Source organism: Onychostoma macrolepis, chromosome 15 (assembly GCF_012432095.1).
Source record: "Onychostoma macrolepis isolate SWU-2019 chromosome 15, ASM1243209v1, whole genome shotgun sequence".
NCBI lineage: Eukaryota > Metazoa > Chordata > Actinopteri > Cypriniformes > Cyprinidae > Onychostoma > Onychostoma macrolepis.
The window spans coordinates 27,110,899-27,182,987 of NC_081169.1; the positions used below are offsets into that span (position 1 = coordinate 27,110,899).

The 72,089-nt window shown below is 35.9% G+C and overlaps 4 protein-coding genes across 7 annotated transcripts in view; 1 reads left to right on the top strand and 3 right to left on the bottom strand.

The window, feature by feature from the left end:
* The window catches only part of LOC131520378 (uncharacterized), a 4,934-nt gene extending 3,865 nt beyond the window's left edge, over positions 1-1,069 (bottom strand). The window contains exon 1 of the mRNA XM_058744570.1: positions 898-1,069. Within this exon, the coding sequence (XP_058600553.1) occupies positions 898-923 (26 nt within the window). The 5' untranslated portion in view covers positions 924-1,069. The remainder of the gene's footprint in view (positions 1-897) is intronic.
* Positions 1,070-3,004: 1,935 nt separating this feature from the next.
* Positions 3,005-16,767, top strand: LOC131554235 (NACHT, LRR and PYD domains-containing protein 3-like). Its single transcript, XM_058799433.1, has 8 exons — positions 3,005-3,045; positions 3,192-3,305; positions 12,529-14,289; positions 14,546-14,725; positions 14,815-14,913; positions 14,992-15,165; positions 16,306-16,479; positions 16,596-16,767. Exons 1-8 carry the CDS (start codon positions 3,005-3,007, stop codon positions 16,765-16,767), a joined length of 2,715 nt encoding a protein of 904 aa, XP_058655416.1.
* LOC131520363 (uncharacterized) lies at positions 6,156-12,223 on the bottom strand. 4 transcript variants are annotated; one of them, XR_009266044.1, is made up of 3 exons: positions 12,012-12,223; positions 6,672-11,890; positions 6,156-6,547 (listed from the first exon to the last, which is right to left on the bottom strand). XR_009266044.1 is itself a non-coding variant. In XM_058744549.1 (2 exons), exon 2 carries the CDS (start codon positions 10,618-10,620, stop codon positions 9,355-9,357), a length of 1,266 nt encoding a protein of 421 aa, XP_058600532.1. In that variant the 5' UTR covers positions 10,621-11,887; positions 12,012-12,223; the 3' UTR covers positions 6,156-9,354. The 4 variants fall into 4 exon arrangements, 2 of the variants coding, with proteins under 2 accessions (XP_058600532.1, XP_058600531.1); XR_009266043.1 differs by having other exon boundaries at positions 6,156-6,550; XM_058744549.1 differs by having other exon boundaries at positions 6,156-11,887.
* A 187-nt stretch (positions 16,768-16,954) lies between the features above and the next one.
* On the bottom strand, positions 16,955-55,105 carry epha4l (eph receptor A4, like). Its single transcript, XM_058744523.1, has 17 exons — positions 54,933-55,105; positions 53,997-54,064; positions 49,200-49,863; positions 34,546-34,701; positions 33,127-33,462; positions 28,541-28,665; positions 28,134-28,293; positions 27,597-27,711; positions 26,824-26,876; positions 26,625-26,738; positions 26,357-26,542; positions 21,743-21,804; positions 20,758-20,967; positions 19,990-20,139; positions 19,585-19,778; positions 18,643-18,804; positions 16,955-18,553 (listed from the first exon to the last, which is right to left on the bottom strand). Exons 1-17 carry the CDS (start codon positions 55,027-55,029, stop codon positions 18,439-18,441), a joined length of 2,967 nt encoding a protein of 988 aa, XP_058600506.1. The 5' UTR covers positions 55,030-55,105; the 3' UTR covers positions 16,955-18,438.
* Between the last annotated feature and the right edge of the window lie 16,984 nt (positions 55,106-72,089).

The window sequence follows — 72,089 nt, forward strand, 5'->3', positions numbered from 1 at the left end:
GGCAGAGCGATATTGATTTAATTACACGCGGACTGTGATAAAGGTGTATTGACCACAAATTATAATCACTGTTATTTCTTTGCTTCAACGTAAAGTTGCACTATGTAACTGCTGGTGCTCTAGTAGGGTTGTCAACTTCAGAAAAGAAAAACACGGTACAATCGCGTGTATGTATGCCTAATGTTATGTTAATTAAACTACACACACACACACACACACACACAACAGGTAGCTAACCAAAGACTATAGAAACTTGTAGCTAACATACTGTTGTCACTCACACACGACATATACATTATCAGTCACCGTGACGTCAAAACAGACCGGCTCGGCATCGGCAGACTGACCGCCGGTGTTGTGCCGAATTCTGACCCCCGCCAGATTATTACCCCCCTAGTATTGGTAGGTTTAGGGTTAGGTGTGGGGGAAGGTTTAGGGATAGGTGTGGGGGAGGGGTTAGGATTAGGCAATCAGGTAGCGATTTCAATGAGGGGGGTAATAATTTGGCAGGGAGTCGAAAATGGGCACGTCACCGTTCCGGGTCGGTCATGCGGAAAATCGGCTAATTTCGACTGGTCGATCGGTGCATCTCTAGTTTAAACATTTTTCATAATCTATCTGTAAATGTTTGTATCCCCCAGGATACATCGCCCCTTTAATGGTATATACGTTAACTAAAAAAAGAATGCTTGTTTGGCAATGCATATTACAACATTTAAACCTAATTTATTTCTATTGGGGGCTCTGGAAGCTAGCATACTGTTGGCTAATCAAATCAGCGGTATCACCAACTACAGACGGGCTTAGCTAATGTTATGTATTTAGGTGGGATAGCATGAGAAAGAATAATTAAGTTCACTTGTCACTGAGTTTAAGATGTTAAATTAGTTAACTTACCCAGTAAACGAGCGGTTGCTGGCCATTGCTGCTAGAAGCTCGCTCTTCTGTCAGACTGGCGGCAGTGGCGGGAAAGCGTAGTGGGCGTGGTCAACCTGTCACTTCAATCGAGAATGGCCAATAGAAATAGGCCTTTCATCCTGGTGCGTAGAGACCGCCCACTGAGACACAGCTTCACTCACAAACAAAAGTTTTAGACCCGCAAAAAAACACGGCAGAAAAGAGCAATATTTGTGGTTTCGTGATGAAAAGTTTTTGAAGTGCACAAAGAAAAATTTTTTTTTTTAAAGATTTGCACGCACTGCAAAGAATTTTATCAATTTCAGAGTTTTTTTGCAATCCTTTTTTTTAAATTACAAAATAATTACTTTTGCTCTCAAACACAGAATTTTTGTTTGCATAATAAAGACACAAAAATAATTCCATAGGCAATCTGATGATATTGTGATCAGCGCCAGCGCTTGGAGTACATCTGTACGTCAGAAATATACCGGGGCATCACTTTACTGTCCGCATTCACTGTACATAGTATATAATATTACTATATAATGGGTTCTATATTGTTTTTTATTGAGTCGCGCCGCGCCACTCCCGTCCGAGGAAGACACGGATCCAGCGGGGCAGCGCCACGGGTTTTTCCCGGGGATGAACCCGCGAGAGTGGGAGAGCTCCAGAGAACATCTGCGCTGTGTGTCGATGCACCTTACGAGAGAATAAGACCAGCAGGCAAGGTAAAAATATATGTACATTTGTCTGTGTGTTTGTGTCAGATTTTTGCACATCAGTTTACCTAACGTTAGTAACATTTACCCGTCAACATGGCGGTAACAAACTTACTATGGTAAACTGCGGGCTGTTGTTTCAAACGACTTTTGTAATTAAAATTATTTTTAACGAGCAACGCTTATCTTATATTAACATTAGGTTAAGGAATGTGAAATTTTGTTCAGTGTTAGTTGTTAATGTTGGCCAATTATGGTTTTGAAAGGTTTGTGTATTCTATATGGAGTTTGCCTTTTAAAAGTGTGCCATTTCTACTTCTTGTTTTTCAGAGAAGACATTTCTGTCACTAACAAAGTGGACGGTGAGCAAAGATGGTGGCCACGTTTTGGAGCAGCACCTGGGTTTTGCAGATGTTTGACTTTTTTCCCCATTATGTTTCTGTTGCCTAAAGATTCTTTGTGAGGATGAATCCAGAGGACACAACATAATGCACTGCAAAACGTCCTAAGACAGGAGAAATGGTGAAGATGCACTGTTCCAGCATTGGAAGTCTGTATTTTTAAGTGTTATACATGCAATGTTTTAAATAAAGAATTTGATATTTTGTAATTATTGTGTCTGTTTTAACTGAATGCCAGTAGTACCCATGTAGGAGTAATAATAAAATGAATTCTATATAAAAATAATAAAATTAATGAAATCTATATTAAAATGAATAAATTACAGTAGTATACTGATTAATTGGATTTCTTTACAGTAATTTACTGTAAAACAGTACAGTTTGCTACTTTAAATCAAATGCAGTTTGCTACTGTAAATCTTAATTACAGTAACTTACTGGCAACTTACTGTAAAAACCCTTTGAAATGTCTAACAGTGCAGTTCAACGGATTTTGTGTGAACTGGCGAAATTTCAGAAGACACATGGTAAGTGCGCTGCAAAGACATGAAACCGTGATATATCAATATATTTATAGATCGCAGGCACGATGAATCCCTGAGTTTGAGCTAAAGTACACTTGATTTAGAGAAATAAAGAAAGTGTTCAATCATATTATTTGCACAATCTTTATATAATGTTGAATAAACTAATAAACATAGTAATCTTAATGATTTCTGAGGAGTGATATGCATAATATTGAATGATTACAAAATATATCTGTATACTGGATTAGTCAAACAAAGTTCACTTTGATTCCACTTAGACCCACAGACGAGGAAAAACTTGTAAAACCAGTACGATGATCTATTTCTCTTTCACATTTCCAGCACTCCATGTACCAAAAATACTCAACAATAAAAGGATTATTTGAATGAAAAAAAACAAAAACATCTTTGTGACAAAATACTGTGCCAACAGAGCCCAGTGTGTCCATAAAGAGTGATGGATCAGTTAAAAGACAAAGTTTCTTCATTGTATCAAGGGTAAATTGTACCGCTGTCATGTACAGTATACATGTGCACTAGCATAGCCGTGATTACATTGTAACAATTACACAATTTCCAATTCCACTGACTTTTAATCTCATATAGAGTATTATAAATAATTTTGAAAATGTTGCATCTGACAGTTTGGATCAGGAGGGATCAGATTCACCTGCGCCCAGTGTTTTGTCTATGAAGAGCAACCGATCAATGCAAATGCCAATTAAGTTAAGAAATAGAACACATCTACCACATCTAAGGTATTCCTCTTTCTATCATTTCCAACAAAACAAGTGGTCATCAAATTAACATCTATTTTTTATTCTAATTACAGTGAATATGTGATCCAAATTAAGTAACGTCCTTGATCCACTTTTTATTTATAACAGAAATGCAAGGAATTTTACAGATTGTTTATCCTATTAAACTAGCATGTGTGACAAACGTAAGCCATTGTATAACAAAATTGTGTTTTCTGTTGCAGCTTGAGGAGAAATAAGACTCTTATGGCCCTAGTGTTTTGTCCATGAAGAGTGACCGATCAATGCAAATGCCAATTAACTAAAAAATGGATCAGTTCCGATGGAGAAAAGGTAACTTCTCACAGTTCACACTGCAAGAAAATATGTCCCAAATCCAGCTTTTTTTTTGCTCATATGTGACTCAAATCGTTGAGAAATTTGTGACTTTTACATCTCTCTATAATCGACATTCGTCATAATTCCACGCTATCGGGAATTCGCTTCAAATATTTTACTTGTGAATGTGGAGAATAATCATTGCATTGATGATATCGCTTTTTAGTCAGACTGAAATCCCTGCAGGAATAAATATTTAGTCTAAGAACGTGGAGGCAAAACTAAATTTAAGGGTAAGAACAGGTAGAAATAGCTCTTTAACATAACATTTGCACATTATCACTTTTTACAGTGGAATGTAAACGCTTAATGTAAAACTTTGCACATTGCGTTGGGCTCTTCTGCAGCCCAGTTTGATCTTTTAATATTATTGTCTAAATACATAAGCCACGTTAGGCGTAAAATATCCACGTCGATTATGGTGCTGTTATCTTAGAATTACAGTGTTTATGACAAGTGAAATGTTAATGAAAACTGATTGTCCCTGGTTGTTGTTTTAGAACATTAAGCCACATTAAAAGCTTTTCACACGCTTTTCCACTCCACTACCTTTGTGCTCGAGCCTTTTGCAATGTCTCGAGCATGACACAGCATTCCAGAAACGCAGAGGTCAAGTCAAAATAACTTTTTTTTCAAATTCCACTGTCTTATGTTTTTCAAAGCAAAAACATGTTCTGTGTGATTTGTGAATGCCTTTTAGAATATCCAGCGACGGGGCCCCCGTGCACCGCGGGGGCTGCAGGGGTGTCCCGTAAACCACTGGTGAATATGACAGAGAGTTGCGAAGGTAGTTAGTGAAGAGACAAGAGGTTTTGTTTTGGGTTGTATTACAGAGACAGCTCCATACAAGCTAAACTTACTGGGTTGTACCGTAAACATAAAAAAAAAAAAAACTTGTTCTCTTTTTTCCTCATCTTCGTCCTCCTTATCGCCTGTTCACTAATCTACTGGCTTCCGTGGCACATGAACGTGTAAACACTTACGTCTTGTTATCGTTCTTTTGCGCATGCGGGTCAGCTCAGCAGCACCGTCATTCATTCACACTGGAATCTGATATTGGCCAGATTTTAAAATGATAATGTGAACAGCCATACAAAAAAAAATTGGATCTGAGCAATAAATTGGAATTAAGCACTAAAGGCCAGATTCACTAAACAGGGCAAAGTAGCACGAGAGCGCAATTCCAAACCAGTGCTGATGGGTGTGGAAATTTCTGCGGGTGATTTACTGACAATGCGCAAATTAAAAAACACAGACACAACATCTCATTTACATTTAATGTTTTGTGTAACAAAATACTTTCTCTGTGTTCAGGTTTGACTGTAGTAATAATTCAAAAACTGACACTTCAAATCAATATTTAAAAAAAAAAAAAATCTAAACCTTTACAAAAAGTTGTTTTTGAGAATGTCTAAATATATATCCAAACCCACAACTTAATAAAAATAAGTATTTGTGTCTAAAAACAATTAGAGAATTTATAGGCCTTTTATATAGAGCTATATAGGAATCTAGTGGCTAAACCATAGAATTGCAGATGTTTTTCTTATTTTACTCCCACCAGATGGCACTAATTTGGCTTAAAAAAAATTTGATTTTTAAAGGCATTGACTATTTTAACATGAAATACTGCATTAATTGAAAAGTAATATAAAAATATTTTTAAATAAAATATATTGAACAAAAACGTGTTACATTGATTTTACTTATATTTATTTTGGGGACACTCAATTTTTAGCGATTATCGCCGATTTGATTGCACAGATACTATTTAAACTAAACTGAGCTAGACAATGACATCTCTGAATTCAATAATGAAATGCCTTTAACTGAAAATTGAGTGTTTAACCTTATCATTATACATTACTGACACTCTCTCTTACAATTTGATACTGTTAAGTGCTTTGACACAATCTGTATTGTTAAAAGCGCTATATAAATAAAGGTGACTTGACTGGGGGGGGAAGGGGTAAAATTTTAGGTATCTGGTCACTTTTGACTGTGAAGACCACAAGTGTGACTCCCAAATAAGGAGCACCAGAGGGTTAAGACATGTTTTTTTGGGGCGTTAAATAATGGTGCAAATACCAGTAATTTGACGAGCGCAAACATTAGTAAATCGCGTGATTCATTTTAATACTCTCCTCACATAAATTTTGCGTCTGAAAGAGAAACTCCTACAAATACATATTCAATAAGGTCAGGCACAAAAATAACTGTGTTCATGCCTTTTCAGCGCTAATCCTTCACTGCACGTCTTTATTAAAAGACTCCTCAGTGTTTTGTTGTTAACCTTCCCTGAAAAACTAAATTTCTGCCAAAATCAACAAATGTCTTTTATTTTCACTGTCAGCCTTGTAACCGTCCCAGTGAAATTTTTCACAAGGGCAAAAATCACAAATAATTTAGGGGAGGGTACCTCAACTGAAAATGCCACAAAACACCGTAGTGCATTACAAAGTGTTTATTAAATAAAGGTAATCCACAGATCATTACAGCATGTACATGAAAAACAGTCAAAGTCTTTTTGACTGCAAAAACCACCCGTCACATTTATCACAATAGAGAACAAAGAAAAAACTTATCTAATTGAATGAATATTGGTCTTTCAGCCAAAGTATATGGTGAATCCGAATACTGAAGTCCTCAATGATGATAGGAGGTGAAAAAAAAAATCCAAGTGTCTGATAGCAAGGGTAGCATAAATAATCAGCGATCCGAATCTCCTTAAAACAGAGTACGTTGCAATTCTTTGATGTTTTGTCCCACAATAAGTACAGAGCTTTAAAGAAGAGATTTTCTTAGGCCATTGATGAGGCATTCAGAGTAAAGACGACAAGGTAAGGACAGAAACAAAAAGAGTTCTTCTACAAAACAAACAAAAACTAGTATTAGCCTTTAACAACAACACCACATAGTTTCACCCTTAAACCATTTACAATATTAATGCAAAGTTACACAGTACAAAAAATTAACCAATACACTTACATGATTGAGCTGAAAACATTAGTTTCTCAAACTGAACTCCATTTGTGGTAAGGTTATGCAAGTGGAAGCCATGCTTCCTCTTAACCAAACAGGTATCTCTTACTCTACTGCCTACCTCCATTTTATCCCTTAACATAGAAAACCCGGTAGGGCCCCCTGCAGCACAGTAGAGGAACTACCCACAAAACCAACAAAGTAACTGTACTATAGTCGGTTACATACTCCTCCCCTCGATAGAAAATTTGTCCCAACCGTGATAAGATGATAAGAGTCTATGGAGTCAGGATCATCCATAAAGGAAACTATAATTTACCGGACCTAATTTCTTTTTAATTACTGCTGGACCTTTCCATTTTGGTGACAATTTTGCCATAAAACCGTCATCTGCTTTAGATAAGGGATGGGTACGAACCCAAACTACATCTCCAACTTTAAATTCACATAATTTGTGTCTTTGGTCACAGTACTTTTTTTGTTTGACTTGAGCTCGTTCCACGTTTTCCCTTACTATGTCGATGAGAAGTTTCTGACGGTCTAAGGTAGGATAAACAGGATTTTCAGGATTGGGCGGTTTTTGGAGGCCTCTCTCCATTGGCCCTTTCAGTTTACAGCCAAGAGCTACCTCTGCAGATGAAAATCCTGTACTCTCGTGCCATGCTGAATTTATAGCAAATCTGAATTCTGCTAGCCATCTGTCCCAATGCTTGTGTTGTTCTCCTACATATGAAGCAATCATCGGTTTTAAATTTCTGTTGACTCTCTCCGTCAAATTAGTTTGCGGGTGATATGCAGTGGTAAGTTTCTGTATTACCCCCCATTGTTTGCATAAAAGGTTAAGAAGGTGAGAGGTAAACTGTGTACCTCTATCAGAAACGAGATAAGCCGGTGTTCCCCATCTCGTGAAAATTTCTTCCACCAAAATTCTTGCAATGAGTGATGCTTTAGCAGTTCTCATTGGGAATAGCTCTACCCACTTGGTAAAATAATCTACCACCACAAGTAGATATTCATTCTGCTTGGAGCTTCGGGGAAAAGGTCCCATGATATCCACACCTAGCATATATCCCGGTTCAACAACAGGAGTGCTCTGTAACTGTCCGGAAGCCTTGGTAGTAGAAGCTTTGTACTTTTGACACGATTGGCATTCCTTACAGTACTTCCACACATCATTTCGAATACTAGGCCAGTATACCGATTCTAGTAGCCCAAGTAAGGTTTTCATCTTCCCTAAATGACCACTGAGAGGATTGTCATGAGCATACTGTAAAAATATGTCTAAAAGCGTTGGGGATGACTAATTGCACTGTCTGACCCTTTCGACCATCTGGAACACTCCGAAAAAGAAAGCCATTCTCCATCACATAATGAACTCTCATCACATCTTCAGTAGATTGTTCTCCGACTTTGATTGCTAACTCTTGGATTTCTGGATCATTATTCTGTTCCATAGCTATTTATGAAAGATCCACCGGTAAATTGCAGGGTAGAGATGTGGATTCAGTGGCAGTACATCTGGTGTGCAGTCGATACCTCTTGATAAAACATCAGGAACAACGTTGCACTGTCCTTTTCGATACCTCACAGTGAAATGGAAACCTTGCAGCCTTATGGTCCAACGAATCAGACGAGAAGAAGGTTTAGGGTGTTGAAATGCCCATGTCAAAGCAGTGTGGTCAGTGATGACTTCAAATACTCTCCCCTCCAGATACTGCCTCCATTTTTCTACCGCCCATACAACTGCTAAACATTCTTTTTCTGATACGGAGTACGATCTTTCAGCACCTCTTAACAAACGTGATGCAAAAGCAACAACATGCTCTTCCCCTTCAATATCCTGGGTAAGGACTGCTCCCAGTCCAATATCGCTTGCATCCGTTTGAACTTTAAACACCTTGCTAAAATCAGGAGGGGTCAACACAGGCGCTTGCATGAGTGCTTGTTTAATGTCATTAAAAGCTTGCTGACATTGCTCAGTCCATTTCCACTTAACATTCTTTTGTTTCAGGGCGTGTAATGGAGCTGCTCTTTCAGAAAAACCGGGGATAAACTGATGATACCAACCAGCCAGTCCTAGAAACCTTTGTACATCCTTAAGGTTTTGGGGTATAGGAAAGGATTCAATGGCAGAGACTTTGGTTGGATCAGTTTTCACTCCATCTCGTGTCACAATGTGTCCAAGAAATGAAAGAGAATGTTGGATGAAGTTACACTTTTTAAGATTTAGGGTGAGACCGGCCTTATGAAGACATGCAAACGCCTGTTCAAGATGTATGAGATGGTCAGCAATGTTATTAGAATAGACAACAATGTCGTCAATATAGACCATGCAGCACTTTCCTTTAACCTCCCTCAACACGTGTTCCATGAGTCTTTGGAATGATGCGGCAGAGTTTTTCAGCCCAAACGGGAGACAAAGAAATTCATATAACCCGGAGGAGGTAACAAAGGCTGTCTTCTCAATACTGTCAACTTCCATTTCCATCTGCCAGTAACCACTTTTTAAATCAAGGGTGCTAAAAACAGTGGCACCATGCAAAGACTCTAAAATGTCCTGAATTTGAGGCATTGGATAGGCGTCTAGATGGGTCTTAGCATTAAGACCCCGATAATCAACACAAAACCTGGAACTTCCGTCTTTCTTCGGCACAACAACCACTGGTGCTGCCCAGGGTGAAAGAGAGCGTCAGATAATCTGTTTCTCCAAAAGCTCTTGAACTTGAGACTCAATGAACTGGTGCTTCTCCAGTGAAACCTTGTACGCTCTTTTTCTTACGGAAATCTCATCTATGGTAGTGATACGATGTTTGACACAGTTTGTTCTGCCAAGCTGTTGAGTGCATACTGTGGGCCAACTTAACATTAACGCCTCCAACTTACTTTGAATGATCGAATCTGAATCTACCATTTGTGTGATTCGTAAGATCTGCTGGTGGTCTTCTAGACTAGCAGTGGGCATAGCCAAATAAAAGTAATTGGAAGGGTGTCCATTGTAGTGCATAAAAGGAAAAATCTTTGGCTCTGTTGTGGTAGATAACTGGAACTGTGCTTTTTTAAAATCCAATACCATCTCGGACTTTAATAAAAAATCAATTCCCAGGATAATTGGTACGGTTAAGTCTGAATCTTGCATAACATAGAAGGTCAAATTCATCTTCTGCCCTTGGACTTCACACTCCCAATTGACTTTACCCAGAGAACTTTGCCTCTGTCCATTTGCTAATAGGAATGTCTGATCTCCACTAGGCTGATAATCTTCATGGCCACTTAACTTCTTCCACAAAGACTTTTGAATCAGAGAAAATGTGCTACCTGTATCCACTATGGCAGCCACATAGCTGTTCCGAAGTATTAATGGAATGGTGAGGTTTTTAAAAGCATGAGCTTCTGAAATCTGATCCAGCAACACGACTCTATTGGCACCCTGTAAGGATTTGCGTTGGAAATCTGGAGGAACAGGAGGTTTCTTCTTCTGCTCTTCACTGTTGACTTGGCTCCAATACTTCTTTGATTCATTGAAATCCTTCTCAATTTGGGTTCCAAGCCTCACTAATTCTCCCACATCTTTAACAGTCCCACGAAGTAAACTAGCTAGCCGTGGATTACAGTTCCTTAAAATAGCTTGAATCATTTCCTTCTCAGTCATGTTCTTGTTCCATCTCAAACACAGTGCACGATAGTGATAAGCAAAGTCTCTCAAACTTTCCTTAGGGCCTTGTTTTCTTTCAGCAAGCTTTCTTGCAGCCACATCCTGGTAATCCTCACTTAAAAATGACAGCAGAAACTTCTCTTTGAACTGTTTCCAACTCGCTACATTTTTCCTTTCTGCCATCCACCAATCTTTAGCAGTGCCTCTTAAAACAGCAGTGAGAGCAGCAATTACTTCTTCATCACTGAGGGGTCGAACGGGCGAAATACTCTTCACATTGCTCCACAAACAAAACAGGATCATCCTCAACTGAATTAGTGAAAATGGGGAAGTCCATCTTTACAGGTGGGTTATACTGAATGGTAGGAGGGATATTTTGAATGGAAACACAGCTAGTCGCATTATGAATTGGAGAATGGGAAACATTTACTGGAACATTTACTTTAGGAACTCTTGGTGTAGAAGCATTTGGGCTCAGCAACCGAAATCTGTGTTCTAATTGCTGGTCTCTTCTCTTTAAACAATCGATTGACCCAAGTCCTTAACCATTAGCTCCATCTGTTGCTTGACTCTTTCACATTCACGTTGGACATAAGAAATCTTTCTTCCAATTTTTTACACTGCACATCCAAAGAAACTTGCTCACTCACCCTTCGATCGATGTTAGCCACTTGATTTTCAATCTCAATAAGACGTTCCATCAAAGTTGTGTCACAGTTGGGGCTGACTCCTTCATTTACCTCTATTGGTGGAGGCGGAGGAGGAAAACATGAATCATCCACATGAACATTATCCTCGACTTGCTCACTGTCTTCATCAGAATCAATATATGTGTTTATCAGTTCTCTCATCGGTTCTCTTCTAGTTGTAAATGTTTCTGATGAAAAATCCATGCCAACAACGCACTCATCCTTATCCATAGCAGATGACGGTTAATAAACTACAACAATGAACCACGACTATTTACCAGACGGATTATTTTCCACCTGTGCCTTTTTCAAAGCTGAGGGGTCCCTGTTCGGGCGCCATTTTGTAACCATCCCAGTGAAATTTTTCACAAGGGCAAAAAAAAATAAATAAAATAAATAAATAATAATTTAGGGGAGGGTACCTCAACTGAAAATGCCACAAAACACCGTAGTGCATTACAAAGTGTTTATATTAAATAAAGGTAATCCACAGATCATTACAGCATGTACATGAAAAACAGTCAAAGTCTTTTTGACTGCAAAAACCACCCGTCACATTTATCATTTATCACAATAGAGAACAAAGAAAAAAACGTATCTAATTGAATGAATATTGGTCTTTCAGCCAAAGTATATGGTGAATCCGAATACTGAAGTCCTCAATGATGATAGGAGGTGAAAAAAAAATCCAAGTGTCTGATAGCAAGGGTAGCATAAATAATCAGCGATCCGAATCTCCTTAAAACATAGAGTACGTTGCAATTCTTTGATGTCGTTTTGTCCCACAATAAGTACAGAGCTTTAAAGAAGAGATTTTCTTAGGCCATTGATGAGGCATTCAGAGTAAAGACGACAAGGTAAGGACAGAAACAAAAAGAGTTCTTCTACAAAACAAACAAAAACTAGTATTAGCCTTTAACAACAACACCACATAGTTTCACCCTTAAACCATTTACAATATTAATGCAAAGTTACACAGTACAAAAAATTAACCAATACACTTACATGATTGAGCTGAAAACATTAGTTTCTCAAACTGAACTCCATTTGTGGTAAGGTTATGCAAGTGGAAGCCATGCTTCCTCTTAACCAAACAGGTATCTCTTACTCTACTGCCTACCTCCATTTTATCCCTTAACATAGAAAACCCGGTAGGGCCCCCTGCAGCACAGTAGAGGAACTACCCACAAAACCAACAAAGTAACTGTACTATAGTCGGTTACAGACTTCAGCAGGAGAGATCAGACTCATCTGCCCCAAGTGTTCAGTGAAAAGCGATTGATCAATGCAAATGCCAATTTATCTGAACAGATCACTTCCACTAGCATTAACTCAAAACAGTAAAGATAAAAGTAACTAATATAAAACTATTGTTTTGTCTATAAGGGATTTAGGCAAAAAATCATGTCACGATCCTGAGAAGAAAATTCATGGAATATCAGTAGGTTAAAACCATCAAGACTCATTTGTAGTGTCTGAATTTGTGCATATTTGTTGCTAATAATAAACATGTTTTCAACAGATATGATTCTAAAAAAGCTGAAGTCAAGATTCAAAGATTAAAATCACACATAAAAGATAAGCATCTGTACATTTCTGAAGGATTTGCAAAGCAGGGAAACCCAACATTCCTGAATCAGATCTATACAGAGCTCTACATCACAGAGGGAGGGAATGGAGAGATCAGTAATGAACATGAATTTAAAAGGATGGAAAAAACACTGAAGACTGCAGGAGCAACAGTACCAATCAAATGCAATGACATCTTTAGACCTTTACCTGGACGAGACAAACCCATCAGAACTGTGCTGACAAAGGGAGTCGCTGGCATTGGAAAAACAGTCTCTGTGCAGAAGTTCATCCTGGACTGGGCTGAAGGGAAACAGAATCAGGACGTCCAGCTCATATTTCCACTTCCTTTCAGAGAACTCAATCTGATGAAGGACAAAACACTCAGCCTTTCAGATCTTCTTCATGTCTTTTTCCCTGAAACAAAAGAAATAGACATTTTCAGTGATGAATATAAAGCTTTGTTCATCTTTGATGGTCTGGATGAGCGTCGTCTGTCTCTGGATTTTCAGAGCGATGTGAGGTTGTGTGATGTAAGTCAATCAGCCTCAGTGGACGTGCTGCTGATGAACCTCATTGCGGGGAATCTGCTTCCCTCTGCTCTCATCTGGATCACCTCCAGACCAGCAGCAGCTGATCTCGTCCCCTCTGAGTGTGTCCATCGAGTGACAGAGGTACGAGGCTTCAATGAGCCACAGAAGGAGGAATACTTCAGGAAGAGAATCAGTGATCAGAGTCTGGCCGATAGGATCATCTCACACCTGAAGTCATCAAGGAGCCTCTTCATCATGTGCCACATCCCAGTGTTCTGCTGGATCTCAGCCGCTGTTCTGGAGAAGATGTTGAGTCGAGCAGAGAGTGGAGAGATTCCCAAGACTCTCACTCAAATGTACACACACTTCCTGTTGGCACAAATTTGCATTAAAGACATGAAGTACAATGAAAATAAGGACACAGGCAAAGAGATGATTTTCAAATTAGAGAAACTGGCATTCGAGCAACTGGAAAAAGGCAATGTGATCTTCTATGAGGAAGACCTGAGAGAGTGTGGCATTGATGTGACAGAAGCATCAGTGTACTCAGGATTGTGCACTCAGATCTTCAGAGAGGAGCTTGGCTTGTATCAGGGGAAAGTCTTCTGCTTTGTTCATCTGAGCGTTCAGGAACATCTAGCAGCTCTATATGTGCACCTCTCCTTCTACAACAGCAGAATAAATGTGCTTGAAGCACATGAATCTGGAAGGCCTGTGACAATGTTGAGTTTACACAAGTGTGCAGTTGAAAAATGTTTAAAAAGTATGAAAGGGTATCTTGATCTTTTCCTTCGCTTCCTCATGGTACTTTCAATGGAGTCAAACCACAGCATCCTAAAAGGGCTTTTGGAGAAGAAGACAGACAGTTCCCTGGAAAGAGAGAAAACTACTGAATATCTCAAGCAAAAGATAAAAATAATTCCTTGCTCAGAAATGACTATTGTTTTGTTCCACTGTCTAAATGAACTCAGTGATCATTCCCTCACTACTGAAATCCAAAACTACGTGACCTCTGGAAAAATAAACAGTGACATTCTGTCCCCTCATCAGTGGTCGGCTTTAGTGTACATCCTAATGACATCAAATGAGAAGTTCAATGATTTTGAACTTTGTAAATATGGAAGATCAGACGCAGCCTTGTTCTGGCTGCTTCCTGTGATCAAGTTGTCGAAAAAGATCTGGTGAGAACATTAGGTTACTTACATGAAGTCAATGACATTGAAGCCAAAAAAGAGGGCTGTGTTTATTTACCTTTAGTACAAACAGCATATTAATTCTATACATGTGTAAAGAGCATCTATCATTATTCACACTTAGTGTAAAAAAGATCATATGGCTATTTATACTTTGTGAAACAGTATCTACCACTTTTTAAAGACTAAATAACATATAACCTAGTCTAAATAGCTTCCACTAATAATAAATTTGTGTTGGCAGGATGCATGACTGTAATATCACAGAAAAAGGATGCGCGGTGCTTTCTGCTGTTCTTCCATCAATATCCAATCTCAGAGAGATGGACCTGAGCCACAACAACCTACAGGACTCAGGAGTGGAAATACTCTGTATTGGATTGAAAAGATCACGCTACAACTTAAAAAAAATTAGTGCACGAGTGTTCATTGAAGCAAAATACAGAAATAACACAACTATATAAGCCCTGTTTACATGTAAAATTTTAATCAAACATATAAATATATTGTCAGGAGGAGCCTGGGTTCTGACGATTGTAATCCTGACCTTAATTTTGTCGCTCTTCCTACTGCTGGACTAGAGGACACAAAGTGTAGGCTGGAATCGCTTAAGTAGGTTTCCTCTCTAAGCTTCAGATATTGTATAGGTTTACAAGTGAAATTAGACTATATTTACTCTTCTCTCTCTAGTCTGAAGAACTGTGGAGTAACAGAAGCAGGCTGTGAGTTCCTGAGCTCAGCTTTGAGTTTAAACCCTTCACATCTGAGAGTGCTGGACCTGAGCTGGAACGACATAGGAGACTCTGGAGTGAAACATCTCTGTGCTGCTCTGGAGAAAGTTCACTGTGCATTGGAAACACTAAAGTAAGTTATATCAAACTTAATTAGTTATAATAAAATGTATATGATTGAATGATTCACTTAAAAACTGTTATGCAATAAAGTCAAAGCAGAGAAGAACTGCCTTAATGCTACTGTTGCAAGATGCAACCCTTCCATTTGTCACTACGAATAAAACCTTTTTTTTTTCTTTTTTTTTTACTGAGCCAGGATATTCAGCGAGAACAACTGAGGTTTAACTTGGTTTTATCCATCGGGAATTCATTAAAAGATAAATAAAAATCACAATATGACAGGTTTTTTTTGATAAAAAAACAAAACAAAAAAAAACGTGGTCTTGTCAATCGAAAAGGGAAGTTGTTTCAGCGGTAAAGCAAGTTATTACATTTTTGATGAAGGATTATGAGGAAAAAATTATTTGAAATAATACAATGAGAATGTATTCAAAAAGTAACTGGAGTGACTTTTGAATGTTGACTTTAAAGTAATAATTCACTCATAAATGAAAATTATTTACTCACCTCCATGTCCTTATGATGCAAGTTTCTTTCTTCAGCGAATTGCAAAACGAGATTTCACTGAGGAGAAACTCCTTAACAAATAACAATTGGTGTATATTTTAAACACCATGCCAAAAAATGTTTCATAAATGTACTCCATATGACTACTAGGCAATATTTAAACTCTCCCGAAGCCATACGATAACTTTATGTGAGAAGCAAAGTGAAATTTAAGTAACTATGGATTAATTCTCTGTAAAATATAAAAGGCGATCGCGTCAGTTAAAAAAAAAATGGCGCCTTTGAATGTGGACGTAGTCAAAGACTATAGAATACCCAAGACTTTTTGGTGAACTTTTCCTTTAAAGTGATATTGTTTACTGTCATTTGTATAATTAATAACTTTTTTTACTTGTTATAGACTTTCAACTTGCAAAATCAAAACAGAAGGCTTTGGATCTCTGGCTTCAGCTCTGAAGTCAAACTCTCAGCTGAGAGAACTGGACTTGGGCAACAACAGACCTGGAGATCAGGGAGCAGAGCTGCTGTCTGCTGGTCTTCATCATCCAAACTGTAGACTGAAAACACTGAGGTAAGGTATAGAAATATAGTTTTTGATAAAGTTGGAAAATGAAGCATATTTTACAACTAATTTCTGTCTCAGGTTGGACAAATGTGGAATCACTGAGAAAAGTGGCACCGCTTTGGCTTCAGATCTCAGCTTAAAGACCTGCAGTCTGACAGATCTGGATCTGAGCATTAATGACCTACAAGACTCAGGGGTGAAGAAGCTCTGTCTCGGACTACAAAGTCCTCACTGTAAACTAGAGAAGCTGAGGTAAAAAAAAAAGAAAAAGAAAAGTGAAACCAAATCAGATTTCCACAAAAAAACAACATGTATACCATTATTTGTTAGATTTTCCACTTTCTGAAAATCCACTCTGATCTCTTCAGGTTGTCCAACTGTAACATAACACATAAAAGTGTGGTGGCACTGACTGAAGCTCTGAGATCAAACCCATCCCGCCTGAAAGAACTGGATCTGCTTGAGAATGATCTGGAAGAGTCAGACTTGAAAGTGCTCTCCATGATACTGGACAAATCATCACACAAATTGAAGAAATAGCACTAAAACAAATGTTTAACGTAACGCTTTAAAAAAAAAAGAGGGACAACTCATTAAATGCATTAATATTAATGTCATTGCAAGCTGTATGTAACATCATGAACTTATGGAAAGGATTTCACGATGGGTTTGCACTAATGGAGAGATATGTGGAAGTTGGATAAAGTAGAACGGCAAACAATTTCTTCAAAATTTTATTTTATGAACTAGATACAAAAGATCATAAATAAAGCTCATAAGTTAGGTGCACCTAAAGGTGGAAATACAGAAACTGTGAAATTAAGACTTCTCAACCTGTTACCGATCCTTCTTACACGTACTGCTGTTTTACAATGTTAAATTTACTGCCAACATGAATGCTATGCTCGCTGTATAATTAAATACATTCCGTTAACACGTGGAAAGAAAAAAGGAAGGTGAGGGAACTCAGAAGCTGTACATGGAAACGTCTGCCGGGTATTATGTACATCATGAAGAAAAACAATTAAAAAGTATGTACATACAAAATCCTAGATTATGTACAGTGAAAAAAAGTTTCAAAAAATATATCTGTGACTATGAAATTCTCGCAATGATTCAGTTCAGCAGTTTTAAACATTTTATCAAATTATACACAGATTTTACGGTGGCCGAGAGCTCAACGCGCTGCAACTTCAGAAAACACATGCAAATAGAAAAAGCACCAACAAATCAAGAAAACATCTTCATAAATTTGACAGCAGGTGCTGCAAATGCACACAACACAACCAAATAACGATTTTTATTTGCAGTGCGTTTGGGTTGTCAAATTGATGAAGTTGTTTTCTTAATTTGCAGGTGTTTTTTCTATTTGCAGCGCGTTGAGCTCTCTCGGCCACCGTAAGATTTTGTGTAGGATTTATTTAGACGTGGAAATAAATGAAACTGAAAGGAGAGAAAGAAACAAGGTTTACAAAGAAAATAGGAAAGGCCATCAGTCTTTTACTTTGCTACTTAAAAAATGCAAAGATTGGATACAAGGAACATGAGTAACTTAAGACTAAATCTTATCTGGATCTATCTCCTCATTCCCTTTATTTTATTTTTTTTTTTTCAACAAATAAAGCAATATAATTTTCCATTCAGCAATGCCTCTGAAACTCCCATCTGGCCTTCATAAAACAAACACACACCGTCCAAAAGGTCTGTTAGTTTTGTTTGCAAAGGCTCAAAATCTCCCAAGGCAAAAGATTCGTTTGAATATTATGTTCAAATCTGATCCACAGGGAACAATTCCTTCCTGCTGATGACGAGCGGCCATTCTGAAAAGATCCTGAGGTGAAAAGCGTCGTAGTCTGTTTGCACTTAGTTGAAACAGTTCTTTCCACTTACAGAAGGAGGACACTTCTCAAACTTTCTCCTGTCAAGAAATACTGCCTCGCCGCCTAGAACAACAGGGCCAGAAACATCTCATCCAGAGAGACGCATTAAGTCATTTTAATTGTCGGCAAAATGCCAGTTTAAAATCCTTAGACTTGAAGAAAATTCCTTATAGAAGCACAAAGCGGCCCAGAAAAGTGCAGTTTAGCTCATTCATTCTAATCTTCATACCGTTCACATTAATTAAAGTGCAAGAGTGATGTGAAATATTCCGTCCCTCTTGTAATCCATGTTAACCAACATGATGCATTGTTTTTTTTTCCTAGTCACGGATCAGACAGGAACCTTTGTGTCTTGTCTGTGATGCATTCCAGACAATAACTCCTGCACGCTGCTCAGGATCTTCCTCTGATGTGCACTGCATGAGATTCCCATCTTGGCCAGATCCCTGTAAAAGAGGGAGTTTTGGTAAGATAAAGTCATCTTCAAGCTCACCAGGATGTGTAACTGAGTGTGTAATGTTAAAGTGATGCTCACTCGTGACTCATGGGTAAGACGCTCTCTAAGCTGCAGTATCCTGCTGTGCTGAAGTTTTCTCTGTATTGCTCAAGTCCAATGATTTTCAGCCATTCGTCCACAGAACCCAAAGAGGGGGCGGAGCCTTCAGAGGGGGTGTGGTGAAGCGTGGAGGGGTGGGGCCTGAGGACAACAACATCAGAGAATACATTTTAATCCTGAGAAAATGAACTTGTCAGAATTGTATGTGTGTGCCAAAAAGCATTTTTTTTAGGTTAAACCTGAAACATACACAACAGTTTAAAAGTTTGGGGTCTGTATGATATTTCATGTTTTTTAACATGCTTACCAAGGCTTCATTTATTTGAAATATTACAATTTAAAATGACTGGTTTCCATGTAATATATTTTAAAATGTACTTTATTCCTGTGATCAAAGCTGAATTTTCAGCATCATTACTCCAGTCTTCAGTGTCGCATGATCCTTCAGAAATCATTCTAATATGCTGATTTGCTGCTCAGGAACATTTCTTATTATTTTAATGCTGTTAAAATAACAGTTGTGCTGCTTAGTATTTTTTGTGGAAACCACGATACATTTTTAATGAATTTTAATTAATTAAAGAACAGCATTTATTTGAAATGCAAATCTTTCCTAATATTATAAATGTTTTTACTGTCACAATTGATCAATTTAATGCATATTTGCTAAATAAAATGAGTAATTTCTTTGCAAATTATAGGGTTAAAGAGAACATCAGTTATAAGCCGTTTCTGTCAAGAATAAATTTCTGAAAATGTCCCCAGAAGAACAGAACAAACTAATTCATGGTCATAATTTTTAAATTAGCATTGACAAATGCCAAACACATATTTTAGGACTTGTACCAAAATATACCCAAAATGGCAATAAAAAAGTGAATGGAAATCTCAGTGTGAGTATCTGCAAGTGTGCATGTTCACCTGCTGGCGTCTCCCGCCGTCCTCTTGAGCGTGGCAGGATTGCGTATGAGTTTGTCCAGCATGTTGACGATCTGGCTGAATTTGGGTCTGTCCGATCGTTCCCTCATCCAGCACTCCAGCATGAGCTGATGCAGAGCCAGCGGACACTCCATGGGCGGCGGCAACCGGTAGCCTTCCTCTATTGCCTTTATCACCTAGGAAACAGGGGAGAGGAAATGAAAGGCTGATCTTGCTGGACTACAGCATTCAGTCCGTTTGTATAACTTGGCATGGCACACAATAGCACGATAAACCCGAGCATTAAAACTTTGCATGCGCTTCTGGAAAGCGTACCATGGGAACACCAGCACTGAAGGCATGACAAGCACACGTAATTAATTAGATTTGTGGTACAGTGCCACTTACATCCTGGTTGCTCATGTCCCAGTATGGTCGTTCACCATATGACATCACTTCCCACATGACGATGCCATAACTCCACACGTCACTGGCTGAGGTGAACTTCCTGTATGTGATGGCTTCTGGAGCCGTCCAACGGATTGGAATCTTCCCTCCCTGTGATTGACAGGTTCATGTTATTGACAATAATAACATCTAATTCTAAACAGCATTATACAACAGAACTAATCTGATTAAGTGTCATTCCTAGAAGTCTGATATTCCATATAACAGTATCGGAAACAGTGTTAATATTGTGAAATTCTGATAATAATTCTGTGATATTCTGTGACACACACACACATATATGAACACATATATATATATATATATATATATGTTAACTGAAATAAAATGTAAAACTTCAAATTTTTAATAGTTCAAGTACTTAAATTACTAAACCTGAAAATACACTAAAAACTGAAATAATAAAAAAAAATGTAAAATTAAATAGACCTTCAAAAAAACTAATAAAAACAACAAACACATCAAAAATGACTAAAGCTTACACGAAAATGAAAACAGAAAAATAAACTAAAAACAAATGAAAAATATTAATAAATACTATGATACTATATTAATGATACAAAAACAACACTGTTGGTTAAGAAGCTTGTGTCGTTCCTATATTTATAAACAAAATAACTGGCCATTATATGTCCAAAAGTTGTATATTTGAAAATATGAATGTAAAATTATTTATGAATAAATGTAAAAACATAATCACACTCTTACCCTGGTAGTATACGCTCCTTCTGGCTCGTCTTCAAGCACTCTGGACATCCCAAAATCAGACACTTTGCACACCAGGTTGCTGTTCACTAGGATGTTCCGTGCTGCCAGATCTCTGTGAACGTAACTCATGTCAGATAGATATTTCATTCCGGATGCGATTCCTCTCAGGATGCCCACCAGCTGAATAACTGTGAAGCGGCCGTCATTCTTCTGAAAGAGTAAGAACACATCAGACCTGAATAACGACACCCTGACAAGAATCAAAGTTACTCTAGTCATGATTGTCCTCGTAAATCATTTAGGATGGAGACTGTTTCCTTTACCGAGAACATGTCATGCATCAGTTTTTTTTTCACAATGAAAATTAATTGCTCAAAACTAGATCAGTTGCTTGTCCAAAGGGACAGATTTTTACTAGTTAGCATGGGTCAGTTAAAGATGTAAATACACTGTTCTGCAGCCAAAAAGCATAATTTTACATTGATGGCCATTCAAAAGTAGTGGTGAATTACAGTGTATTGAAACACTTTCGCAAAATTTACAGAAACTTTCCAGAATTTTTGGAAACTTTTAGAAAGTTTCCTTAAAATTACTGGAAATTTTCCGGCCCTTTGCAACCTTAATTGTAACTAAATTCAAAATAGCTTTATTGGCATTACTTTGAGTGATACAATATTTCCAAAGCCAGGAATATAGCAAAATAGGCCATATGATTATTTTTACGTGACTGAATTATAACATTTGTTTTATATATAGATATGCATTTAGAATACTTACTATATACACGTATGTGTGTGTGTGTGTGTGTGTGTGTGTGTGTGTGTGAAATTGCATGAAATTCACTACTACTTTGAAAATATCTGTCAGTGGATTTTTGTTAATACGGATGTTTTACTGTCTGAAATTCACAAATGAATGTAGAATTTAAAACAGATTTTATTTCAATGTAGAAAGACACCGTAGAGACTCTCAAACACAATCTTACTCTGAGAAACATGTCCAGTGAGCCGTTCTCCATGTACTCTGTAATAATCATAACTGGTTTGCCTGCAATCACAAATAGAGACAAAAAGAGAACAATTAAATTTCTGTAAGTTTCTGTACGAAAATACAACAAATCTAGTCTGAACGATAATGGAGTTTTGTATTATAGCACTTATTATATTACTCCCTCCTTAGGATAAATCACTTTGAATATAGCTGTCTATTAATTTAATACATGTAAATCTATTTAACAAGCAGTGAAACTTTCCCACTGACAGAGATGCACAGGGCATATGCGACACCGTTTACTGAAACTTCTTGTGAATTGCACAAAAGTAAGTGTCAACCAGATGTAAACACCGAGCACAGAACATGAATATCAGTTATTCAAAGAGAATCAACATACACAGTCACAGGCCGGCTGATTGACACTTAGCCAATGCTCCTTTCCTTTAGAGGAAGTGTGGTAAATAAAGCTCGATCAGACACATTGTCGGCCATCTTTGTTGGGCTGGCCTTTCTGATGACCTTGAGGCGAGTTTGACTGACAGCTCCTCCAGAGGGCCTGAGGAGCAGGTGACCTCTGACCCCGCCCCCTCACTGTCTGAGTTTCCCAGCCCCGCCCCTCTCCGCCCACCCTATTACAATGCTAATGAAGCGTTTACTGACTTCGCGTGTACGGCTGTGCTGACATGCATGTGTACATTTGACAATGAACTCTGAGATACAAGGGTTATAATCTCCATCAAAACATAACACAATATACTATTTATAATAAAAAAATTTAAAAAAATGTAAAAATATAATATAATTTAAACACAAGTCATAAAAAGTCAAATAATCACAAAGAAATGCTGTTGAATCATTGATGAGTGACACCGAGAGGCCCCGCTATCCCACACCACCTTATTTACATATTTAGATTCACTTCATACTCATTTACATTATGCAAATGAAGTATTCAACTCCATTAGCTCTGCTGTAACACAAAGCAGGAGACTTAAGATGGCTTTATAGTTTCATGGGGACGTTTATGAGCTAAAATTAAATTAAACATTGACAGTGCTGGCTGATATCCAACTGTTAGAAATGTCTCCCACCATTTGAATATCCAAAGAGATTATAAATCAATGTTTTTATTTCACCTGCTGCTCAAAACTTACTTTTAGCATATACAGCATACTTTATTTAAATAACATGCATATAAAAACAAATATATAACTAACTATTTTATAAATAAATATATATATATATATATACAGTCATGGCCAAAAATATCGGCACCCTTGGTAAATATGATCAAAGAAGGCTGTGAAAATTAATCTGCATTGTTAATCCTTTTGATCTTTTATTAAAAAAATTCACAAAAATCTAACCTTTCATTGGACAATAAGAATTTAAAATGGGAGGAAATATCATTATGAAATAAATGTTTTTCTCAAATACACATTGGCCACAATTAACGGCACCCTTTTATTCAATGCTTTTTGAAACCTCCATCTGCCAAAATAACAGCTCTAAATTTTCTCCTATAACGCCTGATGAGGTTAGATAACACCTGACAAGAGATCAGAGACCATTCCTTCATCCAGAATCACTCCAGACCCTTTAGATTCCCAGCTCCATGTTGGTGCTTCTTCTCTTCAGTTCACTCATTTTCTACAGGGTTCAGGTCAGAGGACTGGAATGGCCAGCAGAAGCTTGGGTTTGTGCTCAGTGACCCATTTTTGTGTTGTTTTTGAGGTTTGTGTTTGTATTATCAGGGGTGCAAACTCGTCAGGGGTGAAAAAGGTGATAAACCAAACTAAACCACCCCCCCCCCCCAAACACACACAATGGCAAGTCGATTCTTAAATCAAATAATTTCTCAAATAATTTTGTCAAAAGTCAAAATAATCTTGTTTTCGGTTTGAAATAAGATTATTTTGCTTACCCCATTGGCAGATTATTTTGCTTGTTTTAAGGAAAAACTCACTTAATTTTGACTTTTTTTTTCTGAAAACAAGACAATAATTTTTACATGTCTAGAAAATGCTTCTTGATTTAAGAATTTTTTTATATTTGGACTAGAAACAAGACAAAAACTCTAAGTAGGAAATATTTTTTTGCAGTGCACCATTCAAGGATAAACACCTTTATATGATTAAAAGACGTTTGAGCGACAACTACGGTCTATAATCAACAAGGATTGTTGTTAAGATGTTATGTGAACTTAGACAGCACAAATAAATTAATGTTCACCTTTTATTTGTATTTAGCCTTCATACAAACAAGAAATGTGAAATCACTGTCAATTAAACATCTCAGACTCACCTTATTAATATTAATATCTTTAACTTCAAACTATAGGCTAACATACACTACAAGTCAAAGGTTTTTGAACAGTAAGATTTTAGTTTTTTAAAGAATTCTCTTCTGCTCACCAAGCCTGCATTTATTTGATCCAAAATACAGCAAAAACAGTAACATTTTGAAATATTTACCATTTAAAATAACTGTTTTCTATTTGAAAATATTTTAAAATGCATGTTATTCCTATGATTTCTAAGCTGAATTTTTAGCATAATTTCTCCAGTCACATGATCCTTCAGAAATCATTCTAATATTCTGATTTGCTGCTCAAAACACATTTATTATGATGTTGAAAACAGCGGAGTAGAATCTGATTCTCTGCCAGTAGGAGGCGCATTGAGAGCGGCAGAACTAGCGGTTTCCACGGTAACGGCTGTAATCTAAACAGCTCCGCTCGTGAGCGCTACTTTATCAGATAAAATGAAAATGCCATCAAAACTATTATAAAGACAGTATGTTCTTAAAGCCACTTCACTAATTTGTGAAGCTCAATTATCTTTTGCTGCACATCAGAAATATATTCTTTGGTTTTTCTCATTGTGATGATGATGTATTTGAGAAAAACATTTATTTCATAATGATATTTCCCCCCATTTTAAATTCTTATTATCCTATGAAAGGTTAGATTTTTGTGATTTCTTTAAATAAAAGATCAAAAGGATTAACAATGCAAATTAATTTTCACAGCCTTCTTTGATCATATTTACTAAGGGTGCCGATATTTGATATATGACTGTGTGTGTGTGTGTATATATATATATATATATATATATATATATATATATATATATATATAATTTATTTTTAAATCAGTAAAAATAACTAAATATAACTAAATATATTTATAAATGTATACAAAATATTATATAAAACTTATTTAAAAATAAATAAAATAAAAATAGAGATATATCTATATATTACATACAGATATAATAATAAATATTGTACCAAATTTTATATAAATTAATATATTTAAATGTTATAAATTATATATTGATATGTATGTTATACAAATTTGTAAATATTATAATAAAATACTATTATATACTTTACTAGAATATATTTTTACATAATTTTATATATCAATAACACATTTGAAATATAAAATATACACATAATTAAATATAAAAATAAATAACAATTATTAATTTAATATGTATCAAATGTATATAATGACTATTTTAAATTTAATTATATATATTTAATATTTAAAATATTATATATATATATATATATATATATATATATATAATATTTTAAATATTAAATATATATAATTAAATTTAAAAAAATGACAATGCTTAAAAATAAATAAAATAAAAACAATTAAAAATCTAAATCTGTTCTGATTTTTTTAAACATTCTGCTTCTCACATTTAAAATGAATCTTTTAATTCATTATCACTTAATGACAGTTATAAAAGTAGAAGGAAGCCGAGACGAATAAGAAACATACTAAATGTGTAGTGTGTGGAGTCTGACTTTCTCTCTCTCACACACACAGCAGAGGCTGTAGGTTAGAGATATAGGGTGACACTCTAACCCCAAACACATTTAGCTCTGACGACGTGATTAATGAGTCTGCTGTGCTTTTTAGCTCACATTAGCCGTCCAGAGCGACCCACTCCATCTGGAGACCACAAGGTTGTGTGTGTGTGTGCATCACATAGCAGTTTTTGTCAAGACACGTTCAGCAAGCAAACACATAGATAAGCTGGACATGCATACATAAACACACACGACCATTAGCACATCAAAAGAAAAACACGTTCTATCAGCAGCCTGTTTCTTTAGGGGGTTTGAACTCACTTAATATCCCAACTTCTGACCACAGCATTCTGCTGTCTAATTCTCAGAAGCATAAATAAGTTTTTATTAGCATGAAATGTAAGGATTTTGACTCATTTGGGGCATTTTATTTGCGTAATAGTTAATTTTTTGAATTTCTGAGAATTTTATCAGCTCTGTCCCTGAATTCCACCATGTTTCCAAGTAGGAAATTCTGATATTTTTGTAATTAAAACCAAAATTTTGACATTTGAAAGCTTTTGTACTTTAGATGAGTGCATTAAAGCGATACACACACACACACACACACACACACATATATATATATATATATATATGTATATACAGTTTGAAAAATCTTTCTTATTTTGTGAAAAAAACTTAATGCTGATATTTTTGAGTTCAGCATCATCAACAGAGGTAATATTAGGCTTGCAGGAGACAAATAAAAATCTATGATGTTAGCTTAACTTACATTTGGTGACCACTCCTTCCAGGTGAATAATATTAGGATGGTCAAACTGGCCAATCACGCTGGCCTCGCTCAGGAAGTCCAGCCTCTGCTGCTCTGTAAACCCCGCCTTCAGGGTCTTGATGGCCACACAGATCTCTCGCTTTCCAGGAAGCTTCAGACGACCGCTGCACACCTCGCCAAACTCACCTACAGAAACAGGAAGTGACTTTCACATGTATCTATCGTCAGTAAATTACATTCTGAAGACATAAAAAGGCTGTTAACGTACCGATGCCGATCACCTTCTCGATCTTGATACAGGAGGTATTGATCTCCTTAGCGAACTCCCTGATGGCCTGGTTTGGGTCTTCATAGGTGAAAGGGTCCACGTATATTCTCACCCCTATCGGCACATTAACGGAAGGTTCAAGAATGGAAAATGTTAATTTTTTGTTCCAGCTGAGGAGTAATGAAAGGTGTTTTCTTACCTGGCTGCAGGTTTTTCTCCTCTGCCTGTTTAGTTTTGCTGTATTTGCTCCTCCTGAGATTAAAACATTCACACTTTTTCAGCATTTATACTTTTATTTATCTATCACAGTAGTATTTTAAAAAAATTGTATACACTACAATAGTACTTTTGAATACTTTAATACTTTTGACATTTGACTGCTTTTGTTATTTTGATAAGTGCATTAAAGCGGATACATATAAATTAAATTCTTCATTATTTTGTTAAAAAAAACTGTACATAATGAAAAGCATTTATTGATATTTGTGATCTCAGCATCATGAAATTAGGTAATATTAAGCCTTTTATGCAAATCAGCAGAATTTTTTTTCAAGATGTAGAGCAGTGTAATACAAACATATATGAACAAATTTATTATAAACTCTTTTATATTTAAAAATAAATAAATAAATCATTTATTTTTAAAATGATTTTTTTCATTTTACACTTACACAAGCATAATTGTTTTATTATAATCATATTTTAATTGTTCAAAATTTATAAAGTTCTATTAATTTTGTTATGTGCTTTTGTCATTTTTTAAATAAATTTTAGTTTTTAAATGTTTCCATTTAGCTTTATTTTTATTGCAGTTTTATTAATTTTAGTGCGTCAACTTTTTTCATCTAATATTTATATTTTATTTTATTGCAGTTTCATTTCAGAAAATTATTTTTATTTGTAGTTTTAGTTTCCGTGAACAATAACAACACTGGTCTGTCATCATGGAAAAAATACCAGATGTTCTGTCACCTTTTGGTGATGATGAAGGTAATGATGAGGATGAGGAGGAGAACAACAATGCATCCGGCCACCAACAGCAGCAGCACAGCAGAGCTCATGACTCCTCCAACAACAGGAGCTGCGACTGAGAGAGACACAATTACATTTATTCTCTTATTCATGCAGCACAATTTAGAGCATATTGTGCGTCCCAATTCGCATACTTATGCACTATTCTATGCTGGTTTGTAGTATAAATAGTGAGTAGTTCACTCACACTGAAAATTCTAAAAGAAAAAGTGCATTTTATAACCCCGAATGAAGCACTTAAATAATCTAAAAAGCATAGCGGAGGGGGAGGAGCTATCAGATTTTAAAGCTGAATGACAAAATAACCTTATATAATTCATACACTTAGTAAATATCGCATAAGTACACAGTGTATAAGTGTACAGTATACTGTGTGTCATTTGGGATGCAACATGTCGTTTTTTTATATTAGGTATTCTTTATATTTTTTGAGATAATATGAAGTTGATGTTAGATCATTCTGAACTCTACACTCACCAGTGTTGGTGCTGAACTCAAAGGGGGCGCTGAACTCCCCGTATCCCGCGGCGGTGCGAGCACGCACGTGAAACACGTAGGAGGTCAGCGGAGTCAGGTCTTTAATATCAGCGCTGCGAGACATCGTCTTTACGATGCGATAACTCCTCTCGTTCTGATCCTGAGATTCATAAAATAAAGACAGAGACAGAGAAAGGAAGACAAGAGGAAGGTAAGAAGTCAAGAAGTCAAGGCACATTAGGGGATTTTTTTTTTTAACTCTAATAAACACCTAACTTCCTGTTTATCCAGAGAGCAAATGTCCACAGGGATTGCTATAGTATGTTTGAACAATAACTTCTTAAAGGAACAGTGTACCCAAAATGTTATTCTTTTAAAATATGACAAATAAAAACAAGAACATTCACCTTCTCGTAGTATTTGACCTCATACTCCAGTATGACGCCGTTGGGTTTGTCGGGTTCGTCCCAGAACAGAGAGAGCGTGTGGCGCGTGATGTCCTTACTCTGAACCATCATGACCGTGGAGGGAGCTGAGGACAGACAGAAAGAGTTAATATATTTATAAAAGGTTTATGCTTTCTAAATTGTACTTTTATCAGGTTTTCCTGACACATCTGTCTTTCTTTTATCACATCACAGACAAACAGAGAGGGAAAGGATAAACCCAGAGGACAAGGAGAGCTTTTTCTTCTTCTAAACTGTGGATTTGGAGTTAAGACCGCTATTGTCTGTTTGGTTTTTTCCCCCGAAGCTGTTTTTGTTGAGGGTGAGAAAGTCAAACAGACTCAGAATCAGACACAACAGAGATGTGTGTCGTCTTCGCCGCTTTTCCAAATCGCACAGAGTCGAAAACACAATAAACAAAAAGAGAAAAACAGCTAAGGAAAGTGGAAACGGATCTGGAAGATGACAAAGATCTTTATGTATCAGCTTCCTCCACCAAACAGAACAACTCCACACATCAAAGCTACAGAAAGCTCGGCATATTTCCACAGAATTCAAATGCTGTTTTTGGCAAAGTCCTACACATTGTCCTGAGTATTTTGGCTAATTAGTGGTCTTTGCCAAGTCAAGCATCACTATTACAATTGCTCATACAGTACTTGCCATTGAACAAACATCAAACTCTAAGGCCATGATGTTTCAGAAAACGTAGAGTTTTGGCCTCGTTTCCACATGTAAATGGTGTTTTAGGTGACTGAAAGCTGAAAAATCAAAGTGTCAAACAAACAAACAAACAAAAAACTAATGCGCACAGAAACCACATAGCAACACCCTAAAAACCACATAGCAAAACCCTAAAAACCACATGGCAACACCCTGACAACCACTAACAACACGCTGACATCATAGCGGCGAGTTTTAAATGGTCACCTGCATTTTCTTCAAAACATGTAAACAAACTTGCATGAAGATGCTTTCAGCTAGCAAAAAAGTTAACTATTAGTTCTATTTAACATATTTTACCATATCTAGTAGGGCTGCACGATTTAGAGAAAAAAAATCTAATAAAAAAAAACTGATTATAATTATATGTTTCAAAGTTTGTTTGTAGGGTTGCAAATATGACTATAAAATATTAACATTAAGAAGAACGAAAATGTTAAGCGATAACAAGAAATATTACAATTATTTCCCTGTAAAATAAAAAAAGTATTTTAATTAAGTATTGAAGAAAAATAATAATATAATAAAATAAATTTTATTTTAAAATGAAAGTAAAATTACAATACTAATATTTATGGCTGTTTTCATTTCTTCATTTTCAAACATTGAACTATTGAGCTTTTATTTTGACACAAAACTGCAGGGAACCCATAAAGTATCTCTTTTGTTGACAACATGCACTTTATAAAAAAAAAAAATTAGGCTTAATTTTTTTTTTAAGAATAACCCTGTTATAATACTAATATTTATGGCTGTCTTAATTTCTTAATTTACAAACATTAAATTATTGAGCTTTAATTTTGAAAGAAAACCACATGGAGCCCTTTAAGCTTCTCTTTTGATGTCAACAGCCGGTTTATAAGTGATTCTCATTACAAGTTTGGGAAGATGGTTGGTGCATGTTGCATTTACAAATGCATGTTATAAGAGATCCAAACCAAAAGCAGATGTGGAGCAGAGCAGCTACTGTGAATTGAGCAGCTTTGAAACCCTGGCTCATGAGCTGCAGTGCTGTGCTTCACTTTGAAACATGCAGTGCATATATTTAATTAAATCACCAACTTTGCAATAAGCTATTTTGCAATTTCAAGTTTTATTTAGATTAACCGTGAAGCAATAATATATAGATCAATTCTTCCCCACAATCAGCACAGAAAACGTTCACTGTTGGATTATCTTCAAGCGTCCCAAATTCAAATGCTTAAGCTAGAGTTTCATCTCTGTGCATTAACGAGTGTGTGTGTGTGATTCTGTTAAACAATTCGATCCCTCGCCAGCTGTAGCAGCAGCTCGACGGCGGGCCTCTCCCATCTCACAGATCCGTCTTCCTCTGCCAGGCCCGACAGACTAAACGTGATTTAGGGTTGTCCCTCGGGGGACTCTGAGACGACCCCCTCCAGCCAAAAACACAGGGGTCACCGGCCCCCCTTCACCTACCTAACACACTCATCTCTAACACACATCCATCATGCCGTCTGCTCTGACAGATATGGGCTGTAATGGAGTTGCGGGTGTGTGCGTGTCTGGCTGAGATAATTTAAAGGAAAGATGAGAATCTGCGCCCGTTCATCGTAAACACTCAGGCATGTTAAGATTTTGTAAAACTGATTTAGGAATGTCATGTTATATGGTTCATTTAACACCTTTAGTGCATGCTGGGATATGCTGCACTTCACATGTGGCGTGACTGCATATGTGAAAAATGATAATAAATATTATAAACCCAATTCTAAGAATATTCAAAATCCATAAAACTGATAGTTACGAATAATGACTACTAAAAATTCAGCTTTGCTTTCACTGGAATAAAGGACATTTTAAAATATATTAAAGCAGAAAACATTTAATTTAAATTTGAATAATATTTCACAACATTTTTTTTTAACTGTATTTTTGATCAAATAAATGCAGCCTTGCTGAGCATAAGAGACTTCTCATTATTTTATTGTTTTCTATAAAAATATATAATATTATATAAATATATATTAAAAATTCTATTAATGTATAAATATATTTTACTATATTAAATGCATATTATATTTAATATTATATATTTTCACTAAATATTTTAATTATACTTTTAATTTTTAAATAAACTTTTAATTAACTTTTGATAATTTATATATATATATATATTAGTGCTGTCAAACGATTAATCGCGATTAATCACATCCAAAATAAAGGTTTTTACATAATATATGTGTGTACTGTGTATATTTATTATATATATATAAATACACACACATACAGTATATATTTTGAAAATATTTACATGTATATATTTATATTAATATCATTTATATTATGCATAAATACACAGCACACACATATATTATGTACTTTTATTTTGGATGCGAATCGTTTGACTACGCTAATATTTATATTTATATATATATATATATATATATATATATGCAAAAATGTAATTTTGCATTTTAATTAACTTTTAATTTAGCATTTTTATTTGCATATCCTTTCAAAAAGTCTCATTATGATGCTGCATCAGTTGTTAGAAAACCATAATCTTCTATAATACAAAAAAATTGTTTGCTTTTATTATTAGAGCCATATGCATGATTTTAAAGATGAACATTGGTGTCTTTTATCATATTTCTGTTCCTAACGATTAATAAAAAAGCAACAGCATGTTACAGTAATTTTTACCTTGTTTCAGGAGGTTTTATGTACTCCACAAGCACTTCTCTTTACTTCTGAAACTTTTAAGATACCTTCATTTCAATTTCAATTTAATTTTGACAGCATGCATAAATTATGTTTTGTCTTATGAGTACTAAACATTATGTCAGCAGCATCTACGTTAAGACGTATATGTTAATTATTCTAAATATACACTCACGACCGCCCAGCGCATGACTAAGAAGGATACATGTATTCAGGTTCTCTGTTCTATAGCCAAAGGCACGTCAAAGCATGGTAAAACCCCACCCTCCTCCCAAAACTCCACACTCCGATCCCTCAGGCTGATTTACAGGCTTGGCTTGTCACAGAAAGTTCCGGATCTCCAGCTAACGCTCCATTCCGACAGAAACCCAAGACACCATCAAGAGCACAGACTGTGTATCACACGTCCGCAATTACACACACGCCGCCATGAATCAAAATAGTGTTCTGATGCTCTACATGTGTGTGTGACTGTTTGTAATGGAGCAGAAAGGCCATACAGAAGTTCTCCATAGGTGATTATGTGAGTGAAATTGAACCTTGTGAAATGTTTTCATTGAAGATTAGGTGAGAAATATAGTATGCTACCAGTCAAAAGTTCAGAATAATTAAGACTTTTTATGATTTTGAAGGATCTTATGCTTACCAAGGCTGCATTTATTTAACCAAAAATACTGCAATATTGTGGAAATATTATTACAATTTAAATAACTGTTTTCTAATTTAATTTTAAAATATGAATTATTCCTGTGATGTAAAGCTGAATTTTGCTGATGAATCAGCATATTAGATTGATTTCTGAAGGATCGTGTGACACTGAAACTAGAGTAATGATACTGAAAATTCAAATTTGTTCACAGGAATAAATTACATTTTAAAAATATATTGCACAGTTATTTTAAATTGTATTAATATTTCACAATATTACAGTTTTTACTGTATTTTTAATCAAATTAAGAGACTTCTTTCACAAACATTTAAAAAATGTTAATTATTCCAAACTTTTGACTGGTAGCATGCTATATTTCTCATCTAATCCTCAGTGAAAACATTTAGTGAGGATCAATTTCACTTGCCTAATTACATGCAAACATGATGCTTGATTAAATTTGAGCATGCTGGACACACACACACACACTCACCGGCCTGGTTGGTGGTGAGCGTGACGGACACGGCCTGCTCCAGACTGGGGCTGTGTTTGGACACCCCGTTGATGGCCCAGATCTGGAAGGTGTAGTTGGTGTGCGCCTGCAGCTGGTGAACGGACACCCGCGTGGAGCGCAGACTCAGCCGCTGCGGAGAGTATCGCACGTCGTCTCCGCACGGCGTGCATCTCTGCGTGTCTCGCACACACTGCTTACACACCACGTTGTAGGTGAGATCCTGACGGCCTCCGGAGGAAAGAGGCGGACTCCATTCCAGCAGCACCGACGTCTCGTTGACATTAGATATCAGATTGTGAGGAGCAGACGGAGGACCTGCAATAAACACAGACAGAAAGAGAGCAAGAACTTTAATATATATATATATATATATATACTGTATGTGTGTGTGTGTTTGTGTGTGCATTTTTTATATTATATTATAGATAATAGATAATTATAGATTATAGATTATTATTATTATTTTAGATTATGATTATTATTGTATACATACTATCATAATATATTAAAACCGTTTTTACATTTGAATAATATTACTGTTTTTACTATATTTTTGTTTCGGAATAATTTAAATTGAAATGATTTGATTGAATGAGCTATAGTTCCACGGTTCCATTTTGTTACTGTTTATTTTGTGTGTATGTGTGTGTGTTTGTGTACTTATGCAAGTACCGTTTTGTGTATACTAAAACTTTCCATCCACTCTGAATAGTAGGATGAAAGAAGAGAGACAGAAGAAATGAGAGTAAAAACAAGAACAGAAGGAGAAGACAAACAGCGTCTGTTCTACAAAGAGATAGAGCTGGTCATTAGTATGGAAGAGAGAGAGAGAGAGAGATAGAGTGAGAGAAAGAGGACAGACAGACAGCTGGTAGAGTGAGACTGATACCGTCTCATTTAAATTCATTTATTTGATGTGAGGAACATCTGCTGTGCATAAAAGGGTGTAAACAGAAATAATCACATGCCCATGCACAACATTCTATTAGAATTTTTGCTTTCAATGAGAAATTTATATATATATATATATATATATATATATATATATATCTTAATTATCTTACATGACTAAAACTGATGTTTGAGTGATAGTTTATACTTTTTTGCAAGTAAAAGGCCTTTTAGTATAATTGTAAAAAAAAGGAAAAGGCCACTTTCAGCTCATGGTTCACTTGTTTTTTTTTTACGTTAAATCTTTACTGATTTTTTAGAGTACACAAAAGATAACTTTTATATTGATAGTAATATTTCAAGATGAATATTTATTGGACTAAAGCAATTTACTTGATTATCCATACATCATTTTTTGTAAATCCATACATGTAAATCCCCACCACAGTGTCCAAAAAACACGGTACACCCACTTTAAACTGGTGCTAATGTTTATGTTTGACTCACGTGTGCAAGGCATGGCAGCGGGATCCGTCTCTGATCTGTAATATCCTTTGTCACAATCACAGGAAGTAGCTCCTTCTTTCATGGAGTAACTGTGTAGTGGACATTTACGACAGCCGCCGTCTGAAGAAAGAGACCTGTAGTAGCCCACCTTACACACTACGAGAGAAGAGAAAGATTCAGGACGGCATTAATTCAGCATAAGGCGTCGAATATGTTACCCAGATAACAAAATACCTGGGGTATGACTCAAAGTATTATAAAACATTATTAAACGCCTCAATTATGAAATGATTCTAAAGTATATAAGCAGACAAAGGTGGAACATGAAAACCTGCCAGTTTTTCGTATACAAAACAGTGATGCATTTATGATGGAGAGAGAAGCCAGGAAAGGGAGGTGAAGTCAAGAGACTGCGAGACAGACCAGACGATGATGAATGAGGAATTCTGGGAGTTTTCCCAGCATGCACCAGTCACCTTTAATTCTCCCTTCCATACGTCTCAAGAATCCGCCTCGCACATCTGAGTAAAACATGTTTTGACATCATAAATAAAGAATGCACAATGTTTAAATAATGTAGCGTGTCGCGTCCTCCTACTCCTCCTGCCTGAAAACACTGTTTTTCATCATCCTTATCACTCATTTACGTGCAAACACAAGCGCGCACGGAAACCTCTTTCTGTGTGTTTGGACGTCTGTATGCGTATGGATGAAAACGAGAGGATGAAAGATGCCTTAGACTCCAGCGCACTACTATAAACTTCTATCAGACTCCGGAGACCAAACAGAAACGATGGGAACGTGGGGTCAAAGTTTAGGTGGTTAACGTGACTGCGTTATCTCCTGCTGGTAGATGTTGCAACTACAACCAAACTATGATGGCAAAAAGCATCTCTGCATTAATAAACCACAATGCAAACAGTTAAATTACTTCCATAAAAGTCAACTAAACTCAAATAATGTAACACTTTCAACCACCCTTAACAACTTTAAGTCATTAATGCAAATGTTTTTATTTAATTGCATTTAACAATAATATATATAATACATATACAGTGTAAGTCATTCATGCATATTTAACCATGCAAAGCCTGACATATGAAATAACAGTCAGAAAAATCAATATATATTTTTAAATGGATTAGTTTATTAAACTTTTAAAAAAATATTTGAATATTTAAAACTTTTTTTTTTAAATCTAAATAAAAAATTTGCAAAAATGTATTTTTGTTGAGTATCATATTTGATACACATCAGGATTTTTTGGCTCAGGTAAAAACAACTTACAAGTTATGCTTAGTTTTATACCCAAACTGAGCAAAAATATCCAATTTGGTGCAGATGCTGATATTTACATGGCTGAAAAGTGATGAAGATGAAATTCTGATAGCTTGTAATGTAAATCAATGAGATCTTGTATATCTGACTACTTACATAAAATTACATAAATTAATATAATTTGTCACTCTATATCTCTCAATAATATATATTGGTAAGATGATATTTAAATGCTTTGTTTTTTGATCAAAACTCTGTAGTTTCAAAACATATAATGCATTGCAATAGAGATAAACAAATAAACATTCCTCAAAAGCCTGATGGTCATATTTGATACATTTGAACACGATTTTCCTAAAAAAAAAAAATGTCAAGCTAAGTTGCTTTAGCCAAGTATGTGTTAATTTTGAAATATTGCTAACAATTTACGTTATTGTTACGACTATAAAATCAGTAAAGGTTTCACTGCAGAAAGACACATGATGCATGAGTTGAAAGTGGATGTTTGTACAATTACACTAAAAGGGGGTTTTACTTGCTAAAAGTGTCTTTTAATTATCAAAATCTAAATTAATTAAAATCTAAAAGTCTAAATTATCAATCAGACGACAGAAGGCATGTAGTAGATTGTGTGCAACATGTTTTTCAGCTAAGTTTTTTTGTACCCTGTATGATACAGTAGACTTTATATGGTTAAATGTTGTTGGAAAACTGCTGAGAGTAAAGAAAAACCCCAGAAACTGGAAGGAAAAAATAAACCCCACAAGAAGCGCTTTCTTGCATTAGGCTCTTAGATGTTCCTCTGCTAATCCTAAAGAAGCGAACAGACCTCCCGACAGATTATCACCATCGGCCTAGGACTCTAATCTCTGTTTAAGATTGATCCAGAGGTGCTGGAGATACCAGAGGAAGAGGAAAGCCTCTCTCATTCGCTCTTTGCACTGGACTTAATCTTCAGCAAACTGAAAGAGCTTTTCTGTAAGGACAAAAACCCTCCAGACATCCAAACACTGGCTCTATGACATGACCCTCTCAGATAAAAAGACAAAGAAAAGTGTCTTCTGGTTTCCAACACGCATTCCAACGTTCCCTGATATCTATACAGGATGAAGAGAAGATATATCAGTCACATTTCTGACCCCTCAAATCAACGTCTTTCCATTAGCGAGACACTGAGAGATGGCGAGTCGTGATGAGAGACGAATGCATCAGTGGGTGGCCTGATTGCTCTGCAAAATCCTCAAACACACACACACACACACACACACACAGACAGACAGGCTGCTTCAAGAGCATCTTGTACTTTTATTAAACAACATCCTGAAAGTCTCGTCTCGTTCTGCTCATCTCTGTCTTTTCTCTTCACTCGTTATCTGCTTGAATCTACTCTAAAACCTTGTTGTCACTCATTTCTCTGTCATTCTTCATTCGATACTACTCACTCTTTAGGAAAGGATATATTAAATGGATGAATCTTGTTTAAGGAATATGAGATGAAAATTATGTCATTATTTGCTTTAGGACTTTTTCTTCTATGATTAGGGTTGGTATGATTTTTTAATGTTTTTGAAATACATCTCTTCTGCTTACGAAGACTGCATTTATTTGATCCAAAATACAGTAAAAACAGCAATATTGTGAAACATTATTGCAATTTAAAATAACTGTTTTCTATTTGAATATATTTTCAAATGTAATTTATTTCTGTGATGCAAAACTGAATTTTCAGCATCATTACTCCAGTCTTCAGTGTCACATGATCCTTCAGAAATCATTCTAATATGCCAATTTTCTGAACAAGAAAGATTTATTATTATTATCAATGCTGAAAACAGATGTGCTGCTTCATATTTTTGTGGAAACCGTAATTTGTTTATTTAAAATATGTTTATTTGAAAAGAAAGTTCAAAAGAACAGCATTTATTTAAATTAGCAATAGTCTTTAAAGTCAATTTTGATCAATTTAATGCATCCTTGCTGAATAAAAGTTAATTTATTTAAAAAAATTGTACTGTTCCCAAACGTTTTTGTTAATGTAAGATGAATAATACTATTTTTCTCCATGCAACTTGTGCACTATATTCCAGGTCTCCTGAAGCCATTCGATACGTTTTTGTGAGGAAGACATATGGATTTGCTTTCACTGCAAGGAAAAGTGCAATAGATATTTTTATTCCACAAACTGTGTGATATAATGACGAGCAGATCATTTTTAGGTGTCTATGCCTTTAAGAATAACAGAAGTCAATGGGAAGTCTCCATTTAGATAGCTAGATAAGCATGTGTGTGTGTGTGTGTGTGTGTGTGTTAATGACAGTTTGCAGAGCACCAGGATTTTTTGACAAAAACATCAAGATCAGTTTCCTGTCCTGAGGGCATGGAAGATCTCTCTAACGCACACACATACGTGAAAGAAACATCAATTGGCTTCTTGTCTCACGGTCTGGCATCTGTTGTTCTACATGGTTTAGTCACTAATTAACAATTACCTCTGACCCCCCCTCCAAACGCAGGGACGGCTCCATCAGCGTGATTGATGACAAACATGCGGAGGGCGGCGGATCACATTGATTGATGACTCACCCGCTCCACATGTTGACCTTGACCCCACCCTGAGGCCTACAACACTAACCGATTCATACAAGCCCCGCTTCACCTTAACAAACTCTATTCTCATTCCCAGAGGAAGTCGTCCATCTCCCGAAGCCTCCCGGAGCGCATCCGACGAGCTCTAGTAATAATATTAACCTGAACAAAAGCAAATCTCATTTAACTCCTGAGTAGATATCGATGGGCATGTTGTGATCCGGATGCTGGTACAGTATGGGTTCTTAACTACCCAAAGAAAAGAAAAATATCAAATGAGATCTTCTTAATATCTTACTTGTTGCTCCTAGAAGCAATGAGATTAAATAGAGAGCAAATGAAGCAAATAAAGACTCTTTTTCTTAAGAAAAAGACCCCAGTGATCTCAGAGTTTCACATTCATTTTATAGCTCTGAACTCTTTCTGTATGTCAACTTTTGACTCATTTGTTTCTATTTTTTTTCTTCCAAGGAGAAACATCTGAGATGAAACAACATAGAAAACATCTCTATAAATCATCTTTTCACAACAAACAAAATCTAATGAATGTCTAATTAAACTGAACAGAATATGGGCATTATTTCAGAACAATATTGTTAACTAAAACAAAAAGTTAAAAAAATTAAAAATGCAAATATTAGATGAAAAATTTAAACCTTAATAAAAAACTAAATAGAAATATAAAGAAATAAAAATGACAAATACACATAACAAAATGACTAAAATGTTAATTAAAATGAAAACTGAAAATAAATGCTAATTTAAAATATTAACAAATATAATAGTATACATTACTAAATAAGCAATAATATAATACATAATAGTATAATACATAATAGTCAACATAAATAATATAAATAATGAATGAATGAATAATGCATATAGCGCTTTTATTGTGTATTGCTGTACACCCAAAGCACTTTACAGTCATGTAGGGAGGTCTCTCCTCAACATATTATATATATATAATATAAAATACCACTGTTTTGGAAATATAAACTTTTCAAATTTACCTAAAAAAGAAACAATTTTCAGTGAATCACAGCATTTTGGCACAAAGTTAATGTATTGTATATGTTTTGGGTGAATTATTACCAAAGTCACCTGAGCTTGACCTCTCCTCAGCAATACCCAACATGAACACATCATTCACTTCTGCAGTTGAATTATTTATTAATATATGTTATGAAACCACAACGTTGTTGGTATTATTCTGTCAAAGCGTGTTATTTTAATATAACAGATCTGGCAGGTTTTTGAAGGTATTGATGCAAGACTTCCTGAAATGACCTGAACTTCATGCTGCCCTGAACACGCACACAAACTTCCTCCATTCAGAGAGAGGAATTTCCCCAAATTTACGGTGCGTTTATCAGGCAAAGGATCGCGTACACCCTTTTGGGCTGCAGGGGTCTTTAAAGTCCGTACCCAATTTAATAGCAACTACCATGAAAATAAAAGAATGGAGAGATTAGAAAGATGAGTGTGTGTCTGGCAAGGTCCGCACGTATTGTTATACATGAAAAGTTGCAGCACTATTTTCTAGTACAGGAAGTTTTGGCACAGGAGGATATGCAAATGAGTTCCATACACACATTTGTCCAGTTCATATAGTGACACATGCTCACACACACACACACACACACACACACACAGAGTTTCCAGGTGAATCTATAAAAACAACTCTTCATGCGAAACCATTTTTGACACACACTACAAAAGAAACATCACACACATCACACAAACATAAGTTGTGACTTACAGGGTCAGGGTGAAAAAATAAGGGTGTGTATTTTTAGTTTGTTTATCTAAACCGCTGGAAAAGCAGGACGACAGACTGTCTGGAGCTGCAACACCTTCCATTGTGCATGTGTGTGTGTGTTTATGGGAAGTGGGGTGAACAGCAGGGAATTGGGTATGTTTCTAATGGTTTGTTGGGAAAACAAATGCACACACCTATGGTACAAACACGTACACATGAACATAATGATGTTGTGGCGGTGCAACATGATGAATATGGCAGCACTAACAAGACAAACTCTCTTATTTTGACCTTTAACCTTTGCTACTTTCACTTGACCTTTAGAAATCAGTCACAGACACATGATGGGTTTTCTCAATCAATATTTCTGTGTGTGTTTTCTTTGTGGTTGCCCTCAAAGGTAAAAAATTATTCATAAATACATTACAATGTTTCAGTAATTCAGTAATGTATGTGCATTAGGGCTGGGCATTGAATTGGAAAGTTTGATTCATTTGAGTGAATCAGTTCAAAACTGTTCATTTCAATAAACTATTTCAAACTCAATTTCAATTACTTTTATGCTTCACACCTCAAAAATACCAAAGAAGAAAATGATCTAAAGCAGGGGCACATCAAGCGATCACAAGCAAGTCTATTTAATCAGTTCTCACTCTTGATTGTCTAACTAACATTTAATATGTAGCCCTGTCTGATAATAAAAGTTTTTGTACTTCGCTTGCTATGTGAGTGCCTGGATGTGGATTTTTTGTTTTGCAGTGGAATCCAGTGGAATCCACTTTTTGTTTTTATATATAATTTTGTGTGTGTGTATGTATGTATATATGTACATACAACCAAATGTTGGGACGTTTTTAAAATTTGAATAAAATGAAAACTAAAAGACTTTCAAATCACATGAGCAAATATTTTAGACTCATTGAAACCAATGGAGCTACGATCAACTTAGGCTTAAGATGCTTTTGGGAAACGCAGCCCAGGTCTATAACATAAAAGGGATGTCTTAGAGAGGCAGAGTCTATCAGAAGTAAAGATGGGCAGAGGCTCTCCAATCTGTGAAAGAGTTCGTAAAAAGATTGTGGAATACTTTAAAAACGACGTTCCTCAACGTCAAATTACAAAGGTTTTGCAAATCTCATCATCTACAGTGCATAACATCATCAAAAGTTTCAGAGAAACTGGAGAAATCTCTGTGCGTAAGGGACAAGGCCGAAGACCTTTGTTGGATGCCCGTGGTCTTCGGGCCCTCAGACAACACTGCATCACTCATCGCCATGATTCTGTCATTGTAGGAATACTTCCAGAAACCACTGTCAGTAAACACAATCCGCCGTGCCATCTGCAGATGCCAACTAAAGCTCTATCATGCAAAAAGGAAGCCATATGGGAACATGGTCCAGAAGCACCGTCGTGTCCTGTGGGCCAAGGCTCATTTAAAATGGACTGTTTCAAAGTGGAAAAGTGTTCTATGGTCAGACGAGTCTAAATTTGACATTCTTGTTGAAAATCACGGACACCGTGTCCTCCGGGCTAAAGAGGAGGAGACCTTCCAGCATGTTATCAGCATTCAGTTCAAAAGCCAGCATCTCTGATGGTATGGGGGTGCATAAGTGCATACGGTATGGGCAGCTTGCATGTTTTAGAAGGCACTATGAATGCTGAAAGGTATATAAAGGTTTTAGAGCAACATATGCTCCCCTCCAGATGACGTGTGTTTCAGCAGGACAATGCAAAACCACATACTGCAGCTATTACAACAGCATGGCTTCGTAGTAGAAGAGTCAGTGTGCTGAATTGGCCTGCCTGCAGTCCAGATCTTTCACCTATAGAGAACATTTGGCCCATCATTAAATGAAAAATACGTTAAAGACAACCACAAACTCTTCAGCAGCTGGAAACCTATATCAGGCAAGAATGGGATCAACACCATAAATCCAGAAACTCATAACCTCGATGCCCAGACATCTTCAAACTGTTTTGAAAAGAAGAGGAGATGCTACACCATGGTAAACATGCCTCCGTCCCAACTTTTTTGAGACCTGTAGCAGGCATCAAATTTGAAATGAGCTCATTTTGTGCATTTATGTTGTTATGTTCTATTGTGATTGTGAATAAAATATTGGCTCATGTGACTTGAAAGTCTTTTAGTTTTCAATTTATTCAAATTAAAAAAACGTCCCAACATTTCCGGAATTCGGGTTGTACATACATATGCACACACACACACAATTTCACATTTTATGTTTACACACACACACACACATTCAAATATATATGTGCAATATTCATGCTCTTATTACATACTGAAAACTACAAATAAAATAGTCTAATCTAATACCAAATGACTATTTTTCATATAATATTTGTGAGCACTACCATGCTTATTAAGAGTATTACATTGTTACTGTTCCAGTTTCAAAGCAGCCTTAGAAGAAGAGCAGGGGAGTTTATTAGGTTTTGAAACACACTCACTGTATTAAAATGAGTTTCAGAACACATTAATTTTTTACACCTCTTTACATCCATCATTCCATCACAAAGAGGACTAAAACTGAGAAAAGACCACCTACACACCTCCTACAGTTTGACGAGCTTAAGATTACAACTCAAAACCTCGCAATCACAGTCCATTGTTACAGGAGAACGACAGAGAGAAACAGAGGGGGAGAAAGAGACAGCGTCTGTCATCACATCAAAGGGATGTTTAAAGGGAACGTGAAGTGAATGATGAGGAAAAGAAATCAAAGACCACCTAAAAACCTCTCTCTTTCTCTAGACATCAGCTCCTTTTCATTCTCTCGTCTTTTCCTGTCTGAGAGGAGGGCGCTGACCTTCCCTGTGTGCTGACAAATCTGTTTTTCTCTGCGATCACCTCCTTTATTCTCGCTGTCTTTCTGTCTTTTGTTGTTCCCCCTTACTCTTACTGCATGTCTATCTCTCTCTCTGTCTTTTTTAACCCCCTCTTGATGGAAAATAAAAGATGAATTCAAAGGCAGAAGGAAAGTGAGCGCACGAGAGAAAACAATACAGAAGTTCCAGCAAGATAGCAAATCCCAACACTGATGGTTAAAACACTACAACTAGTCCTGACACCAAACCGCATTATAGGAAATGACTAACGCAGCGGTATGGTTTAGATATGACTTTCTTTCCTCTGTGAATCCCAAGCATCCCAGTCGCTCTTTAGAAATCCATTGACAATGAATTTGGACTAAAAAGTTTCAAGCTTCAAAAAAGGTGTGAACGTGCCATAAAAGTAGTCAAGGTGACTTGTACATGACATACCAGGTTTTCTGAAGTCATACAATCACTTTGGGTGAGAAACAAACTAAAAATTAAGTTGCTATTTTCCACCAGGTTTAAATATGGGATTTAAGAAAAAAAATGCATAAATCTATTGAATGGCTTTTGAAAACTTGAAATACACAGCACAGGTCATATGGATTAATTAAGTATTATTATAATATTACTAATTAATATATACTCAAACATACACACAAAATTTATAGATATATTTATAGTGAATAGAACAAAAGATGCAAAAGACAATAGTCATATGAGCTACTTTAATACTATTATACAATAATACTATTATAGTATGTTTGCAAATAAATAAATAAATAGATTAACTGAGTGTGTGTGTATATATATATATATATATATACACAGAGAGAGATAGAGTATATAATTTTATAATAATTTTATTTACAATTTATTAGAATTTTATATAAGAATTTTTAAGAATTTTCTGAGTCACCAGATTACAAGAAATTTGAAGGGAATTTTATAGTAATTTGAAGAGAAATGTTTGAATTAAAAATGAAACCTCTCACCTTTATTGGTGTATTGGTGCCTTTTGATGCAGGAGATTGTGGACAGAACATACATGCCCTAACTTTGAATGAAAATACACAAAACGTGGATAATTTTATGCTGCTTTTTTATCCTTTAACGTCCGTGTAAAGTCAATATTAAATGCGTTTTCTGAGTTTGTCACACCACAGAAAAATGTGTTATTAACCACCCAGCCAAATTTGAATGCTAAAAAAAAAAACAGCAAGTAAACAAAATAAGGTATCAAAATCTTGAAAAAATAAGCAGTATTCTCTGCTCTCAAACGCTGGGGGCGTGTTCACTGGCAGCACTGAAACCACGCCCACTCGCGGGAAAGCTGCCGTCTCTCTCAACTGTCTTCCTCTAGCAGCTTATTTAATAAGGAGACCGAGCTGTTTTGTAAATAATTGATCATCGCAACCAGGTATTATGCATTTACGTGATGAAGGCATAGCTAGCTAGCAAACTGTAGGCTGTAGTAACTCGTGATTGAGCCGTGAACCACTGATGCTAATGTACTTTGATGTCACACACCGATCGGTCTGCAGCGCTTCTTCAAGTCAAACACACGTCTTATAGTGTTGGGGGAGGGGCCGTGCTTGGTGGCTCGATTGCGTCATCGAGTCATGATTTAGCCCCGCCCAAAAAATCCTGATCACGAAAATGGTGAAAAACTGTTTAACGGTCTAACTCCACAATTAAGTACTACATAGTTCCCAGTCTTTGTAACATGTTTCAGCAATGCATTTCTATAATTTATAATGTGTTTACAAACAATTCTCAGAATTGACTTTACACAGACTTTAAATTGTTTAGAAATGTGAAGCTTGCTAAATATTTTGCTATTTTGAGAAACACGAGCGATTTGTGTGTGAACTGCCCCTTTAAGACGGCTGAATCAGCACTGAATTTGACTGAAACGAGAGAGGGAAATTCAGGTCAGCCGAGGCCACACGTCTCCCGTCGTTCCCTTGTAAGACTTCCAGAGAGTCCATTAAGTCTGGTTAATATAAGGGACTGTCAGCGAGCTGCAACATTATATCAATGTTACGGCGGTGCCTTCCCTCGCGCTTCTGTCACGCTCCTTTTAGAGAGGGGAGAGCCGGCGCTGAGAGAGACAGTCGGAGATAAAGAACTGAGGGAACAGAACACCATCCAGACCAGAAACAGCTCTCAACACCTCGGTAATAATGTTCGACTCGCACACACAGGACTCTTTCTGTCTGAGGAACCAGGCTGGTCGTCCCGAGCTCTTCAGGCTGAGGTAAACTCTGACCTGTTCCTTTTAGCCTGCTGTGTGTTTAAACCATTCAGGCATGTCGGAGAAAACGAGGCCATGCTAAACAGAGTTCAACACCGTCTTTCCCTCAGCTCAAATAAATGGCATGAGGGGGAAAAAAAGCAGGAAAGTGATGAAGAAAAGGTGAGAGAGATAGATACCTTCCTCTCCTGTCCTTTCCATCATTACCCACATGACATTTTATGGCTCAGAGATTGCTCATTCATAGCTCAGGAGATGAGATCAAACACATGCTTTCAAATGTAAAAGGATAGAAAAGACAATAGCCAAATTTAATTATTTTATAATTCTATAAATAAAATAATAAAGTAAAATAAAAAATCTCAATTTGCTCTTTATAGTTTCACTGACAGGAGAAAAAATTGAGAGTTTAAAGAGATCAAATTTGCAGGCCATCCATACATCACTGAGCCAAAAGATACAAAAAATACTGCATAATTTATCATAATTTTTTTTTTTTATTATTATTACCTATCCTTGCCACTTAGGAGCATTTAAGAATCTAATATGCAGTCTACTATTGCTTTTGAAACTTTAAAGGAGACACGTGAGATTAATCAGTAGAAATAAGAAAAAATCTCTATTTGTTCTCCATATATCATTTCTGTTCAGAAAACACGAATTGAGACTGTAAAGATCTATCTATCCTGTGGGTGATCATGCAACAGGCGGCTCTAAACCACACAGAGCAAACAGCAGCGTCCCCCTTTGGGCCCATATAGAGAGCAGGAGATCACGGCTGCCGTGTCTCCATGGCATCCTGTGGAAGCCCAGCTGTCAAGAGTTTTGATGTCTTAATAAATTTCTCCTCTCCAGCTGTCAGCCGAGCGTCAGAGATGGATGAAAGAGTCAGTGACCTCTGACCTGCCCCGGACCTCTTCTTCAGCTCCCCCCAGTGAACCCCCAAAACTCTCAGAGAGCCCCGAGACTCGACTGCAACGGCAGATTCCTTTCAGCTCAGCGTCAGCTCAACAATAGCATCGACTGAATCCCACAGATACTTTCACATGCACTGCAACTCCTCAGAAGAAATAAGCAATGCATTACTTTCTTTCCACACTATATCTACCAAAGTAACTTTTAAATCAAATACCATGCATTGAGTTTGTATTTGGCAATATACTTCCTCATAAAATAGTCATGTAGACCTACAGAAATCACAAGCTCTCTGGTTAGACATGGCTGAATATCTATAATTAAACTATAAAATTAAACACAAACAAGTCAAGCAATGCATTTCTATTTTGAAATATATATATATATATATATATAGACAAATAGACAGATAGAGAGATAGATAGACAGATACAATTATTTATTTCAATATTTCTATTGTAAATATAATAATATAACTTCAAATTAAAATAATATATAAAATATATACATAATATAAATTATTTACTTTATTTTATATTTTATATATAAATATAACATTTATTACATATGAATGTAAAAGTTTATTTTATATTTAAGTAATATTTACAATATTATGTAAGTAACTTTAAAAATAAATAAAAATAAAACAAATAAAATTTAATATATTATTTTCACACACACACACACACATATATATATATATATATATATATATATATATAAATAAGATGATATGACATATATACACACACGCATTCATAAATATTCATGTATATCCACGTATATCCATCCACACACACACACACACACACACACACACACACACACGTGTGTGTGTGCATGTATGTCTGTTCAAATGCTCAAAATGTCATGAAAATGTCTCTATGCAAAGTGTAAAAAAAGAACGTCCACAAATTGTTGCTATTCATAGTTTTCAATTTTCTGAATAATTAATGCAGACTCAAATACCATCAATATTCATGAAGGCTCCACTAATAATCTGTCTGTCACATAATTCCCCTTCAAAAACTCACAGAAAATTCAACACATTTAAGGAAACCTGAAACAGCCCCAGATGACCGCACTTGAGTCCTGAGCGAGAACGTAACCTTTGATCCGTGACCTCTCGGGGCAAAGGTCAAGGGTGGTGCCGGCTTTCCCTCATCATCGCTATGGAAACCACACAAAGTGTTTGCAGTGCGTCTTTGCGGCACTTCTACAAATAGCAGCACATGTCTAGAAGCCATTAAGCACAAGAGAAGTCCAACTTTCTCTTTTCTCTGTCAACACTTCTGTGTGATGTGTATTTATTATTGTCACAGGCTCTTATTTGGCTTGATCTATGGCAGAATGAAATGTCAGTTTTAAAGATAATTACATTTTTTTCTCCTCCAACAGATCCATTCATCACACTCACAGCCCTCTGCCATTTTTAGACTCTTGATAACATGCCTCGACTCATTCCATCTTTCTCTCGCGATCTCTCTCTCTTTCTCTCTCTCACACACATCCACAGTGAGTCACATCCTATTATGTGGCATGAAGTTGCCAAAAATTTGTTAATTACAAAGTCCAGAGCCCAACTAGTATGATTATAATGAAGTTATTTCCGTGAGAACGCTCTGCACTCGTGGATTTACTGCTTCTCCTCTTCTCTCTTCTACTCTGTGTTTGTAATCAGCATCTCTTGTTCTCATGGGACGAGAGACCTCAGTCCTCCTTATTACACAATCACAAACGCTGATAAACCAATCAGAAACACTCTTATTATCACCTGATGACAGACTCATGCTTGAGAGGAGAAGAAATAAGACACAGTGGTGGATGGATAAACCATTCACAATTCAGAAAACAATTAAGAACCTCTTTTGAATTTCAATTCAGTTCCCATATTTGAATTGACCATTAAAAAATAAATTAAAATTAATTTAAAAATGTAAATAAATTCATATAAGTATGGAAACTTGTTTCCGCCACTAAATAAAAAATAAAAAAGATAACTGTGACTTTTTATCTCACAATTCTGGCTTTTTTCAAGCAATTGCGAGTTTACATCTTGCAGTTCTGACTTAACACGCATTGCGATTTATAAAGTTAATGCAATTGTAAGAAAGCATCAGAATTGTGAGCTGACTTCTTTTTTTCCTCAGAATTTGATTTTACGATAGTGCTGTCAAACGATTAATTGCATCCGAAATAAAAGTTTTTGTTTACATAATATGTGTGTGTACTGTGTATTTATCATATATATATATAAATACACACACACACACACCACGTTATGTTTATACATTTTAAATATTTATATATAATATCAGTTATATTAATATAAATATATACATGGAAATACATGGACATATTTTCAAAATGTATACTGTTTGTGTGTGTATATATATAAAATAATAAATATACAAATTACATATATTATGTAAACAAAAACTTTTTGGGATGCGATTAATCGTTTGACAGCACTACTTTATAGCTTGCAGTTGTGAGTTTGTTTTTCACCTCTACAAGAAAAATGTCAGAATTGAAAGATACAAATTCGCAATTTGGTCATTATTGACATATTTATTTTAGCCAAATAATGACATTTATTAACTTTTCATAACTGTATCCTTACCGGATGAATTTCATATACATCTGTGTGCACAGTTGTGTTGTGAATTCCAAACATTTCACTTAGTATATCAAAAAAAAAAAAAAAAAACTGTGAAATTTCATGAGCCTAAATGGATAATATTGCAATTTTGCACTGCTTGTCCAATTTATACCCCAAATGCAAGTTTTACCTAAACTAACTGGTAAGGGTGACAAGAAATAATACATTGTGAATATCTATGCTTTGGTCTCTGAGAGTTAAAAAGACTTGAAGGTTAAAAACAGAAAGAGTGACAATGTCTTGTGGGTGTGACAAATTCAATTCAAAATCCCAACTCATGAAATGGAGACAAATGTGTCTAAAATGTGGCTAAGATCACTTGTGCTAGTTTGAGTGTAACATCAGAAGTGTCTTACCCTGACATTGCTCATTCCTTTCATCGTATCCAGGATTGCACAGGCAATTCCCGATGGGCACCAGCCACTCTCCATCTGCACCGCAGTACATTTTGGGAACCTCCTGCTCCTCCGAATGATTCACACAGGAGCCGCGCACCTCCACCAGGGACGACGTGTCTGCTCCGGTTACCGTGTCAGGAAACTGCGCTAAGTTCCTCACGGCTAACGGACACTTCTTGTAAAACACATGAACGGAAACCAGCGCAATGCAGGCTCCTACGTCCTGGAAGGCCAGATAAAACCCTGTGCGGCTCAGAACACTGACGTCCCGAACCTCAGTGTTCAGCTTCATGATCCGATCACCAATATCCACCTGCGTGAAGCTCTCGTCCGCCGCCACCGTGTCGATCTTGGTAAAGAGGCTCTCGTGAGTGTAGCGCTCGTTGTCAGAGTCGGACTCGAGGTAGTAGAGGTTGAACGTCTCTTTGCAGGTGCCGATGACGCCGGGCAGGCTGTTACAGTCACGCAGGGTGAATTTAATCTCGATGTAGATGCGCTGGGCCGGGCCGCGCTGGATCCAGTGAGTCCTGAGCCAGTTGTTCTGATTAGGCTCCATCACGTTACACACCTGGTATGTTCTGATGGGGATGTTCTTCTCGTCCATGATGCTCACCTCTTCCCACTGAACGAGACAGCACAAACACAATGTTAGAAACGAGGAAAATCAAGGCCTTCCCAATGTCAAATTTAAATCTTTTTAAAATGCAAAAAAAAAAAAAAAAACATGAACTATGATCCAGACTTTTTCTTACTAAAATGTACATTATGTGGTATACTTCACAAGTATATTCTGTTAAAATGTTTATTCTTGCTTTTTGAAAACCATGTTACCTAAACACAAGTGAGTTTTTTTTTCATCTAAACTGTAAAATTTGCATTTCTCTTTCCTAACTATCTATATCAATTATTTTTTAGACATGTCTTGTAATGTGTGATAATATTGTGTGATAATTATGTATTCATTGATATGTCTGTGTACGATTCACGAACAAATGACTCTTTTAAACCGGTTCTTTTTAGTGAATCGGAAACTTCGCAGCAGTTTACAACCATTAACGAACAACTGACTCGAATGATGGGTCGGTTCTTTTAATCAATTCACTCAAAAAGTCATAACTTTTTTTATTTGTTTATTTTTTTTTAAATAGCATAAATAAAATATGCCAAATGATCATGAAAATAATTTAATTTCAAATGTAGGTTTTTTTTTTTTTTTTTTTTTTTTTACATAAGCATTATGGCATCATATGTCCTAATACAGATATAATTTTGTGCAAGCATAATATTGTTAATTTTTGTTTTAAAATGAGTGCTTTTGTGCTTCTTTGTTTGATTATCCATACATCACAGTACAGTATCAGTCAATCAGTTATGACAGAACTCCCAATGAAAATGTAAATAATCAGATTTGGCTTATTCAAATGACATGAAAACAGTAATCGGCTGGAAAAATCTTCATCAGATCATCTCTATTAAAAACTGATGACAGCATAAAGCATGAGGCTCATCAGACCCCCCAAAAAACAGAAAAAAACTGATCATTTAACTAAACAAACATGAGGCCATCCAGAGCCAAAACAGAACTGAACCTTGGGAATCTGTAGATCTAAAACATAACATCTGTTTCCCTCGTACAGACTTGAGAATAAGTTTGCCTGAACTAACCTCAGAAAATCACCATTACTCTTCTTCTACTAGCCTCAGATACAATAACAACTCTAGACAGTCCTTAATGTTTCACAGCCTACAACACTTCTCAGCGTCTGCTAAACCAGCATTACAGCGTCTGATTGGACTCGCTGAGTTTTCATCATCTAATCAGCACTAATGACTTGTATTAAAGCAAATGAACACCATATAAACACATGCAAATTTAACTGCTGTTACCCAAGAGTCTGAATGGGAAATATCACATATTAACTTGCACTACCAGTCAAAAGTTTTTTAAATGTTTTTTGCATTTATCTGAGCAAAAATACAGTAAAAAAAGCAATATTGTGAAATATTAAATAACTGTTTTGGTAACACTTTACAATAAGGTTCATTAGTTAACATTAGTTAGCAACATTAGTTAACATGAACTAAGAATGAACAATAATTCTACAGCATTTATTAATCTTAGTTAATGTTCATTTCAGCATTTACTAATGCATTATTAAAATCACAAGTTGTGTTTGTTAACGTTAATTAATGCACTGTGAACTAACACGAATAAACAATGAACAACTGTATTTTCATTAACTAACGTTAACAAAGATTAATAAATAGTGTAATAAATGCATTGTTCATTGTTTGTTCATGTTAGTTAATACATTAACTAATGTTAACAAATGACACCTTATTGTAAAGTGTTACCACTGTTTTTAATGTGAATATATTTTAAAATGTATTTTTTTCCTGTGATCAAAGCTGAATTTTCAGCATCATTTCTCCAGTCTTCAGTGTCACATGATCCTTCAGAAATCATTGATTCTAATATGATTCAGTTCTTTTAAATTGTAATAATATCTCACAGTATTACACTTTTACTTTATTTTTGTTCAAATAAATGTAGCCTTGTTCAGCATGAGACTGAAAAGCATAAAAAAATCGTAATTATTCCAAACTTTTGACCGATAGTGCATGTGCATTAACAATTTGCCCTTTGACCTTTAACTACATGTACTCATTTATTCATTTAGCAGACGCTTTTATCTAAACAGATTACAAATGTGCACATATCAGTTAACAGGCACAGACTAATCTATAAATTTAAGTTATTAATTTGCAATTTTTAGAAAGCAAAAAAAATTTAAAATCTGTTTAAAAACTGATCCCACGATCCCATTAAGATCATCCTGACGGCCTTGAATAATCTCCAGGAATTATTCACCGTGCGCTAAAACTAATTGAGCATTTGTGAGATAATAAGACTGACAGCAATCTGGCGTCCGTCAGGGAGCGTGATTGTCTCCGTTCGGTTGTGTCGTCCCTTCATCTGTGTAACTACGGAGGCCCAGAGGAGCAGCGCAGAGATAAGAACCCGGAGCTGCCGATAGCAGGACGAGAGGAGAAAGGAGCTAATTGGCCGTATTAAAGTCTGAATACCCGCCCACCGTCCGTGCCAAAGTCCTGTCCATCACGGTGAAGATCACAGAGGGAGAGGAACTCAGGAGCTCAATGAGACTTGGATCGATGCGAAAGGAAGCCGAGCTGCTCCGGAATGAAAGGGAATTCTGTGTGTTTTATTGAATCGCTGATGTGGTAATTTAGATGCACCTGATCTGAAGATGTTAAACGGCTAATTGGTGATGAGGGGCTCCAAACAGTGCAGAAGCATACATTATCGGACGGAACCCGCTGACCCCCTCGATCTAAAGTCTCATACGCACACACAGACACTCAAACAGACCTTTTCTCTGCCTCTGGGTTGCCAAGTCTCTCCCCCCTACCTCTTTTGAGAGAAAAGGGATAGAGTTTCCTAACAAAGGGCATTTCTGTCTCCCTCAACTATTTAGGAAATTTGACGCCCGTCGCTGTAACCTAGCTTTCCAAATTTACATCCCAGAGAAGTGAGGAGGGCAGGCTGATCTCACTTGTATTCGCAGGTATTCATACGTGACATGAACATTTTTGGATGCTGAAACAAACAATATCAACACATCTAAAATGTAAATGCTTTTATATACAAGATTGTAACAACCTTGAGGCTCTCTGAAGACTGGAACCAAAATTGTGAGGATACACTCAGGAAAAAAAAAAAAAAAAGGTAATTGCAAGTTTTTATCTTACGATTCTAATATTTTTAGGAAAGACAATTCTGAGGAAAGACTCCCACACTTTTTTTGTTTCCTCCAAAGAATAAAAAAATAAAAAAGGTAACTGCAACTTCTTACAATTCTGACATTTTATTTCTCACAATTCCAACTTTTCCTCTCAGAATTGCAAGTTCATATCTTGCAGTTCTGATATTAATCTCACAATTATGACTTTTACCTTCTGAAATCTTAGAATTGTGAGCGGAAAAGTCTGAATTGTGCACTATAAACTCAGAATTGAGATGAAAAAGTCAGAATTGCAAGATAAAAAGTCACAATTACCATTTTTATTTTTATCCTGAGGCAGAAAGTCCATGTCTTTCAGTTCCATGGCACTTCTCAATATATAACAGTCAATAAAAGACAATATTTAATGACAAACTTATTTATAAATGAACTCCAGATGGGTCTAATAAAAATAAAAGCACCTGCACTCTTCACTGTAAAAAAAAACTGTAAGTTGAGCCAACTTAAAATTTTAAGGCAACCAGCTTCAGAACTTATTTTTGTGGGAGATTCTCAAATTTTTGTTGTATAAACTTAAAACGACAAGTTGAGAAAACTCAAAAATCTGCTGAAGCTGGTTGCCTTAAAATTTTAAGTTGGCTCAACTTTTTTTTTTTTTACAGTGTTTGTATGGCTGAATTTAATTATCATCAAAGCAAAACAGAACGAAACTGTTACAGTGTATTAGTTAAAATTTATATCTGCGTTTAATTAATGTGATGGTGTTTAAACATCTTTAAATCCTCTCATTTATTAGAAATACAGTGCAATTAACCTACAAATTTAATATTATATTGACCTTAGTTGATTTGTAAACATTTGTACATCCTTTAAGGCTTTAGATGCTTTTAGATGTGGTATCTAAACGTATGAAATAGTGCTCTAACTATACATATGAATACTAATGAGGTAGAGTTGGAGCAAGAGGGACAGAGAGATGGTGTCGACTCACCCCTCCTTCCGTCGGGCTCGCGACCCATGCCAGGTCTCCTTGCACTGATCTGGAATCCAGCAGCGTGACTGAAGGAGAAAAACACAGAGGACTTGAGGAATGAGATCACCAAAGCCTGTGCATCTTACCCATAGTGACAAAACTGATGCTAGGATGAAGCTTGAAGGCATAACTCTCAAATAAATCATGACAACAGCTGCAAACGGGGATGAAAAGTGACAGACAAGCGCACAGGGGTTTGACCAAGCACTGAACTCAGTAGAAAATTATGTCTAAAAATTATTAGAAATAATAATTTGCAAAGCAATTAATCAAAATGTAAAGAAAGGTGTGTTGTTTTCTTAAAAGTCAGGCAAACACTGCTTTACAGTAACGACTTAAAAAAGCCCTCCGGTCTGCAAAAGAAAACCAAACCCGACAATAAGGCCTACAAATCATCTTCAAGTTAATTATAAAGCCTTTACAGTTCATTATAAAGCCTTATACAGCCTTTATTATGATGTCTGACATTATATGTAGGCTATTGTTTATATTTCCAGATAACAAATTATTGCAAGCCTATTGTGCTAAAAAACGCCCAAATCACTTTAAAGTTAATACTAAAGATTTAAGACATTGTAAATACTAAATAGAGGAAGAATAAATAGAATAATGAATAATTATATATCTAAAATGTAAAATGTGAATAATACATGGCATATCTCTATGTATAAATGTAGTTGTTACTGCCCTGCTGTGTGCATACGTAAATAGTGTGTACTTTATTTATCAGTTGCAACAAAAACTTCTTATGTTACAAAAAAGCCTTAGTGATAATGTAGTAAAAATGATAAATAGGCTTCTTTCTTAAGAGGTTTGCGGGAACTGGCCGCTTTGCATTCGCGTGAGTTTCACTCAGCGCCCTAAACTTTTCCTCTTTATTGAAACCCCTCTTACCTTCATTCGTCGGATGATTCCTTGGAGCGGACAGACCTGCACAGATCCCCAGGAAAAGCGAGGTGAGCGCGTAAATAATCCCGGCCATGAGCGCCATTCGTCCCGTAACTGTCTCTCCGTTATTCCTGTTTATTCCTCGTGCTGCTCCGCGCGACTGATCTGCAGCTCACTAGACGCGCACTCCGCGAGCTCTGCTGGAGGGGGCGTGGCATTCTCTAGTGACGTACCTGTCAATCAAATACAGAGAGGTGGTCGCTTATTTAAAATATTTACTGATTAAAATTGTCATTAGTAGTAGCGTTTTTTATTAGTTTAAAATGGTGTAGTTTTATTGTGTAGTGGAAAATGAATTTATAATATCAGTGTTGGACGCAAACTGCAATTATTTATTATTTAAAAAAAAATATTTAATTATATATAAATATAATTATAAGGATACAATTGTATAATACGATCATGTATGATTCAAAATATAATTATAATGATATAATATAATTATTATAGCATTTCATTTTTATTTCATTTTTCGTTAACAAACAGCAATCATAATTTATGATGAATTACATGATAGATAGATAGATAGATAGATAGATAGATAGATAGATAGATAGATAGATAGATAGATATAGATAGATAGATAGATAGATAGATAGATAGATAGATAGATAGATAGATAGATAGATAGATAGATATTCATATTTATGTATATAATTGCAAACATATAATTGCATACATGTATATATAATGTTTTTAGCATAATGATTATTCAATTGTAATCTTAATTTCTAACATTTTAATTATTGTTTAAAAATATGAAATATTTGTAAAATAATTTGTTTAAAATAATAATATTATTATGAAGAAAAATATTTACGTTTAAAGTTTTTATTTTTATTTATAACAATAATAATAATATAATGAATAAACTATATGTGTATATATAATATAAGATTAATATTAATCTAATAATCCCAATTAGAAAACAAAGAATATATATGTGTGTGTGTGTGTGTGTGTGTGTGTGTGTGTGTGTGTGTGTGTGCGCGTTTTTGTGAAAAGTCAGGACATAGATTTGTATAATAACAAAGGTATGACAGGTATTACAAGGTGAAGGTGACATCTCAGGACATTGACCCATGTCCCCACTTTTCAAAACGCTTATAAATCACACAGAATGAGGTTTATTTGGGGAAAGTCTCCTGTAATGGGTAGGTTTAGGTGTAGGGTTGGTGTAGGACAATAGCACATACAGTAAGTACAGTATAAAAACCATTACGCCTATGGGATGTCCCCACTTTTCACAAAAACGAACATGTGTGTGTGTGTGTGTGTGTGTGTGTGTGTGTGTATGAGGACACAAATTTGTATAATGACATGGGTATGACATATATATGTATGTATGTGATTTTAAATGATAATTTAAAATATTATTTGTTAGACCAAAAATACAATATTTTATATTTTTGGTCTAACAAATAATATTTTAAATTATTATTTTAATTATTGTTTAAAATTACTTAAAAAGTATTAAAATAGTACATTGTTTAAAATATTTATCAAATATACTCTGTACTATTTTAATCATTTGTGTGATATTTTTAAACATGAATTAAATTACTATATGTTTAAAATTGCTATTAAAATGTTAAATGTTATAATAGTCCTGAAGAATAAAATAATAAATAACATGAACAAAATAAACAATAAACGGAGAATGAAATAATATTAATTAAAATGTACTATTGCTATTATTAGTAGTAGTAGTAGTAGTAGTAGTAGTAGTAGTAGTAGTAGTAGTAGTAGTAGTAGTAGTAGTAGTAGTAGTAGTGGTTGTGGTGGTAGTAGTAGTAGTAGTAGTAGTAGTAGTAGTAGTAGTAGTAGTGGTTGTGGTAGAAGTGGTAGATAATGTTGAGGCCGCTGAATTACGGACTGGTCTTGTATCGCCATCTAGCGTCCATTTCCCTTCACAACAGGCAAAATTTAGCCATATTCAGCCACATCAAGACAAAAAATGTAAAAAAAAAATATGACAAAAGAAAAAGAGACCCAATGTGTCGATATTTAGCTGTTTGTGAGGTGAAAAGACCCAATCTCAGGGCATCTGTTTGCACTCAATACAGTATCCTGAGGGTTTGCAGCAGCAGCGACTTACTGTGTTTTATTATTCACCTCATTTCTTCCTTTTTATACTCTTCACACCATGTAGTAATATGGTCTTATTGATTGAATTCCACCTGACACCTGGTTTCTCTCATGCATCCGGATGCTTCTGAGCTCACACAGTGTCTCTCTCTGTTCCTCGGGGTAATATGCTGTGGGAGATGTTTCATCTCCAGCTGACTGAATCCAATAGTGTCCATGAGTGGAGTCCTGACCTCTATTGAGAGGGTCAGCCAGTAGCAGGTCTCTGGGCAGAGAGAGGGCACAGGCCCCGAGGCCCCCGGAGAGCCTGTGGGTGTGGATGAGCACCAGCTGTACCTTCACCACAGACTCAATGTGTGTGTTCAGGTTTGATTGACAGGCTCGTCCTGGATGAATTACATTTAAGAGCACCAGACTGACAGCACGTTGAAAGGTGAATATATTTTATTAGAGTGCTAGAAGTGGTCATCAAGACATTTGTTCTTCTCAACACTGTAAAAAATAGATTTTTCAAAGTTGTAAATAAAACAAAGATTATTGGAGAAACAAACAAACAACAACAACAACAAAAAATAAATGAAATTCACGTTTAATTCAATGTTACTTGTTGTTTGTTTGCAATTGTTTGTGAAATTTACTAGTAATTTCTGAGCGAAATTAGTTTTTACGCCATTTTTAGTGAATACTGTATCACACAAAAATCATTTGTGCGTGTTTTGTGTGTGTGTGAAATTGCAATTGTAATGTACTATTTAAAACAATATTGATTTAATAATGTGTATATATTTTATAATTTCATATTTATATATAATGTATTATATTTATAGTAATATTTAAAAATATCTATAATAATAATAATAATAAATACTGTCATTAAAATAAGTTATTATTTAAACAAACAAACAAACAAACAAACAAAAAATATATATATATATATATAAATTATTGTTGTTGTTGTTGTTATTATTGTGAATAGTAGTATCAGCACTGACAGTTCCACCAAGTGAATATATTTTATTCTACAAAAACATATTATAAACCTTATGGTGATTGTAATAAACAATATGCTGATTGTATTTTAATTACTGAAATTCAAAAACTGCTTTCTTTCACAAACAGCATTTGTGAAAAATGATCTTTATTATCTGTTTGACACTTACAGTTGCGAGTTTGCATTCGCAGAATTATGTATTAATGTATCATCTAAATCTGTGCTAAATATATAGGCTTATGTAGCATTTCATATTCATAACTACTACTACAACTTTAAGGTATAAGATAATGGAACGGCATCATAGTAAAAAGAGACACGACCACTCCATGTGACTGAATAATGTGTACAGAGTTTGTTTAAATGAGATAATACTTTAACCACAAATGATGTTCAATAAAATGTGTTTTTATTTGCTCCAGCAGTAAGCAGACATGCTATTATTCATTAGTAACAATAACTGTGATCTAATCAAGCATATCAAAATGTGTACTATTTACAGATTATTGATTTTATTTGCCAGTTTTAATGTTTACTGCAATTAAAACAGAAAAATAAAACTGTCAGGCATTGCTCTTCTTACAGGCAATCACATTTAGCTTTGTTTCTCTCACACTGATAATATGGCAAATCATTTGCAATTTCCTTCAATCTTTTTACCACCTCCTCCTCTTTATCATGTTGCCAAATTTTTTGAATGCAAATGCTTTAATTCCCACATATTTTTCTAACAGTACAAGACTGTCTTTAACGCTGTATGGCCCAGATTCTGCTAGGCATGTTTTCAAACAGGGTGAGTTTACAGTGAAAAACCCCACACACTCATCTTCATCCTTTAAGATGTTCTTCAGATGATTTTTCAGGCGAAACTCTGAATGTTCATTTCCATTTCGCTTTGCTGCGATGAGGTCATCGCTCACGTAAACCTCATTGAGCTGAAGTTTTTCTTTCACTTTAGTTAGTAACTCCTTGCTAGGATAGTCAGAACCTTTAAGACATCGGTGCTTCTCGACTCTGAACGCGACAGCGTATTGTCCCATGTTACCCAACCTGGAAATAACAAAGCAGTGGGGATTTAATATTTTGTAAGACCTTATTTCTTAAATTTTAAAACAAATATTGAAAAAAAATTATATACATGTATAAAATATATATAATAAAATAAAAAGATAAACTAGTTTAATGTTAAAATTATTGCATGATGGTGTAATTATAAAGGACAAAACATTTATTAAAGGACAAAAAAAAAAAATGTAGAACTCATAACAATCTGCTGTACTATTGTTAGTTTTACTTAATTTATTTTTTAAATTCTTCTTATTTTATATATATATATATATATATATATATATTTGTTAATTCATTTCATGATTTTGAATGTGTGTGTGCATTTTTAATTTATTTTATTTGGGGTAAATTATATACTTAATCAAAGCAACATACTGTTTCTCGAAGTTCTTTACAATACTCATGAGAGTTTTGGGGTCCACAGTCTCAGCGGCTGCACAAGTGCAGAAATGAAGCAGGCAGAGCAGGAGGATCCTCTGTGGTACAGCGAAAACCTGAGGCAAACACACACAAATACAAACATTCATATACAAAATATGCACACAACAAAGCACAGAATTTTAAAATAGTATTATGTCTATTAAAAACTAAATATTCTTGGAAGTCTTATTGTGTGTACACTTTTTCGGAGCTTTTATTTCCCAACATGAGCAACAGTGATGCTGCTTTAGCTCCACTAGCAATGATATTAAGTAATAGAAATATAACTTACCATTTTATCTGTTGGCCAAAATCAGATGGATCAGAGATGCTGTGTGAGTCTGTAATGAAGCAGGAGTGATGAGGAAGAGGAAGCAGATGGTTTTTATTCTGACACTCGCCCAGCCCTCTTATTCAACATCATGATGAAGACACACTTGACTTACTGATCACACTGACTCCTTTAATAACTGTCACTGAGCTTCTTTATGAATGTTGGACTTTCTGGAAACTGTCGATAAGAAACACAACCCATAAATTCCTGCAAGAACTCCTAAGACTCTCATGGGTTCCTCCAGTAACCTCAACATATAAAAATAAAGGCCCTTAAAATACTGACAAATAGAGTACACCCAGTAATAACATATTTTTGAGGCATGCTAAAAGGTTCTCCAACATGTTCTAGTGTTAAGAACAAAGGAAATGAACCTAAATGGGTATCTTTTCACTTTTACAGCTGGACAGTGTTCACTCAAAGGAATTAAATTTGGCAAATAATGACAAAGTTATATGAAATACACACAAAAGGAACAATGGTATCACTTTCCCAATGTTTGTTTTATTTATTTTGAATATGAATTTAAATTAAAAAAAAAAAAACAAGTCAAAAGAGTAGGAAGAGAATGTTAGTGTTAGAGGGTCATTTTATAATAAATAAAGAGAAAAGAAGTAGACAGAATAGAAAAAGAATAGAGAAAGCTAGTGTTAGTGGCTTTTTTTTTTTTTTAAGAAAAAACAAGCAGAAAGAAAATACATAGAGTGCAAGTTTGGTGCAAGGCCTCGTGGTCTGTTTGACAGCTGGTTGTAAATGATCTGGCAGTTTTTTATGTGTACGTGTGTGTGTGTACGAGTGTGTGTGTGTACGTGTCAGCCATTGCATTATGTAATATTCTCCATGTATTCACACTACTGTATTTACAAACAGATGCATTAAAATTCACACTCGAGGCACCAATTATCAGCATGATCTGTTTGGCCTTGTCGTAATTGTGATTAATATCACAAGGTGTTGCAGCGTCAAGCTTTGTGCATGTGAATGACCTTGTGTGAGGCCATAGGATAAAGCATGCACCGCAAATATTCACTGCAAAAAGAGATGTTAAAAATGACATGTTGTGCAGAATTTTAACATGGAGAGTGTGCTCAGGGACAACACATATTGTGTCAAATTTAACACAATTTGTGTGTTAAGATGGATCACACATCTACTGTGTAATGTAATTTAACACACAATGTGTCATTTAAACACATGTGTAACTGAAAATTATCAGAAACTGCTATTTAATGTGTTAATATGACAAAAAATAATAAGCATTACCATCAATTTGTAATTCTACAAAATTGAAATAAAACAAGACAGATGTAAAAATGTTAGCAATTTAATTTGTCAAATGTTGTCAGGGTAGAGAACAATGCATGCACAGAAGCACAACAGTGTTCTAAATCTCAATTTCATAAACTTAATTTAGATGATTAGATGACACAAATGCCTTGTAATGCACTACAACTATTAGCTACAATACAGTATACATTAAATAGCGTTACCAACATCGACTACACCTACACCAGTCAAGACTATCAGATAACATCTCTCATACCATAAGATCAACTTAACATAAAATGTCAGATACAAGATAAAACTTTCCAAATCAGACAACAAATAAACATTTTAAATTGGTCAGTGACAATTAATCTATAGTTTGTCATTTTTCTTCATAATACAAAAGCATTACAAAGTGTTGCCAACATCAATTGCACTTACGGTTAACAGAAACAAGATCAGAGTATAACATTTCTCATAAAATAAGATCAACTTAATCTCATAAGAAAGTCAGATAGTTTTTTGATACATATAAACATTTTAGTTCAGACAAACATTCAGGCACATATTTTGAAATCACTCTTGTAAATATTGTAAAATTTTAAGTGCATACTAATTATGAAATAATACTTCTTGTTACATCCACTAGTTGTTTTTGATGAAGAATGCACTTGGGCCACAAAAGAGGCAACACGGTAAGTAGGAATGTCAGTTTTAAAAGGAAGAGAATGTGGTGTTTCAATATTAGATGTGCCAGTCTTAGAAAGTGAAGACAGAACTAATCTGTGGTGGACAGAAGTTTCACACCTGGAATATCTTGTCCACAGCACGTCAGGCCCTCATCCACAGAAATGGTCATTCTGTCAATCCTCGCAATGATGTATTGTCATGTTGTGCTCTTCAAACGCTCAATGTAGATTGGCTGTGGTCCAGTCTTTGATGCGGTCTCAAAACTGCTGCAGAGGGATGCAATATGGCTCCAGGCTTAGAGTTAAGGGGAAAAAAAACAAATACACTTCAGGAGTTTAGAAAGCATCAAGACATAATTAAAGGAATAACTGTCCATGTAAAACATACAGTGTTACTAACAATATCAGAACTTTTGCATTGTCTGTTAAAATATCTTAAAGGGATATTTCACCCAAAAATGAAAATGATGTTATTGTTACTGTTGTTGTTACTCCCCCTCATTGTAACGGGCTGATGAGACGTGAGACGTGCGGATCCAAGTGCAAGCTTTATTTAGAAACAAGGTCAAAATACAAGCAGGGTCTAACAACTGGCAAACAGGTATATAGAGGGCTAGACAAGAGAGGTAATCCAAAACGTGAGCAATAATCCAGGCAAGGCACGAACAATATCCAAAGGGCAAGGCAGAGAGATAGTCCAGGTACACAGAAATAATCCAGGCAGGACATAAACAGAGTCCGAACGGTGAGACAGGGGTAAATACAGGGAACACAGACTAGAAAACAAGAAACAGGTTCCATATCGCAGCTAACACTAGGGGAGTGATAAACGCAGGACAATACTGGAACTGAACAGGAACACGGAATGGCACGGTAAGGCAGCTAGCGCTTGAGGAGTGCTATATGCAGATCAATACTCGGCAAACTAGATCAGGATCTGAGTGTGTTTATATGGTGTGTGTGTGTAATAGCTCTCAGGTGAGGTCTTTTTCAGACACACTTACAGTTTTTTTCAACTGCTTGCACACAAAATCTTTACTTGTCACTCAATTTCTGAAACCTGACACTCAAACACCAGAACCACACACCAAATCTGCAAAACCTTACACTAATTCTCGGCATTTGACTCAGTTTTCAATTTCAGAAAACACTTTTTGCAAAACACAACACACAATTCTCTATGTAACACACAAAAATCTAACAGGAAGTATCTTGATTTCCTTTTTCAAACACAACCATTTACAGTTTTTTTGGATTGCTTACACACTAAAATTAAAAGTAGTACACTATTAGCAAAACCTTACACTCAAGAAGCAAAACATCAGCCCATATTTGCACAACTATAAGCACATTGTCAAAACTCTACACACAGTGATTTGCAAAACACTAAACACACTTAACATACATTACACACAAAAATCTATCATGAAGTCACTTCCTTGCAATACCAAAGCACTGACTGTCAAATTACCGCACCGTCCAACCAATTGGTTCAACACAGTCATCAGGTGTGCAAACACTTGTTTGCTTAATTGTAGACACACCAATCAGGTGTATAAGCACTATAAAAAGCAGCAGGTGAGTTCATCGGTCTTCAAGCACAATGGAAAGAGTCAGAGAAAGAGTAAGAGGAGGAGGAGAACGAGGAGGAGGAGGAAGGGGAGGAAGAGGAATCAACAGAGGAAGAGGAAAAGATGGAGGCCATGCTGGAGGTAGAGGTAGAGGTAGAGGTAGAGGAAGACAAGAAGGTGCTCAAAGAGGACCGAATCTGACAAATGAGATCCGCGCAACACTGGTTGACCACGTTGTCAACCACGGCCTGACGCTGAGGGAGGCTGGACTGCGAGTACAGCCAAATCTAAGCCGATACACAGTGGCAAGTGTGATAAGAACATTTCGACTGGAAAATAGGTATTGTAAAAATATCATCATATCAAAAACATCTGCACGGTTTCAGTAACTGCTTACAGTACTGTATTCTATGCACTATCAGCACTTCTGTTACCTTTTCCTGTGAAATTACTGTACTATTGTATACTGTTTTTTTTTCTACATAGGATTGAGGGTCAGGAACGACAAGGGGAAGGCCTCCTATGTTCACAGAACAGCAAGAGAGGAGATAGTAAACATGGTTTTGGCCAACAATGCTATAACACTCAATCAGCTCCAAGCTAACATTGTCAATAACCATGCCAGTTTCAACGATATCCATCAGGTCTCAACATCAACACTGGCACGCATCCTAAAAAAAACATATTCAAATGAAGCAAATTTATCGAGTGCCTTTCGAGCGCAATTCCGAAAGGGTGAAACGACTGCGGCATGATTATGCAGAGGTATGTATTCACTTTAGCAGTGTGATCTTGCATACTGTCTCATAATATTTTACTGTACTGTAATATGTATACTAGATCTACACTGAACTACACAATTTTGCCTGACACTGTTCTTCAGGGAGTTTTACGAATGGATGGAGAGGAGATCCAGCATGAGTTCATTTACGTAGATGAGGCTGGGTTCAACCTAACGAGAACATGAAGGAGGGGAAGAAACATCATTGGCCACAGGGCTATAGTCAATGTCCCAGGGCAACGTGGGGGTAATATAACACTCTGTGCAGCCATTACACAGAATGGAGTCCTCCACCGCCATGCCCATATGGGCCCTTACAACACAGCACTCATACTTACATTCTTGGACCAATTGCACAACATAACAGCAGCAAATCAAATCGATCATATGCAATATATTGTTGTCTGGGACAATGTGTCTTTCCACCGCTCTGCTCTGGTTCAGAACTGGTTTCAGCAACATCCACATTTCACCGTCCTATATCTTCCACCATACTCTCCATTCCTCAACCCTATAGAAGAGTTTTTCTCGGCATGGCGGTGGAAGGTATATGATCTCCGTCTCCAGGCTGAGGTACCCCTCATCCAAGCCATGGAGGAGGCCTGTGACCAGATGGAGGTAGCAGCAATGCAAGGATGGATTCGTCATTCAAGACGTTTCTTTCCAAGGTGTCTTGCTAATGACAACATTGCCTGCGATGTTGATGAAATTCTCTGGCCAGATCCAGCTAGGCGAAGAGACAATGTCTAGTTTTTTTTACAGTAAACTTACAGTACAATACGTAAAGTGACATTTTGTTACAATATTATGAATCTCCATGTCAACATTTTGGGCGTGTTGAGAAATAAATGAGTTTCTTCAGTCTGCAACATTGGTCTTGTGTAGTGTTTGGTGGATTTACATTATATTTGTACTTTGTTGATGGTAGCCTACTCTAATCATAGGGAAGTAGAAGTGCTAAAAGTGTTTAAGGTTTATCACAGCAGAGTGTAACTCGTGCAAACAGAGTATAGTAATGTGAAACGTGTGTTTCATATGGTAACAAAGTGTGGTTTTTAAACAGAAGTGTATAGTTTTTACAAGAGTGTTTAATTATGCAAAGGATCTGTAGTGTTGTGCTAATTGTGTGTAGTGTTTTGAAAACACGGGCCCTGTTTTGAAAATCGTGCTTAAGCAATCCAAAAAAACTGTAAGTACAAAATTAGTACACGAAAATAGAGCACTTTAAGTACATTATGGAAGTGCACTTGTTTTTCACCTGGGATAGCATGTCAATCTATTTTTGGTATATACTTATCATGAAATAAACATATTTTAAATAAAATAATATTTATTTATCACTAGGGTGTGAGTCTTGTGCAAAAATGTCTGTTATTTTCTGTGTTCCAGTGTGGTGCAAGGCCTTGTGGTCTGTTTGACAGTTGGTTTGGATGTGTGTATGTGTGTGTGTACCTGTTTTTCTATTCAGGTGGGGACTAACAGTTTTTTTCAACTGCTTACACACGTTTTCAAAACAATGTCACCTTTTTTCAAAACTCTACACACAATTCCCAAAACTGCACACACAAAATGCAAAATGCCTCACATCTCCTTCAAAATGTAACACTGCATTCAAAATGCCACAAACACATGTCAGAATGAAGCATTTGCATCAAATGGCAAACACTTCTTTCATAATAGTAAATGTTTGGATATACCATGTAAACACTGTTGTTCTAAATCTAAAGCTCTTTGATCTTTCATAGGCTTATATCTACATTTCAATACAATGTTCTACAGTGAAAGTAATCTGCTGAGAGGGGTAACAAGTACACTGTAAACACCAATGCAATGTAGAAACAGAAAATATTTAGTTTTTTTCAGCTGCTTACACACATTTTCAAAACTTTGTCTCTCTTTTTCAAAACTTTACACACAAATCCAAGAATTGCACACACAAAATGCAAAATGCCTCACATCTCTTGCAAAATGAAGCACTGCATTCAAAATAACACACATATCTCAAAATCAAACATTTGTCTTACATTGCAAAAACTTTCGCCATAATATTATATTTTTGGATATACCATATACACACAGTTATTCAAAACCTAAAGCTCTTCTTTCATGAGCTCCTGGGTACATTTCTGTACAAGACTGAAAGTAATTGGCAGAGAGATTAAAAATTCCATGAAAAATTCATGGTAAACATGAACGCAAGATTGAAAACAAACTTTTTTTTTTCTTGTTTTTTTTTTTTAACTGTAAGCATTCGTAGTTCTGAATACAGTATTACACAATAATACTAGGAAGGAAATACATTGTTTGCATCCATTGTTCAAAACCTACAGTTTTTCTTCGTCACTTTGGTGCATTTCTCGAATTATCCTTACTGTAATACCGGCAAAGAAGTATGTGCATTTCTCAAAACAATTTGTACAAACAGCACCACACAATGGATTACCTGCGAAAGCCTGTAACTTACTCAAAATCTTTAGTTCATCACTCAAAAGTAAGTATTTATGTCAATGAACATATCAGAGCCATCATAATGAAAAGTCCTTGTTTCATTTTTCACAAACAAGATGGTCAAAATGCTTAGTCATGTTGTCAAAATAACAGTGCACTCTGTCAGTATTACCTGATGTAAACTATGACAACAGTTTGGATCACAGTTACTGTATTGAAATGTAGAAGGCTGCACTTCTTATGTATGCCATATATCCATTTCAAAAGTACAAATTCACACATTACTGTATATGTGATATTGATTGAAAGAGACTGGATCGAATTCACAGTTACACTTTTACTAATGGTCTGACTTGCACAGAGAACCATATAAATAATACATTTTGACCAACATGACATTAGCAACTGATAATGTAAGAAACCACAGACAATCAGTTGCATGAATGTACCAAAGCAATCACAACTGTGACTAGATGATGTGGAGGTTGAACAAAGTAGTTTTGAGAATTTCATTTTTGATCTGAGAAATGCGTCAAAGCGACGAAGCAAGAAAAACTGTATAACTTAGCCTGTGGCCTATTTATAGGCCTGTTCTAAAGCCATGATTGGTTGGTGTTAAATAAAGCAATGAGTGTTTGTGCATATGAGGAGTGTGTGTGTGTGACCTGGTGAATAAGTGTAGCATTTTGATTGGTTGTTTGGAAAAGGAAAGCAAGTCACTTCCTGTTAGATTTTTGTGTTTTAGGTAGAGAACTGTAGTGTTTTGAAAAAAGTGTTTTATGCAATTGAAAACTGAGTCAAAGGCTGAGAAATAGCTTACGGTTTTGGAGATTTGGTGTGTAGTTTTGCACTTTGAGTGAGAGGTTTCAGAAATCGTGTGACATGAAAATATTTTGTGTGTAAGCAGTTGAAAAAAACTGTAAACCTGAATACACACAGACTCATGGGGACTTTTTGAAAATCTAAAAATGCCTGTAGTTTCCTGTAAGGGGTAGGTTTAGGTGTAGGGTTGGTGTAGGATGATAGAATATACGGTCTGTACAGTAGAAAAAGCATTACGCCTATGGAGAGTCCCCACAAGGATAGCAAACCAGACGTGTGTGTGTGTGTGTGTGTGTGTGTGTGTGTGTGTGTGAGAGAGAGTGTGAGTGTGTGTGTGTGTGTGTGTGTGTGAGTGAGTGTGTGTCAGTCATTGCATTGTATCATATTCTCCATGAATTCACACTACTGTATTTACAAACAGATGCAATAAACCATTTATCAGAATGATCTGTTTGGCCTTGTGAAATTGTGACCAATATTGCAATGTTTTGCCACGCCTTGTGGTCAGTTTGACATCAAGCTTTGTGAATGACCTGGTCAAATTCAGTTTCAGTGTTGAAAGTGTTCAGTTATTTATTTATTTATTGGTAGAATAATAACCCACACAGAAACACAGATAAAATAGTTTATAAATAGTATAAAAAATATGAATAGTAAATTACAAGTATGATGTTAAGTTCAGTTAAAGAAAACTTACAAGTATTATTGCAGTATAAACCTGTATAGATTACTGAGTGTATATCAAAGCGTACTTTCATAAACTAAAACAATTGTGCTACAAGTTTTTAACTAGTATATCAGTATATCCATAGGTACACTTGTCATATAGTTGCAGTACAAACAATAAATGTAATTTTATACTGGTTGTGTACTCAAAGTTTTCTACTGTTACACTTAAAGTATACTTAAGTATACTTTTATAAACTATTTTTAAATGAATTTAGTAGGCCTACCCAATTTAGTTTAGTAGTGTTGAAATAGTGCACTTACAAGTGTATTACTAGTACACTGATAAACTTAAAGTATACTTATGTACTTAATAAAATGAACTTGAAGTATACTTATTTTTTCACAACTTGATGAAGTGAACTGTATTTATGATGGCGATTAATACGATAATGCTAATTACTGGATTTGGTTTGTAGCACCAAATTTTTGAAAAACTTTGTTTTGTCACAAGAGTTTTGTTTAAAACACTTAATTTCATGTACATTTATTTATTACAATTTATTGTTATGCCTGCAAAGTCTACACACATTTACAATAATGTAAACAAAAAATAGTATGACAGTCGACAGAGAACAAATTATTGAAATCACTTTTATTGGGCACCGAACAGGTGTTAAAGAATTTTACTTCAAAGTGTTTGGTCAGAAAGAATTCTATTTAATAATTAAGTAATTCATTTCACAGTCCATAGTATTTTGGGCAAAAAGAGTTTTATGAAAGGTATGAGGTGCAAATCATTCATTAACACACAGCGTTTGATCACTGGAGCAAGGTTTACATAAAGTAATCATAAAAGATGCATAAAAAATAAAAACTTGATAAAAGAAATTTATTAAAAATGAATAAGAACATTTGAACATGTAAGCATTTTCTTAAACTTTCTTCTCAGGCAGTCAGAAAGCAATCACATTCATTCATGGCATTCCATTTGTACTCTTACACCGATAAACAGGCAATTGCTCACGAATCTTTAGGAGATTTTTAGCCATATCCTTCCTCCAGGCGTCCTTCTGGCAGATCTTAATAAAAACAAAAACATTCATTGCCTCTTTTCTGATATTTTTCCAGTTCGAAAGGCCATGCTGAATATTGTCTTAGTCACACAAGTGAGTTGTAAGAATAGAAAACTACACAGCTATTCTGCCTCTGCTAGAAGTTTGTCCATGGGAAAACTGACTGGAGGAAAGGGCAGAGAATGTTATTTTTATTTTGTTGTCATTCCATTTGGTCTTGTAGCAGTGACACTTGTTTTGATGATGTGCAAGTACACATTCTGTGTAGTTATTGAGAAGATTTCTCACATGTTCAAGTTCTGCCTCTTTCTCCCTGTCTGAATATCACGATGGCATGATGAAACCCTTCAATGATGCCTGAAGTGAAAACATCACTTTCAACACAAAAGTTGAGTTACATTCATGCAGAGGGTGGTCTGAAGCAGTGGTTCTCAACCAGTACACCCCTATTTAACATTCAGAATAAAGCATAACCCCACCAACAGCAACTGTGAAGACTAAATAATAGGTTACATTTCTGTTTTTCACCAAACCCTATCGTGCACCTTAAGAACACTTATATATGGAATATATGGCACAAGTCACATTGGACCATTCTATGATAGTTTTGCAAATTCGCGTTCTTTTTTAAAGCTTGAAAGGAGAGTCACCATGTCATTACAGTACATGATCCAGTGTGAACATGACAATTTAAAAAAAAAAAAATACTCCTTTTGTGTTCAGAGAAAGAAAGGTCATAAGGCTTTAGAAAAACATGAAGGTGAGTAAATAATGGTTTAATAATAAAGTACATCTTGGTTTTTGAGTGAATTATCCCTTTTAAGAAAACAACCTCTGAGGTCTGTCTTGTCATAATTCTCTATTGTTATTAAAATATACAAAATAGTCTTATTTGAGTTTGCATTTTTGCATTTTTTTTTTCCATGTATTCCATTCTTCTAACCCACAAAAGAGGGAGAGCTGGGAGCTTTGAACCTTATGTGTGTATAAGGTACTCACTGCTTGTGTGTAAAAACAAAGAATAAAACCGAAAGTATGGTGCATAGAAATGTTTTTATTTTCCCAAGCAGTGTTTATGAAACCATTACACCCAAGCATTACAATAAAGCATTTTAATTAATATATATTGTGACGAGGTGGAAGAATCACGCGACAAGGAGAGCTCAAATAAATACCCCGGAGGGTGGATTTATTCAACAGTGGGGTGAGTGAGATAGGTGCAGGGTGGCTGGAAGCGGCGGTGTGGTGCTCTCTTGTGCGGGGTTCTGGCTTGGGCGGTGGCAAAGTCCGTGGTGCCCTCGTCAGGGCTGGGTCGGTCGGTCACTCGCTTGCCTCTGTAGGAGAGAGAGAGAGATCAAACACACACATTAAGTCTCGATCGGGAGAAAGTCCGCTCTCCTCTCACCCAGCCGCTTCTGGCTTATATGGTCGGGGTTTGATGAGTGTCAGGTGTGACCGGCCCAGCCCTGATGAGCTGGCACAGGTGTTCCGTCTTTGTCTCCAGGGCAACGCTGATGAGAACTCGGGATACTCGTCACAATATATATATATATATATATATATATATATATATATATATATATATATATATATATATATATATATATATATAGAAAACATTGGGGTCCACAAAGAAGTAAACCCATGTGGTAATAATGGCAGATGTTTCTGAAAACAAAATCATTAATTTACTGGTACAAAGGTGATTATAATCACTCACAGAACAGTCATTTCTTTAATCGAATGAACTTTTACACTCCCCTGTCAGAATTTACTCATTTGTACGAATTATATGCCTACTTTGTGAAAGAAAAAGCAAAAGGCAGCATATGAAAGCTCCATTTGAGCATTGAAGCATATCTTCAAAAGATTCAGCAGCTAACTAGCACATCAGGCAATTTAAAGCATTTCTTTCAAACTCAAGTGAGCAAGTCAGACCTAATTTAATTTAAAATGTTAATTTAAACATCGGTCTATCACTCTTTCATTTGAACCTGGTTCTCCACAAAGGTCACAGCCATATTGGTTACAGCGGTAAAGTGGCACACGATCAGCAATCATCCGTAGTTTCTCATGCAGATTTGTCTTTTTTGATGCAGATTTGGCCTCATCAGTAACAACGATGAGACTGCCTATAGGGAGGAGATCCAGCACCTGGCCACATGGTGCACTGAAAATAACCTGCTCCTCAACACCACCAAAACGAAGGAGCTCATCGTGGACTTCAGGAAGGAGTCAAGAGGCACACACGACACCATCCACATCAATGGAATGGCTGTTGAGCGTGTCTCCAGTTTCAAGTTCCTGGGGATCCACATCTCGGCGGACATGTTGTGGAAAACCAACACCTCCAGCCTGGTCAAGAAGGCTCACCAGCGCCTCTTCTTTCTGAGGACACTGAGGAAGAATCAGCTCTCCTCGGCTATCCTGGTGAACTTCTATCGCTGCGCAATAGAAAGCATCCTGACCAACTGTGTCACAGTATGGTATGGGAGCTGCTCTGTTGCGGAGCGCAAGGCACTGCAGCGGGTGGTGAAAACTGCCCAGCGCATCACAGGGACTCCACTACCTGCCATCGAACACATCCAGAGAAACGCTGTCTGCATCGAGCTCGCAGCATCCTTAAGGACTCCTCTCACCCAGCCCACAGACTGTTTTCTCTCCTGCCCTCCGGCAGGCGTTTCAGGTGCCTCCGGACCAGGACCAGCAGATTAAAGAACAGTTTCTTCCCAGAGCTGTCTCTTTACTGAACTCTAACCCCGTTGATCCACTTCCTCATATATTATTAACTCTTCTCCTACCTCACATCTGCCTTATTTGCACTACTGACTGAATGTAAATTTTATTACAGTAACAACTGTTTACTTTTGTATCTTGCACTAC

What these genes read in the sequence shown, in the direction of transcription:
- epha4l (XM_058744523.1), bottom strand. Translation starts at nt 55,029, where the DNA reads ATGGCGCTCATGGCCGGGATTATTTACGCGCTCACCTCGCTTTTCCTG. An exon ending in CGAGAAGGTGATCGGCATCG is followed by an intron (nt 26,543 to 26,624) that starts GTACGTTAACAG and finishes CTGTTTCTGTAG; the next exon opens with GTGAGTTTGGCGAGGTGTGC. An exon ending in GGGACATGAGCAACCAGGAT is followed by an intron (nt 19,779 to 19,989) that starts GTAAGTGGCACT and finishes CCTGTTTCCTAG; the next exon opens with GTGATAAAGGCAATAGAGGA.
- LOC131554235 (XM_058799433.1), top strand. Translation starts at nt 3,005, where the DNA reads ATGGATCAGTTAAAAGACAAAGTTTCTTCATTGTATCAAGG. An exon ending in AAGTTGTCGAAAAAGATCTG is followed by an intron (nt 14,290 to 14,545) that starts GTGAGAACATTA and finishes TTGTGTTGGCAG; the next exon opens with GATGCATGACTGTAATATCA. An exon ending in TGTAAACTAGAGAAGCTGAG is followed by an intron (nt 16,480 to 16,595) that starts GTAAAAAAAAAA and finishes TGATCTCTTCAG; the next exon opens with GTTGTCCAACTGTAACATAA.
- LOC131520363 (XM_058744549.1), bottom strand. Translation starts at nt 10,620, where the DNA reads ATGATCCTGTTTTGTTTGTGGAGCAATGTGAAGAGTATTTCGCCCGTT.